General features: G+C 39.9%; 1 protein-coding gene across 1 annotated transcript; it reads right to left on the bottom strand.

The window, feature by feature from the left end:
* Positions 1–1,857: 1,857 nt before the first annotated feature.
* On the bottom strand, positions 1,858–29,328 carry LOC135510476 (cytosolic phospholipase A2 gamma-like). Its single transcript, XM_064931444.1, has 17 exons — positions 29,192–29,328; positions 28,686–28,741; positions 23,573–23,680; positions 23,163–23,305; positions 22,739–22,934; positions 22,439–22,538; positions 21,978–22,118; positions 21,808–21,885; positions 19,076–19,111; positions 16,467–16,619; positions 16,119–16,286; positions 15,110–15,190; positions 12,568–12,648; positions 9,835–9,918; positions 9,481–9,635; positions 8,140–8,308; positions 1,858–2,488 (listed from the first exon to the last, which is right to left on the bottom strand). The coding sequence occupies exons 2-17, from the start codon at positions 28,710–28,712 to the stop codon at positions 2,304–2,306; spliced, it is 1,905 nt and encodes a 634-aa protein (XP_064787516.1). The 5' UTR covers positions 28,713–28,741; positions 29,192–29,328; the 3' UTR covers positions 1,858–2,303.
* Positions 29,329–62,196: the final 32,868 nt, after the last annotated feature.

The raw sequence follows: 62,196 nt of genomic DNA, 5'->3' as shown, positions 1-62,196 counted from the left end.
CGATACCTCAGAAATGGATGTCATTCATGATTTAGTATCCAATAACACTGGTGTTGGAGCCAAATTCCCATTTTATTTGTCCTATATTTGTTTTTGCTCCATTTACAAAAATATTAAATATTGCCTACGATAATGTGATTATGAATTTACTATGAAAATAATACATACATGAATGTTTTTAATTCCTTATGTTTGTGGGTGGAACTGGCAATTTGGGGGCTCACCTTGGCACACCCTTTTCCCTGGATACCATTTCCCTATGGCAATATTGGCATGGAAAGCCCTAGGTATTGGCATGGAAAGCCCTAGGTATTGGCATGGTAAACAGATTTTGACCACACCCATAGTTTGATTTAGTTACCCGATTGCTTAATTTTTTAACCTTAAAGAAAAGTTCATAGCTGTTAGATAACAAAGGCTTGTGTTGTAAATCTCAGTTTCCTTGAATTAATATTTGTTATGACAAAGGAGATGATTGTGGACTTCCGGAAACAGCAGAGGGAGCAACCCCTGTCCACATCGAAGTGACAGCAGTGGAGAATCTGGAAAGTTAAGTTCCTTGGTGTACACGTCACAGACAGACTGAAATGGTCCACTCACACAGACAGTGTGGTAAAGAAGGCACAATAGCGCAATGTCCGTACTGTGAGACGTACTAAGACAGCACCACAGGGAGACAGGATGGACAGCTGATTGTCCTCGCAGTGGCAGACCACGTAACACCTGCACAGGATCGGGTACATCACACCTGTGGGACAGGTACAGGATGGCAACAACTGCCCGAGTTTCACCAGGAATGCACAATCCCTCCATCAGTGCTCAGACTGTCCACAATAGGCTGGACTGAGGGCTAGCCGGCTTGTTGTAAGGCAGGTCCTCACCAGAAACAACGTCGCCTATGGGCACAAAACCACCGTCGCTGGACCAGACAGAACTGACAAAAGTGCTCTTCACTGACGAGTCGCGGTTTTGTCTCACCAGAGGTGATTGTCGGATTCGCTTTTATCGTCGAAAGAATGAGCGTTACACCGAGGCCTGAACTCGGTGAACGATTTGGAGGCAGTGTGTCACAGCATCATCGGACTGAACTTGTCATTGCAGGCAATCTCAACGCTGTGCATTACAGGGAAGACGTCCTCCTCCCTCATGTGGTACCCTTCCTGCATGCTCATCCTAACATGTCCCTCCAGCATGACAATGTCACCAGCCATACTGCTTGTTCTGTGCATGATTTCCTGCAAGACAGGAATGTCAGTGGTCTGTCCAGCGAAGAGCACGGAATTTCATTCCATTGAGCACGTCTGAGACCTGTTGAATCGGAGGGTGAGGGCTTGGGTCATTCCCCCCCCAGAAATGTCCAGGAACTTGCAGGTGCCTTGGTGGAAGAGTGGGGTAACATCTCACAGCAAGAACTGGCAAATCTGGTGCAGACCATGAGATGCACTGCAGTACTTAATGCAGCTGGTGGCCACGCCAGATGCTGACTTTTACTTTTGACCTCTCCTTTTGTTCAGGAACACATTCAATTTATGTTAGTCACATGTCTGTGGAACTTTTTCAGTTTGTCTGTTATTGAATCTTATGTTAATACAAATATTTACACATGTTAAGTTTGCTGAAAATAAATGCAGTTGGCAGTGAGGAGATCTTTTTTTGCTGAGTTTAGAAAATGACCTCAGTTTAAAATCACCCAGTAAAAATACTGAGTAAAAGTATTTGGTTTTAAATATACTTAAGTATAAATCACTTCACATGACTTATATTAGCAATCCAGACAGCCAGGGGCACACTCCAACACTCAGACATGTAAAGAAGCATTTGTGTTTATAGAGTCCTAATCACGGGGACAATCTAGCTTTTCGTGCGTAAAAACTGCGAATTCAGAGGAAGGGTGTGATGTGTCTGCACTCAAAGAAAATCAAGTTTTTTTTAATGCATTAGAGATAGCATACACAGACCTTTCAGTTTTCTCCAGTGTGTAGATACAAATCTTTTTAAATCAAGACAGCATTTGTTGGGAACACAGATGAGCAGCAGGTGCTTCTAATCAGTCAACCAGATCAGAGGCAGCAGGGACTAACAGGTTGGGATGTTCTCTTGATAAGTGCTTGAATTATACATTTTCTGTCCTGCTAAGCATTCAAAATGTAACAAGTAGGCAACTTTTGGGTGTCAGGGTAAGTGTATGGGGTAAAAAATATATATACTTTTCTTTAGAAATGTAGTGAAGTAAAAGTTGTCAAATATAAATAAAGTAAAGATACAAAAAAAAATACTGTAGTACTTTACACCACAGATACAGACTATTGAGCCACTGACTTGCGATTCTTTCTGCGTTGGACAGCCATAATGATCTGTACCAGGATCCTGTATTTGTTGTTCTTCAAGTTGTCCTTGGCCTTCTTCAGGAGGCGTTCGTTCTCAGGCGCACCGTAGGGCTGCCGTAACGTTGTGTACTTCTCCCTCTCCTTCTTAATCCCCTCCTCGTCTAGGAAGAGAACAGAGAGCCTTACAACACAACTTTGAACATATTGAACACAGAGGGTTCTATTTACAGCTGGGGGATTAAGGCGCCGCTAGTGTCAAATACATGTACGTTTGTTATTTCGTCATGTAAAAACTGACCCACTATCATGTTCCTGCCCCAACACCAGGTTGAGCAATTTACCTGTTTTATATCAGCTCCTTGCAATCAGATGGGAGGAGTGGAAATATTTTAGGTGTGTCCTTAAAAACATGATCCAAAGTGCTAATTTCAGCCACCGCTGATTGGGATATTTATGACAAACCAAAAGCTGTTTTGGGGGGTTGACACACTTCCCATATGCGCATGGAACAAGAGCAATCGCGAAGTCGTCAATAATGTCGATAAATGGTTTGACTCCTGAGACAGCTTGGAAATAAAACTTAAAATCACAAACGTTATTCAAATATTAAGTTTCATAGGAATAAAACAGTCTGCTGACTTTGCCTTTGTATCTATGAATTGTAGGCAGGCCCACATTATTTTAGCCATGAGGTCCTGTTTTGGACGTGCGTAAAAACCTGTGTCCATTCCCATCATGAAACGAGAGACGAGAACCTCGGTGAACACTGGTAAACCTCATTTAGAAGTTCTAAATGATCTATAACCTGTAACACCTGCCCGTTTTTCCTTTTCATATGTTCAAAACCCAAGCCCTCGCTTAGACCTACTATAACGAATGATGGTTCAACAGCAATTAATATCTTTTTTTATCCTGCCGATTACATTTTACATGTATTTTTTTAAGTTAAAAAAGATTGGTTGTAATAAAATTAAACGAAAAATAGAATCTTATTAGAATGATTCACCTTCCTGGTTTTGTGGTTACGACGTCTGTGCGGCGCATGCAATGCAACTTCTGGAGATGTGTGAATGCAATCTGATCTGTAAAATGGTTCCGATTATGTTCATAAAACACAGGCCTATTCGGTTGCAGTACAATGGTGAGTGGACATTATATTGGATATTTGTCCTGCTACTGTGAAAAGTTTGGATGTGCGTAAAACTCTCCATAGTCTGCGTTGTTTTAATATTATGTGCCCACTGGGAGAAAGGATGGTACCTGTAAGTGTGACATAGCCTATTTAATAGAATAATTATTCGTTCTCTTTTTAGGGCTTGTCAATAATTATTGGCATGTCCATTCTCAGCCATAATGTAATTTACAGTATGCCTAGCCCCAATATCAGTGTGAATGCTATTGAAGCCAACCGTTACTTTGAACGATGTGGACTGCAAATGGTTTCAAGTTAATTTATTTAGCAAATTATATATATATATATATATATATATATATATATAAAATCGAACCTAATATATATATATATATATATAAACCATTTATTGGAATTGGAGTTGACTTCAGGGCAATACATAAAATACCTTAAATACACAATTTGAAGCAACCACATTTTGCCGTGGAGCACGTTCTGAAAACCCAGTCCTTTTGCGCCAGCAGTGCGCATATACTTTTTGGTTGTGAAAATAGCTCAAATATTTCTAAAACAACCCCGAACCAAAAACGCAGGGGTACTCAAGTACTATTTAAGAAGGTCCGGTCATTCAATTTCCTAGCAGTGGCGTGTAGTCATGGATGCAACGATATGACCAATAAAACATTTAATAGTAAATGTATTTCTATTTCATCGCTCTCTGTGTTTTTATGATGTTTAAGTCAATTTGCAAGTGGTTGAGTCTTACTGGAGAAATCATCCGAGCAGGGGAAGCACTGCCCCACTGTCTCAGAATGTGTAGCCTATATGTAGCTCACGTTAACTAGCTAGCAAACTTAGCTGGTTCATTGTTGCCCATGTGATGAAGTTAGGATACTTAGCTAAAATGCCTGCTAGCCTATGACAACAAAAACTAAAAGCGTACTGTATGTCAGATCCATATACCTGTAATAAAACAGCAGGGAGTAGGTCTCTTCTGGCCCGAGGTCCGGCGCGCTATCGACTGTTCCGCAAGAGCCGAATCGATTTCCGAAGTTATAAACCCAGGGTCGTCACCCTCCTTTCAAAGAGGGCATCCTCGCGCTAGCTTGCGACTCAACGTCTTACAGGAACGCGCTCACCGGCCAAGCACACACACTAATGTAATGAAACAGCAGGGATCAAGTCTCGAACTCTCAACCTCCTAGCCCGAGGTCCGGTGCAAAAGCATGCTGAAGCGGCAGAGTCGATTTCCGCGCCTATAAATCCAGGGTCGTCACATACGTTTTGCCAAAATGAAATAGAGGAGGATGGCATTGACGTTTAACTAGTCTACAAGTACGGTGATAAAAAAAAAATGGACAATTATTTTTTGGGTATTTTTAAGTTTGTTTACAGTGTATTAAACAAAGCATATATAGCCTTGATGATATTTAAATGTTTAAGTTGAAATGGTGCTTTAAAACTCCAGCAGGACACCTGTCTACAACCTTTACAGCGAAAGCATGCCATGATATTGTTTGAGGATGGCGCCCCACATCAAAATATTTTTCAACAAGCACAGGCTTCATAAAATCACAAATAGTGATTAAATATTCACTTATTTTGAAAATCTTCCTCTGATTTGCAATCCAAAGGGTCCCAGCTACAACATGCATGGTCGTTTTGTTAGATAAATTACTTCTTTATATCTGTTGATGGAATTTATATGAATGACTAGAATATTCCACCCTGAAGCCGTATAATCTTATGAAATTGATTAGAATTATGTATAACCATAGTCTGTACAATATGTCTATAATACACTGCTCAAAAAAATAAAGGGAACACTTAAACAACACAATGTAACTCCAAGTCAATCACACTTTTGTGAAATCAAACTGTCCACTTAGGAAGCAACACTGATTGACAATAAATTTCACATGCTGTTGTGCAAATGGAATAGACAACAGGTGGAAATTATAGGTAATTAGCAAGACACCCCCAATAAAGGAGTGTTTCTGCAGGTGGTGACCACAGACCACTTCTCAGTTCCTATGCTTGCTGGCTGATGTTTTGGTCACTTTTGAATGCTGGCGGTGCTTTCACTCTAGGGGTAGCATGAGACGGAGTCTACAACCCACACAAGTGGCTCAGGTAGTACAGCTTATTCAGGATGGCACATCAATGCGAGCTGTGGCAAGAAGGTTTGCTGTGTCTGTCAGCGTAGTGTCCAGAGCATGGAGGCGCTACCAGGAGACAGGCCAGTACATCAGGAGACGTGGAGGAGGCCGTAGGAGGGCAACAACCCAGCAGCAGGACCGCTACCTCCGCCTTTGTGCAAGGAGGAGCAGGAGGAGCACTGCCAGAGGCATGCAAAATGACCTCCAGCAGGCCACAAATGTGCATGTGTCTGCTCAAACGGTCAGAAACAGACTCCATCAGGGTGGTATGAGGGCCCGACGTCCACAGGTGGGGGTTGTACTTACAGCCAAACACCGTGCAGGACGTTTGGCATTTGCCAAAAAGTCAGTTTAGTTGGCGCCATCGATTTGAGTAATCCACTCGTTCAACGTGCAGAGAAAGCAATCCAAAAAGCTACCGCTAAACTTTGTTAAAATAAGTCAAAATGTGTTTCTATTTAATCTTCAGGTACCCTAAAATGTATTTAAACTATAATATTTAATACGGAAAGGAGTATGTTCAATAGGAAAGCAAAATTAACAGGTCCGTGCCCTCTTCGTTGGGCGAGCACAGACTGATTTCCAACTCACTAAAACTCAGAATTCTTCCTCGTTTGGGAAGAAACAAGCCTGAAACCTAGAATTGCAATCTGGGAGCTGTATTTGGATATGACCCTATACGTTCCTTTGGAAGAGCATGGGCTCTCAAAAAAAAAGTCCAGTCCAGTTTTCTTTGGATTTTCAATTGTGTTATAGTCTCATACAATGTTTTTAACATTTCTACATTTCTACTTCAAGGTGTTTGCTATCCAATGGTACCAATTATATGCATATCCTGACTTCTGGGCCTGAGTAACAGGCAGTTTACTTTGGGCACATCAGTCAGACAGGAAATTGAGAAAAATAGACCCTGCTCCTGTTGTCTTTGTGATGACTTGCTGTAACTCTACGGTTCTAAATAACTAGTTTAGTAAACTGTAAACTGAAAACATTGACTTGTTTGACCTTGCTGTAGGTGAGAACTGAATGGTTATCGTCAATTATCTGAGCAGTAATAAACCCCCACCTCGCAACCCAATTGACCCCAAACTGTTTACACACCTGTTGTTGGCAGAGAGAACATTTTTAAGTTTTAAAGCTAATTTCTACACATTTGTCTATGTCTTATGTGTGTTTATGATACCTGGGATCAAAGCCTGACTGAGTAAAACCAGTTTTGTAAGTATCTGTGTTATTAGTCTCTTGGCTCTATTTTTAACAAACCTAGTGCCATGGTAAATCTAAGCGTTGGCGGTAGCACTATAGCAGCCATACTCAAATGCGGTCTGGATCCAGACACATAACAGGTTCTATACGGACCACGGTCCGAGTGTGACAACCTCCCACTCTGTCTGCCGAATTCTTTTTCTTTGCTCTTGTTTTCCTTAATAGGACGTCGGTGGGTGGAGCTGGGAGGGTTGTAAGGGAAATGGGACACACCTGGGTTTGGGTGTTTCTCGAGGATAAATTCACCTTTCCCCCGTTCATTGAGGAGACTCACGACTCACTCCACGCAGACACACTGTTATTTTTGGTTGTGGGATTTTGTGGGTTGTTTGTTTTGGCACCTTTCAACAGCCCTCATTATCACCATCTATGTACGCAACCACTCCCTTACATAAGACCACACCCCATTGTTAACTGTATATAGTTTAACTCAGTTAATACATATATTTTTGTATTCCATGATCTCTGCGTTGTCTCCCTTTTTGTTACAGGATACGAGACAGTTCGTGACACGAGTGAAAAAATTATAATAATCATATAGAATTTTTTTACACTCCGGACCCGCGGTCCGTATTGACCCAGTTCTGGGTCCGGATCGCGCTTGAGTATGGCTGCTATAGTGCTACCGCCACCTTTTAGATTTACAATGGCGTGAGGGTGTTAAAAATAGAGTCCAGAGAATTAATACAGATACAACACTTAGAACAACTTAGAGACTGAGACAGAGACTAACATGCTGACCGCTCTTGTCGAGTGCAGTATCCAATCATTGCACCCACAATGCTTGTGCACTGCAAGTCACGCCTCTCGCATCTCCTCATTGGTGTTTAGGAGAATATACCCACGTCGGTGATTGAAAGATAAACTGAGGTCCACACTCCAGTCCAAGTCGGTAGTGGTAGCCTAGTGGTTAGAGCATTGGACTAGTAACCGAAAGGTTGCAAGTTTGAATCCCTGAACTGACAAGGTTGTTCTGCCCCTGGACAGGCAGTTGACCCACTGTTCCTAGGCCGTCATTGAAAATAAGAATTTGTTTTTAACTGACTTTCCTAGTTAAATGAAGGTGAAATAAATAAAAAAAATACTAAATGCCATCATAAAAAGCAGACAGTTGGTGCAGATAAACAAGAAAAAGACATGACACAGAGATAAGAGACAGGGGAAAAAAGAGATGTCAGAATAGGGCATAGTCAGAGAGACAAGGATAAAAGTCAGACACAGATAGTCATCATAGTAGTATGTGTCTACAACTGACCTTGGCAGTTCTGCATGTTGAACAGGGGCATGTGCATAATGGTGGGAGTGTGTAGCCCCTCAAAAACGTAGCAGTCCTGAGGATGGTCTTTCTCCTCCCTCACACTCTCCTTCACTGGGGGAAAGGGAAGCTTCAGCTCATCCGCATACTTTTTGGCACTAAACACCGTCTGTGAAGAGCAGAATCAGTAGTATGGTTATGTCAATGTCCTTCTCCACACCAGCCCCTAGTCCCTACTCCCTAGACACTAATCCCTAGTCCCTATTTCCTAGTCACTAATACCTACTTCCTAGTAACTTTTACCTAGGCCCTAGTCCCTAGGTCAGGATTGTCACTCATTCCATGGCTGGCTGAGTGGCTGCAGGTTTTATTTTTTTCCTTTCAATTAAGACCTCCACAACCAGATGAGGGGAGTTCCTTACTAGTTAGTACCTTCATTTATCAATCAAGTACAATGATGGAGCGAAAACCCTCAGACACTCAGCCCTCCGTGGAATGAGTTTAACACGTGCCCTTGGCCCTACATCCTAGTCACTACTCCCTAGCCCCTACACCCTAGAGAGAGAGCAAGAGAGGGGAGAGAGAGGACAGAAACACAATTAGACCTAACCAACAAAAAATCAGAGCAAACTAGAATGCTATTTGGCCCTAAACAGAGAGTATACAGTGGCAGACCCAAACTTAAGGAAAGCTTTGACTATGTACAGATTCAATTAGCATAGCCTTGCTATTCAGAAAGGCCACTGTAGGCAGACCTGGCTCTCAAGAGAAGACAGGCTATGTGCTCACTGCCCGCAAAATGAGGTGGAAACTGAGCAGCACTTCCTTACCTCCTGCCAAATGTATGATCATATTAGAGACACATATTTCCCTCAGATTACATAGATGCACAAACAATTTGAAACAAACCCGATTTTGATAAACTCATATCTACTGGGTGAAATACCAGTGTGCCATCACAGCAGCAAGATTTGTGACCTGTTGCCACAGGAAAAGGGCAACCAGTGAAGAACAAACACCATTGTAAATACAACCCATATTTATGTTTATTTATTTTCCCTTTTGTACTTTAACCATTTACATGTTTTTACAACACTGTATATAGACGTAATGACATTTGTAATGTCTTTATTCTTTTGGAATTTCTGTGAGTGTAATGTTTACTGTTCATTTTTGTTTATTTCACTTTTGTATATTATCTACTTCACTTGCTTTGGCAAAGGTGACATGTGTTTCCCATGCTGATAAAGCCCCTTGAATTGAGAGGGTCACTACTATCTCGGCACATCATGTTCTTCTGAAAGGCTTGAATAGGAATAAACATTGTGTGTGTGTGTTTGCCTCAAAGGGGTCTCCTTCGCTGAAGTCCAAGGAGATGATGAGGTCGACCTTCCTCGATGTGCGCAGGACGGGGGGGTAGGGAGAGTTCAACTTTAACCCAGCGTCTACCAGATGAATCTTCTCTTTGGATGCCATGCTGCTCGGAATGTTAGTATCTGGGGAGATTGAGTGGAGGGAGGGGAGTACAGAGAGAGGGTGGAGGAGTTAGAGAGATAGGGGGAGCGAGAGGAGAGAGAGTAGAGAGAGAAAGAGAGAACCAACCAAGAAAGCTGCTATTTTGGAGGGAAACATCAGATCTTGATGACTGATACTAGTTATGCTGTCATGTTAGGAAGAGGTCTGATGTTACTGTACCTTGGATCTTGAAGAGGAAGTTGGACGTGGTTCCCCATTCCCATTTCTGGACCAGAGGGAAAATGTTCTGCACAATCCACAACCCTAGGGGAGACACACACACCATTTTCAAATAATTAATATCAACTGGTCAAAAATAATCTCAGTGATGGAGAGAGTATACAGTCTGTTCTGTATCCTTCCTTTACTGGAATACACACACACCTCCCATTGTAATCATACTGAATAGAAAGTAAATAGAAAGGTAAAGGTACGTACATACTGGATAGAAAGGTAAAGGTACGTACATACTGGATAGAAAGGTAAAGGTATGTACATACTGGATAGAAAGGTAAAGGTATGTACATACTGGATAGAAAGGTAAAGGTAAGTACATACTGGATAGAAAGGTAAAGGTACGTACATACTGGATAGAAAGGTAAAGGTAAGTACATACTGGATAGAAAGGTAAAGGAACGTACATACTGGATAGAAAGGTAAAGGTACGTACATACTGGATAGAAAGGTAAAGGTATGTACATACTGGATAGAAAGGTAAAGGTAAGTACATACTGGATAGAAAGGTAAAGGTATGTACATACTGGATAGAAAGGTAAAGGTAAGTACATACTGGATAGAAAGGTAAAGGTATGTACATACTGGATAGAAAGGTAAAGGTACGTACATACTGGATAGAAAGGTAAAGGAACGTACATACTGGATAGAAAGGTAAAGGAACGTACATACTGGATAGAAAGGTAAAGGTAAGTACATACTGGATAGAAAGGTAAAGGTAAGTACATACTGGATAGAAAGGTAAAGGTAAGTACATACTGGATAGAAAGGTAAAGGTACGTACATACTGGATAGAAAGGTAAAGGTATGTACATACTGGATAGAAAGATAAAGGTAAGTACATACTGGATAGAAAGGTAAAGGTACGTACATACTGGATAGAAAGGTAAAGGAACGTACATACTGGATAGAAAGGTAAAGGTAAGTACATACTGGATAGAAAGGTAAAGGTAAGTACATACTGGATAGAAAGGTAAAGGTAAGTACATACTGGATAGAAAGGTAAAGGTATGTACATACTGGATAGAAAGATAAAGGTAAGTACATACTGGATAGAAAGGTAAAGGTACGTACATACTGGATAGAAAGGTAAAGGAACGTACATACTGGATAGAAAGGTAAAGGTAAGTACATACTGGATAGAAAGGTAAAGGTAAGTACATACTGGATAGAAAGGTAAAGGTAAGTACATACTGGATAGAAAGGTAAAGGTAAGTACATACTGGATAGAAAGGTAAAGGTAAGTACATACTGGATAGAAAGGAAAAGGAACGTACATACTGGATAGAAAGGTAAAGGTATGTACATACTGGATAGAAAGGTAAAGGTATGTACATACTGGATAGAAAGGTAAAGGTAAGTACATACTGGATAGAAAGGTAAAGGTAAGTACATACTGGATAGAAAGGTAAAGGTAAGTACATACTGGATAGAAAGGTAAAGGTACGTACATACTGGATAGAAATGTAAAGGTATGTACATACTGGATAGAAAGGTAAAGGTAAGTACATACTGGATAGAAAGGTAAAGGTAAGTACATACTGGATAGAAAGGTAAAGGTATGTACATACTGGATAGAACAGTAAAGGTAAGTACATACTGGATAGAAAGGTAAAGGTAAGTACATACTGGATAGAAAGGTAAAGGTAAGTACATACTGGATAGAAAGGTAAAGGTATGTACATACTGGATAGAACAGTAAAGGTAAGTACATACTGGATAGAAAGGTAAAGGTAAGTACATACTGGATAGAAAGGTAAAGGTACGTACATACTGGATAGAAAGGTAAAGGTATGTACATACTGGATAGAAAGGTAAAGGTATGTATATACTGGATAGAAAGGTAAAGGTAAGTACATACTGGATAGAAAGGTAAAGGTACGTACATACTGGATAGAAAGGTAAAGGTAAGTACATACTGGATAGAAAGGTAAAGGTAAGTACATACTGGATAGAAAGGTAAAGGTAAGTACATACTGGATAGAAAGGTAAAGGTAAGTACATACTGGATAGAAAGGTAAAGGTAAGTACATACTGGATAGAAAGGTAAAAGTATGTACATACTGGATAGAAAGGTAAAGGTATGTACATACTGGATAGAAAGGTAAAGGTAAGTACATACTGGATAGAAAGGTAAAGGTACGTACATACTGGATAGAAAGGTAAAGGTAAGTACATACTGGATAGAATGATAAAGGTACATACATACTGGATAGAAAGGTAAAGGTAAGTACATACTGGACAGAACAGTAAAGGTAAGTACATACTGGATAGAAAGGTAAAGGTATGTACATACTGGATAGAAAGGTAAAGGTAAGTACATACTGGATAGAAAGGTAAAGGTACGTACATACTGGATAGAAAGGTAAAGGTAAGTACATACTGGATAGAAAGATAAAGGTACATACATACTGGATAGAAAGGTAAAGGTAAGTACATACTGGACAGAACAGTAAAGGTAAGTACATACTGGATAGAAAGGTAAAGGTACGTACATACTGGATAGAAAGGTAAAGGTACGTACATACTGGATAGAAAGGTAAAGGTATGTTTTTTCTTGAACTGCATTGTTGGTTAAGGGCTTGTATGTAAGCATTTCACGGTAAAGTCTACACTTGTTATATTCGGCGCATGTGGTAAATAAAGTTTGATTTGATTTAATGAAAAAAAAAACATTACCATCGTAGAGCCAGGAGTTTGTTATTGGCACTTTGTCTGGCTTTTCCAATGTTCTCATCAACCTACTGGACATCGCTTCATCTGCAGAGAATAAGACAAAGATTACTTCATGGTCTGGCATGTATCACACGGTTTGAAAAGCATGTGATAAAAATGAAGCTTCAGACATCATTGATGTTATACTTTTGATAAAGTTATACACACATCGGCACACTGCTTCAAAGTTAGCTGCTTAGAGACTTCGACACATGCCTCAGAGCTCCAGTATCAAACCTAACATCACTAGTTAAGGTTAGGCATTAACTTTGAGTGGTTAGGATTAGGATTAGGCATTAACTTGGAGTGGCTTGGATAAGGGTAAATTGTCAATGGAAAGTACTGTCAAAAATTTGCATTAGCAACAATAATTAGAAAACAAATACACTTAAAGCACTTTTGTCAAAATTGACCAGAAACTGATTTGAACTCCTGACGTTCAGGTTGCATGTCATTGTTGTACGCCTGCTCACCAACCCCGATCTACCACCTTGCAAGCCAATCTTCCATTTCTATCCCTCTGCTGGTTACTATTGTCTGATATGTGCATGCACACACACTTAGCCAGTAACCACCATCCCCTACAGCAGGAACACGTATCCTATAAGTGACTGAGCGGCTGGACATGATGCTGAACCACAGGGGGCTGGTGGTGGGAGAAATCGGATCATGGGTTCACTGCAATGGATAGAACGGAATGAGAAATCGTACCAAACACGTGTTTGATATGTGTTTGATACCGTTCATGATGCCATTCCCAAGCAGTACAATAAGCAGTCCTCTGATTTCTACCTCCACCAGCCTCCCCTAGTTTACCTCAGTTAATACATATATTATTGTTATTCCATGATCTCTGCGTTGTCTCCCTTTTGTTACGGGCTACGAGCCGGTTCATGACAAGTGATGGCTCATCTGGGATTATATGGTAGGTTCCTAGACATTTTTGCGTATAATATTTTGTTGCATTATAAGGGATTAATGCTAATTGGGATGCGCTTTGGTTGGTATTCACTGCATGGTCTTGTAAGTGTTTGGTATAGTGCCTTAGAGAAGTATCAGTGATTTTGGTTGTCCTGTGACGTCATCAAATGGTGCGTTACATGGAAAAGTATGCCAGTAGGCCTAATTCTAGTCTCTTTAAGCTAACTGGTAAGTGTATTTTATTTGGGAGAAAATGTGGAGTTAGTGTTTGATAAACTCTGTAGGTGCTTTGTTTGCAGCTTTTGGTACAGCTGTTTTGAGTTGCGCTGTTTGGTAAGCCCAGTGTTGGTTGCCTTTGTTTGTTAAACTTGCCGCTGCGGTGGATAATTGGTTATGTGCTGCGTTGGAGAGAGTAACATTGATTCGTTTCCAGGCCCCTGCACAGGCTGGGAATTCTTGCTCCTCTTACTGTTGGGATAATGATTTGAGGAGCAGAGTTCAATGTGCTGTGTACCTCCATTGAGCGATTTTGGGTAGGGTAGTGCCACTTGCTACCCAGAGCTATAGCCTTTCTTTTCCCTTGTTAGGCTTAGTGACATGTTCCACTTTGAAATAAGTTGGGCATGGTTATTTTGTTCGGCGGCACATCCTTGCAGTTTTTCCCCCATGCCAGCGGGCTACAGTGCGTAAATACACACCGCAAATCCACATGAAGACTAAGGTTGAGTTATTTTAGGATTTGGGGAAGCTCCTTATGCATCTCATCTCTCTCCTGTGGTGCCCAGTATGATTTGCGTTTCTTTTGTTGTGGTCTGGTGTGCTCAGCAGACGGGAAGAGCAAGATTATTTTTAGTAGTTACTTGTGACTATGGCGTCTAACGTAGACGAGTTCATTCACATTCCATCAGAGGAACTGTTAGAATTATGTGCTAAAGAACAGCTGATGAAGATCACTAATCACTAATCACTAAATTGATATTGAAAGACAATCTGATGGAAAGTGGTATACTCAACATTACCACTGTGGCAGCCTCTGACATGGACTCGCCACCCCCCAGCAGCCTCTGACAAGGACTCGCCACCCCCCCCAGCAGCCTCTGACAAGGACTCGCCACCCCCCAGCAGCCTCTGACAAGGACTCGCCACCCCCCCCAGCAGTCTCCCTGTTTTGTTACAATGGCCTCTCCGTCTGTTAGCCCTAGTAGTCTTCCTTCTGAACAGCAGAAAGAACTGCTTCTGTTACAGCCAGAGCATGAACAAGCTAAACTGGAGCATGATCGTGTTAAGTATGAAAAGGAATTAGAATTTAAACAGTATTTGGTGCATGCTAAAATCAAGCTGCAACAAGAGCGGCTAGAATTAGTTAGGGAAGGAAAGCTTCCGGGGGAGAGTTTGCTTTGGGAAAGTGACCCTGAGTTACCTTAGGGTTGTTCCTCTCTCGTCGTGCCCTGGACACATTTGATTCTTGAACTGCATTGTTGGTTAAGGGCTTGTAAGTAAGCATTTCACGGTAAAGTCTACACAAGTTGTATTCGGTGCATGTGGCAAATAAAGTTTGATTTGATTTAATTTAAAAAAACATTACCATCGGAGTCCCAGGAGTTTGTTATTGTCACTTTGTCTGGCTTTTCCAATGTTCTCATCAACCTACTGGACATCGCTTCATCTGCAGAGAATAAGACAAAGATTACCTCATGGTCTGGCATGTATCACATGGTTTGAAAAGCACGTGATAAAAATGAAGCTTAAGACGTCATTGATGTTATACTTTTGATAAAGCAATACACACATCGGCACACTGCTTCAAAGTTAGCTGCTTAGAGACTCCAGTATCAAACATAACATCACTAGTTAATGTTAGGCGTTAACTTTGAGTGGTTAGGATTAGGATTAGGCATTAACTTGGAGTGGCTTGGATAAGGGTAAATTATCAATGGAAAGTACTGTCAAAAATGTGCATTAGCAACAATAATTAGAAAACAAATACACTTTTGTCAAAATTGACCACCAGCCTCCCCTATTGGAGCTGTACTAGATACAGATGTCCACTGTTTATAACTACCTAGTATCATATACCCTCTTACACTAAGAACATATTACCACATAACCATACTGCATTTTACATCCAGGTCCCCAAACCTTCTGTAAAAACTTTCTGTAAAAAAACTCAGCTCCAAGGCTCAGTGAACTAACAAGGTCTTGAGTCATGAAGCCAAAGTCAGGTAATAGAAATGGTACTGTGGAAGTTAGTGTTACCTGTGCAGGTGTAGGGTCTAATGCCTCTAAGTATAAAAGTACTACATAGTGCTACCTACCTATAAAGGGTTCTTCAGTTGTCTTTGTGGGAGAACCCTTTAATAACCCGTTTGGGTTTCATGTGGAACCCTTTTTCGTTACATGTAGAACCTTTTCCACAGAAGGTTATAAATGGAACATAATGGGGTTCGACAGTACATGGAACCCATAAAGAACCCATAAACCCATAAAGTGTTCTCCCACACGGACAACCAAAGAATCCTTTAGGAACTCTTTATATCTCAGAGTGCAGGCTGGTGGGCTAACCTGGGGTTGGAGTAATATAATGCCTTTGTTACCGTTGAAGGTGTAGCGTTTGTCCTTCCAGTCTTTTGCCCAGCTGTCTGAGGAGAGGATGAGCTCCAGACTGACTGTCTCTATGAACTTCTTTCTCTCCACCAGGCTGGTTCTCTTCCAGCTCTCAGGGTCCATGTTCCACAGCATCTCACCCTTACTGCTCACAAGACCTAGAGTCATTATACACATTATCACACAGTTCATGATAATGGTGTCTTTTTGTTTGTGTGTATGTGTGTGTGTCTCTCTCTCTCTCTCTCTCTCTCTCTCTATCTCTCTCTCTCTCTCTCTCTCTCTCTCTCTCTCTCTCTCTCTCTCTCTCTCTCTCTCTCTCTCTCTCTCTCTCTCACCCTTCAGTAGCTGTCCCAGTGTGGTGATGACTTCCCTTGTCTTCTGTGGATCTGGGTCCTCAGCATACTTGATCAGCTCAGACACACACCTCACCACTTGGGAGGGCAAACACTCACACACCTCCTCTTTCTCCCTCTTAATGCTCTCGTACCCTGCAGAACAAAGCATTTGGTCAGGTGTAGTGGAGGTGATTTGGAAACACAACCTCTCATGATGAGGTAACCCTGTCTGAGACATCTACATCTCAAGTCCCGCCCTCGGACCTTGAGGATATCCTCTTGGCCAATTCCTTTCCAGCTATTACAATGAGCCTGACCTCCTATAGCTTCTCCCACCAGCTTCCTCTGGTCAATTTACCTCCCCACACCAGCTGGAATGCGGTTTTAACCAATCGGCATTCAGAATTAGACCCACCCGTTGTTTAATGTCTAGTATGGTCTTGTAGTTTGTCTGCTATTGTCCCGTAGTTTATTGTCTATACTATCTCACATTTATTTTAGACTAACATTTAGTTTAACAGCAGAGATTTGTATAAACCTGGCTGTCTATCTCCGACATTTGCAACATTGTTTCAATTTACCAATTCAATCTCCAGCTGCCCCATAGTAATGAATGAGTATACAAGAAATATAAATTGAAAACAGGTCAAACGAAACCAAGTGCAACTAGTTTGCAGTCTTTTCAGCTTCAGTATGAAGTGATTTTAGCTGTCTTGTTGGATAGATCCTCTAAACAAAAGTGGCCTTGACACGTGAGCAAATTTCTATGCCATGCGAAATTGCGCCTCTTTAGCCCACTGTTATGGATGTACCTAAATAATGTCACTAAAAAACAGCGTAATTAAACAAATGCAAATGCGGGTACATTGCTGTTATTCTAGCTTTTTGAAGTGACTGTAATTAGCCGTAATTGGCTAGTTAGCACGCAAGGGATAAGAACGTCCAAAACTTGGATCCCTCCACAGTCTCATAGAGGATCTAGATAATTTTTTGAACCTCTCAGGATATTAGATATTGGATCACTAAAGAATACTACTTTTACATTACCATGTAGTTTACCAATAAAATGGTCTGACGGTGATGTGGATATACTCTGTATAAATATCCAGAAAGAAAGAAGTTATCTCATTCCAATCATTTTAATAGAAAGTTAGCAAAAATAGATACAATCTTGCTACCATGGAAAGGTAAATACCTTTCTATTTGTGGAAATATTACCCTGATTAACTTTTGAGTCTTTTCCCAGTTTACCTATTTGCTTATGGTTTTGCTTACACCTAGCCAACAGTTTTTAAATTATATGAGAAAAAAATATAGAATTTTATTTGAAACCGCAAGCCAGACAAAATTAAACGGGTCTATTTATATAATGAATATGAATTTGGAGGGCAGAAATGATTACATATTAAAGCATTAGACCTCTCACTAAAGGTTTCAGTCATACAAAAGTTATACTTAAATCCAAACTCGTTCTCTAGCAAATTAGTAAGAATGTCTCACCTTATATTCAAAAAAATACATTTTCCCCTTTATTCAGATTAACCTCTCACTTTCAGTTATTTGAAAATATTGCTATTTTGCAATCAATCAATCAAATGTATTAATGACACCCTTTTTAAGTCAGCTGATGTAACAGTGTGCTATACAGAAACCCAGCCTAAAACCCCAAACAGCAAGCAATGCAGATGTAGATCGACGGTGACTAGGAAAAACTCCCTAGAAAGGCAGGAACCTAGGAAGAAACCTAGAGAGAAACCAGGCTCAGAGGTGTGGCCAGTCCCCTTCGGGTGTGCCAGGTAGAGATTAAAACAATCATCTTGGTTGTTTGCAATTTAAATGTAATCCACCAGAAAAGACAGAACAAATAATACACCAAATATTGTGGTTAAACTCAAATATATTAATTGATTAAAAAAAAAATGTTTAAAAATAAATAAGTATCATCTTTGTAGATGATATCATAAATATGAGTGGTGGAGTTATGTCACACATGCAGCTAACAAAAACATATGGAAATGTCTGCTCTACCCAAAATTACAACCAAATAATTGCAGCATTACCGCAAAAATGTAAGGAACTTAGAAAAACTGTACTTAACTAGGCAAGTTGGTTAAGAAAAAATTCTTATTCACAATGACGGCCAAACCCGGACGACACTGGGCCAGTTGTGCGCCGCCCTATGATACAGCATGGAATCGAACAAGGAACTATAGTGTCACCTCTAGCACTGAGATGCAGTGCCTTGGACCGCTGCAACACTCAGGAACCCAGAATTGGTTAAAGAAAATTGTGATAAATAAAAAAGTATCAGTTTCATTTAAGGACCAAGACATTGACAGCTGTGCCATATAGATTGCGAAATATTTGACGTACCGATTCCATGGCACATGGTTTTTGAACTGATACGCTAAATGACGCCAGATTCAAAACTTTTCAATTTAAATTATTATACTAATTCTCGCAACCAATAGAATGTTATTTATATGGGGGATACAACCTTCCCAGCAATGCAGATATTGCTGTGAAGAGGAGGAATCATTGGATCATTTGTTTTGGTACTGTCCATAAAGTCACAGGTCCAGGAATGGTTGAAGAATTGCAGTATTTACCTGGAACAAACCCTGCAGATGGCACTACTGGGCGATCTGAAAAGTCACAGTCAATTGATCAATAATATAATAATACTTTTAACAATACTGTTTATTTTCAATTTACAATCTGTAAAAACAATGAGAATAGAAAGGTTCAGAACTTTTGTGAAAGATCACAGCACAGTAGAAAAATATATGGCAAATAGAAATCTAATATGGATGGTGTTAAGAGATACATGGAAGGGGTTAAATGGAGCTGAACATTGGGACTAATAACAACAAGATAACTAATGTGAAACATACTGTGCCCGTAAAACGTATACAGGTTAAGAACTGTTTTGAAAAGGTACAGTTTGAAAGATATGGCAATTAGAAATCAAACCGGATGGACATCAGAAATAGATGGGAGAGGTTGAGAGTAGAGGAGGGACAGGAGTAATAACAAAATAATATATATATAACTATTGTAAAATAGACTGTGTCCATAAAATGTATATAGTATGTATAAGCTGGAAATACAGGCCTTAGCATTGTTGTTCACTAGTTTGCTCCAATTGGGGGAGGGGTGGTAGGGTTGGAGGGTAATAACGGAAATGTATACATTTTATAAAGGTACTGTATGTATGCACAGTGGGCAGAACAAGTATTTGATACACTGCCGATTTTGCAGGTTTTCCTACTTACAAAGCATGTAGAGGTCTGTATTTTTTTAACATAGGTACACTTCAACTGTGAGAGATGGAATCTAAAACAAAAATCCAGAAAATCACATTGTATGATTTTTAAGTAATTAATTAGCATTTTATTGCATGACATAAGTATTTGATCACCTACCAACCAGTAAGAATTCCGGCTCTCACAGTTAGTTTTTCTTTAAGAAGCCCTCCTGTTCTCCACTCATTACCTGTATTAACTGCACCTGTTTGAACTCGTTAAAAGACACCTGTCCACACACTCAATCAAACAGACTCCAACCTCTCCACAATGGCCAAGACTAGAGAGCTGTGTAAGGACATCAGGGATAAAATTGTAGACCTGCACAAGGCTGGGATGGGCTACAGGACAATAGGCAAGCAGCTTGGTGAGAAGGCAACAACTGTTGGCGCAATTATTCGAAAATGGAAGGAGTTCAAGATGACGGTCAATCACCCTCAGTCTGGGGCTCCATGGAAGATCTCACCTCGTGTGGCATCAATGATCATGAGGAAGGTGAGGGATCAGCCCAGAACTACACAGCAGGACCTGGTCAATGACCTGAAGAGAGCTGGGACCACAGTCTCAAAGAAAACCATTATTAACACACTACGCCGTCATGGATTAAAATCCTGCAACGCACGCAAGGTCCCCCTGCTCAAGCCAGCGCATGTCCAGGCCCGTCTGAAGTTTGCCAATGACCATCTGGATGACCTAGAGGAGGAATGGGAGAAGGTCATGTGGTCTGATGAGCCAAAAATAGAGCTTTTTGGTCTAAACTCCACTCGCCGTGTTTGGAGGGAGAAGAAGGATGAGTACAACCCCAAGAACACCATCCCAACCGTGAAGCATGGAGGTGGAAACATCATTCTTTGGGGATGCTTTTCTGCAAAGGGGACAGGACGACTGCACCGTATTGAGGGGAGGATGGATGGGGCCATGTATCGTGAGATCTTGGCCAACAACCTCCTTCCCTCAGTAAGAGCATTGAAGATGGGTCGTGGCTGGGTCTTCCAGGATGACAACGACCCAAAACACACAGCCAGGGCAACTAAGGAGTGGCTCCGTAAGAAGCATCTCAAGGTCCTGGAGTGGCCTAGCCAGTCTCCAGACCTGAACCCAATAGAAAATCTTTTGTGGGAGCTGAAAGTCTGTATTGCCCAGCGACAGCCCCGAAACCTGAAGGATCTGGAGAAGGTCTGTATGGAGGAGTGGGCCAAAATCCCTGCTGCAGTGTGTGCAAACCTGGTGAAGAACTACAGGAAACGTATGATCTCTGTAATTGCAAACAAAGGTTTCTGTATCAAATATTAAGTTCTGCTTTTCTGATTTATCAAATACTTATGTCATGCAATAAAATGCAAATTAATGACTTAAAAATCATACAATGTGACTTTCTGGATTTTTGTTTTAGATTCCGTCTCTTGAAGTGTACCTATGATAAAAATGACAGACCTCTACATGCTTTGTAAGTAGGAAAACCAGCAAAATCGGCAGTGTATCAAATACTTGTTCTCCCAACTGTATGTATGTATGTATGTATATTTTCAAAAAATATATGGGGGATTGGAAGCAATGAAGACAATTACATTGATGGAAGCTATAATCTACCTGCAATATTAAATCTGATCACAGCCAGTATGGCAAAGGAACATTTAGAACAAACGACTGGGTCACGCCCATAGATACAGAACAAAAAGACTGAACGACTGGGTCACGTCTCTAACAACTTAACCGACCAGCCGGCTTGGGTAGCAACCCTAGATTTGTGTTGCGACTATATCTTGTGGAAGGATGAAATAGTATTAATAAATTCATCAAAATGTTTTTAATAAAAATATGTCAATCATTATTTGAATATGTAGCTAGCCCATTGTATATAAGTGATTTAAGTCCTCGAAGCCGGTGTTTGGAGGATATATTGGCACAGTTCACCGACCCTCGGCTTTGTTTCGAGCCTAACAACTCATGTGCCAAAATATCCTCCAAACACCGGCTTCACTGGCATTATCACTTAACAACTAGCAGGCTAACTAGCATGCTGTAGTGTAGCTTACCTCCAAACAAGTTCCAGATCCTTTTTACTACCACATTATTGTTTATCTGCTTGTCTGCAAAGGCACTCCCACAGATACCTGCCCAGCAACAACAAACAAACAACAATAAATTGATGTGTGGGTGTGTGCACATGTTTGCTTGTACATGTGTGTGTCTGTGGGTTCCCCACCTTGCAGCAGAACCATGTCCATTTCCTTCCTCTTCTGTCTCAGAGCTCCACCTTCAAACTTGCTCCCAAGACAGGAAGTGGGGATGAAAGCGCCCAATCCGGAGAAGCCACTCCCGTAAGGGGTCATCTCAAACCACACCCCTACAGAAAATTGGTAAATTACAGAAATTTACGTTAATTGGCTTTGTCTGAAATGACAAACTATTCGCTATGTAGCCCGACTGGGACTAATGCCTGGCTTGCTTTTTGGGTGTCTACAGATGAGTGTTAGTTCATATGGTTCATATTGCATGAGTTGTTTATATTATTTATATTGTTCTTGCACTGTGAGACAATTGTCTTTGTTAAAAATGTAATGCAATTACATGTGATTGATTGATGCTGCATTCACTATGCACTCTGAACTAGGAAACTAAGAAAGTTCTGAATTTCCGAGTTTGCATGAACCCTGCATAAGTCACCTTTAGTGTCATCCTGTCTGCGGCAGTCTAGTTCTATGGCGCTGTAGATGGGGTAGGGTTTGATGATGTGAGCATCTTCAGAGAGACAGCGAGTGTGCATCTGATACAGGAGAGAGAGAACAAGGGGGAAGAGATGGGAGTGGAGAGATGGGGGGGGTGGAGAGACAGGGAAAGATAGAACAACCGTGGTGAAGAGATGATGGGGGGGATAATTAGCCCAACAGAGGCAGACACACAAATACGCACACTGGCAGACAGACAGACACACACGCAAACACACACACACAACCATACACTGACCTCTTTCATGAAATAGGAGGCAGTGAAGGCGCCCCAGAAGTCAGTGAGGTTGAAGTCCTGGTTTTCTTCTTTCCTCGATTTCAGCCACTCCACAGCTTTGCTCAAGTTCCCTTTAGGACCCCTCAGCTTCGTTATCATTTCATCACAACGCTCACTTAACGACAAGGCTGGATTGCTGTACAGGGATGACATGCACCTGTGTGTGTGTGTGTGTGTGTGTGTGTGTGTGTGTGTGTGTGTGTGTGTGTGTGTGTGTGTGTGTGTGTGTGTGTGTGTGTGTGTGTGTGTGTGTGTGTGTGTGTGTGTGTGTGTGTGTGTGTGTGAGTGAGTGAAGGAGTGAAGGAGAGAGCAAGATACCTAGCATATTCAAAATGAACTTTCATGCTAAGAACAATAGTAAATAGGTGTGTGTGTGTGTGTATACCAGGTGGTGCCAGACACCCCACACATATAGAGGAGGCTGCCCAGCAGGTTGTCCTGGTCCAGCTGATGCAGAGATCCCAGCATACCCACTGCTGCCCTCTCTCCTCCACCTGACCCCAGCAACGCTATGTTAGGAACATCCTCCTGAGAGATGGGGAGAGAGAGACAGAAAGAGAGGAATAAAGAGAGAGATATAGAGAGAACGAAAGACAGAGAGAGAGAGAGACTGAGAGATCAAATCTAAAGGATTTTACATCAGTATCCCATCATACAGTGTGTTATATAAGGATAGGGGGGGGCAGGACTAACAACTGGCAGCTGGAGACATGGGAGTGGGTTCCATATGTAGTTGGCTGTGGCGAGAGATGTGCGAGAGAGTGATTAAAAGATAGAGAAGACAGGACTACCCACCAGTTCACAGTTGAAACCCTGACCTTTCAGCCACTTCTTAATCAGAATCTTCCTCAACGTCACATATTTTCCCTCCTCGTCATTGATGGAGTGAGACAGACGCACAGTCTGACAGAATGAACGAGAGACAGAAAAAAAGATGATACAGTTTGGTTTAACTGAGCCATAACACTTCTAAAGTAACATAGTATTTCAATGAAAAGTTAGTTGATTCTGATATCTCATACTCTTACTTTGTCAGGAAAGTGTATTGTATTCCTTAATTCTGGATGCGTATTCATAGCTATGTATTACAGTACGGTGTGGTGTTACATACAAATGTCATCCTCATATTCTGATGAATTTCTTATGAGTGTGTACACTATACAGTACCAGGCAAAAATTTGGACACCTAATTCAAGGGTGTTTCTTTATTTTTTACTATTTTCTACATTGTGGAATAATAGTGAAGACATTTAACTATGAAATAACTCATATGGAATCATGTAGTAACCAAAAAATAGTTAAACAACTCAAATTATATTTTATATTCTTCAAAGTAGCCACCCTTTGCCTTGATGACAGATTTGATGCAGATTTGATGCAGTTAACTATAATGAACTTATCCTCTACACCAGAGGTAACTCTGGGTCTTCCTTTTCTGTGGCCACCCTCATGAGAGACAGTTTCATCATAGCGATTGGTGGTTTTCGCGACTGCACTTGAAGAAACTTTAAAAGTTCTTGACATTTTCCAAATTGACGGACCTTCATGTCTTAAAGTAATGATGGACTGTCATTACTCTTAGTTTTTTTTAGCTGTACTTGCCATTATATGGACTTGGTCTTTTGCCAAATAGGGTATACCACCCCTACTTTGTCACAACACAACTAACTACAGTGGTAGGCGTGATTACCGACAACGATGATACGGCCTACAGGGAGGAGGTGAGGGCCCTCGGGGTGTGGTGTCAGGAAAATAACCTCACACTCAATGTCAACAAAACAAAGGAAATGATCGTGAACTTCAGGCAAGAGCAGAGGGAGCAGCCCCCTATCTACATTGATGGGACAGTAGTGGAGAGGGTGGAAAGTTTTAAGTTTCTCGGCGTACACATCACGGACAAACTGAAATGGTCCACCCACACAGACAGCATTGTGAAGAAGGCGCAGCAGCGCCTCTTCAACCTCAGGAGGCTGAAGAAATTTGGCTTGTCACCAAAAAACCTCACAAACTTTTACAGATGCACAATCAAGAGCATCCTGTCGGGCTGTATCACCGCCTGGTACGGAAGCTGCTCCGCCCATAACCCTAAGGCTCTCCAGAGGGTAGTGAGGTCTGCACAACGCATCACCGGGTGCAAACTACCTGCCCTCCAGGACACCTACACCACCCGATGTCACAGGAAGGCCAAAAAGATCATCAAGGGCAACAACCACCCAAGCCACTGCCTTTTCACCCTGCTATCATCTAGAAGGCGAGGTCAGTACAGGTGCATCAAAGCAGGGACTGAGAGACTGAAAAACAGCTTCCATCTCAAGGCCATCAGACTGTTAAACAGCCATCACTAACATTGAGTGGCTGCTGCCAACATACTGACTCAACTCTAGCGCCTTTAGTAATGGAAACATTTATGTAATCAATTTATCACTAGCCACTTTATATAATGCTTACATACCCTACATTACTCATCTCATATGTATATATTGTACGCTATACCATCTACTGCATCTTGCCAACTTGATGTAATGTTTCACTAGCCACTATAACTTCTTATGGCTGGGGGCAGTAGTGAGTAGCTTGGACGAATAAGGTAAACTTCCTGCTACTCAGGCCCAGAAGCTAAGATATGCATAAAATAGTAGATTTGATAGAAAACACTCTGAAGTTTCTACATCTGTTTAAATGATGTCTGTGAATATAACAGAACTCATATGGCAGGCAAAAACCTGAGAAAAAAAATCCAACCAGGAAGTGGGAAATCTGAGGTTTGTAGGTTTTCAAGTCTTTGCCTATCCAAAATACAGTGTAAATTTGGTCCGATTGCACTATCTAAGGCTTCCACTAGATGTCAACAGTCTTTAGAACCTTGTTTCAGGCTTCCACTGTGAAGGGGGAGTGAATAAGAGCTGTTTGACTAAGAGGTCTGGCAGAATGCCATGAGCTAAGTCACGCGCGTGGCCATGAGAGCGAACTGTGTTCCCTTTAATTTCTAAAGACAAAGGAATTCTCCGATTGGAACATTATTGAAGATTTATGATAAAAACATCCTAAAGATTGATTCTATACATCGTTTGACATATTTCTACGAACTTTTCGTCTGGACCTAGTGCTCGCGCCTTGTGAATTTGGATTTGTGAACTAAACGCGAAAACAAAAAGGAGGGATTTGGACATAAATTATGGACTTTATCGAACAAAACAAACATTTATTGTGGAACTGGGATTCCTGGTAGTGCATTCCGATGAAGATCATCAAAGGGGCGGCAGGGTAGCCTAGTGGTTAGAGTGTTGGACTAGTAACCGAAAGGTTGCATTTTCAAATCCCTGAGCTGACAAGGTACAAATCTTTCGTTCTTCCCCTTGTACAGGCAGTTAACCAACTGTTCCTAGGCCGTCATTGAAAATAAGAATTTGTTCTTATTAACTGACTTGCCTAGTTAAATAAAGGTCAAATTAAAAATGTAAAAAAAGGTAAGTGAATATTTATAATGCTATTTCTGACTTCTGTTGACTCCACAACATGGCGGGAATCTGTATGGCTTGTTTTGGTCTCTGAGCGCTGTACTCAGATTATTCCATGGTGTGCTTTCGCTGTAAAGCTTTTTTGAAATCTGACACAGCGGTTGCATTAACCTGTTGAAACTCTGGGGGCGCTATATCATTTTTGGATAAAAAGACGTGCCCGTTTTAAGCGCAATATTTTGTCACAAAAAGATGCTCGACTATGCATATAATTGGTAGCTTTGGAAAGAAAACACTCTGACGTGTCCAGAACTGCAAAGATATTCTCTGTGCGTGCCCTAGAACGTGAGCTACAGGCAAAACCAAGATGAGACGGCATCCAGGAAATGAGCAGGATTTTTGAGGCTCTGTTTTCCATTGTCTCCTTATATGGCTGTGAATGCGAGAGGAGTAAGTCTGCCCTTTCTGTCGTTTCCCCAAGGTGTCTGCAGCATTGTGACGTATTTGTAGGCATATCATTGGAAGATTGACCATAAGAGACCACATTTACCAGGTGTCCGCCCGGTGTCCTGCGCCTGAAATTGGTGCACAAAAGTCAGCTGCAAGTATTTTTCCACAGAATTCAGAGAAGAATGCAGGCTTCCACGAACGATATATCAATGAAGAGATATGTGAAAAAACACCTTGAGGATTGATTCCAAACAACGTTTGCCATGTTTCGGTCGATATTATGGAGTTAATTCGGAAAAAGTTTGACGTTGTAGGTGACTGAATTTTCGGTTCGTTTCGGTAGCCAAATGTGATGTACAAAACGGAGCGATTTCTCCTACACAAAGACGCTTTCAGGAAAAACTGCACATTTGCTATGTAACTGAGAGTCTCCTCATTGAAAACATCCGAAGCTCTTCAAAGGTAAATGATTTTATTTATTTGGTTATCTGGTTTTTGTGAAAATGTTGCGTGCTAAATGCTACTCAAAATGCTAAGCTAGCTTAGCATACTCTTACACAAATTAGTGAATTGCTATTGTTCAAAAGCATATTTTGAAAATCTGAGATGACAGTGTTGTTAAGAAAAGGCTAAGCTTGAGAGTAGGCGCATTATTTTCATTTTATTTGCGATTTTCAGAAATCGTTAACTTTGCGTTATGCTAATGAGCCTGAGGCTTTAGTCACGATCCCGGATCCGGGATGGGGAGTTTCAAGAGGACGGAGAAGTATATCTTTAATTCCATCCATAACACTTGTATTTTCATCATCATTTATGATGAGTATTTCTGTAAATTGATGTGGCTCGGATGTTTCGGAAGCTAAACATTACTGAACATAATGCGCCGATGTAAACTGAGATTTTGGGATATAAATATGAACTTTATTGAACAAAAGATACATGTATTGTGTAACATGAAGTCCTATGAGTGCCATCTGATGAAGATCATCAAAGGTTAGTGATTAATTGTATCTCTATATCTGTTTTTGTGACTCCTCTCTTTGGCTGGAAAAATGGCTGTGTTTTTATGTGACTAGGCACTGACCTAACATAATCGCATGGTATGTTTTCGTCGTAAAGCCTTTTCGAAATTGGACACTGTGGTGGGATTAACAACAAGTGTATCTTTAAAATGGTGTAAAATACTTGTATGTTTGAGGAATTTTAATTATGAGTTTTCTGTTGTTTTAATTTGGCGCCCTGCACTTTCACTGGCTGTTGTCATATAGATCCCATTAACAGGACTTCAGCCCGTCTCATCCCTAAGAAGTTTTAAACGACACTTGATATGTTTTCATACCCTACATTACTCATCTCATATGTATATACTGTACTCTATACCATCTACTGCATCTTGCCTATGCCGTTGCTAACCATGTGTATGTGACAAATACATTTGATTGGATTTGAACTGATTGGATCAAACAAACAAATTAAGAAGGGAAAAAAATGTAAATGAAATTGAAATGCATTCCAGGCCACCTCATGAAGCACGTTGAGAGAATGCCAAGAGTTGTCGTGGAAAATTGCAAGATTAGGTTATAATGCTTGTATTGCATTATAATGGTTGTTTTATTCGACAAAATAGAGTATTCTGTTAACTATTGTGGGTGTGTTCTACTGAGGATGGGCCTCTATGAGATAGCACTTACAGAAGAGATTCACAATGTCTTTGGATGATTAAACCTAAAGAGCATTCCAGATAACATTAGGTAATGGTTTTGTGCTATGAAGTACCAGGAATGAGATTAGAACCTCGTCTTAGGGACCAAACTGAACAATAATGTATAGCGAATGTTATCTGGCTAAGGGATAGTCCTTTCTCAATTATAATGTCCCTTTGTGAACTGTTCCTAAGATCTGTGGTTCGTCATGTAGGTTATCAATAAGATATTTTATAATATTGTGTGGTTTCTTTCATACAAATGTCCTATTCTATATTATGAAGATGAGTTTCTTACCTTAGGAGTATCTCTTGGTTTCAACATTGTTCTCACTGAGTCAACTAAAACAGATCCTTTAAACACAAACCAATCCCTTTGTTTGTATCCATGTCATAGGGTCAGAAAACTCTCCATAAGATGTTATTCATGTTAAAAATACATTAATAATAATATTACTGTTATTGACAATTACCCTAAATTATCACATTGGGGTCCAAGGACTTATAGTACTCAGTTGAAACCCAAAGGCATTCTAATATATATTTATATGTCCTAAACATATCTATCAATGTGACTTCAGAACTAGAAGCCAAAGACCTTAGACTGATTTGAATATAGGTCACCTGTATCATTCTATTACACAACAATCAATCACATTTATTTATATAGCTATTTTTTTCAAAGACAGATTGTCAAAGTGTTTTATAACAATATCATATATATAATAATATATAATATATATATATAAAATAATAAAACTACACACAAAAGCTACTTGCAGTGTTTAGACAGAGAAGTCTTACCAGAGATGTATAGTACAGCAGACGAGTCCAGTCTTAATCTTCACCTCCAGTTGATCTCCTCTTGATCTCCACACTCTAGTCCCGTCCTCTGTCATCTTATATAGGCCCAGTTACACACACACAGACACACACACACACACACATATACACACACACGTTGGGAGTGACAGATACAGGGATAATACCCAGGAGAAACTTAACTGTTGCTCAGTAACACATAATTAGTGACACATCCTTGGGGAACAGGAGAGGTAGGATATTTTGGGGCTGATGTTCTCATACTGAATAATACCAGTAGACCTACACCTATGCCCATTTAACATTCACTTGTACCAACATGACATGTCATATTTTGTTTTAATGTCACTCAATCCTCAGTGTTACTCAGCCTTACTGATGTACCTTAATGCTGCTCCAGTATATACAGTATTTGCCCTGACTGCTATGCAAAACTCTCTCTGTTTTTTGTCATGTCATGCTACTTTGTGATTAGTGAATAACCTCAATGACTGGGCAACCAACAACAATGTTAACATTGGAGCACATGCAAATAAGACTTGATTTACGTGTGTCAAAAGTCTCATTGTTTTCTAATTGTCTCATTTAATTATGAAGTGATCAGGGGTCAAAGTAGAATTCATTACCTCCTGGTATGGGATCTCCTACGTGTGCACACACATGTCAAACAATCACCTCATAGGTCTCCTTTACTAGGCTACCTGCACACATTCATCCACTACCAACATACATGTATTTCCAGCCTTGTGGTGAATGGGAAGATATATTTGTTGCACAAAACACCAAAAAGTTAATGACATTTGGCAGCTGTCAATTAGGCCAGAATTTATGCCTCCACTGCTGTCCGTGCACATCTAAGCCACTCATCTCTGCCTTGAAAAAATGTCAATGTTCTCGTAGAATAAGTAGAATAACATCACATGTTGGAGCGTAGGCTATACCACCGGTTTTCAAGTCCATTTGCTCAATTGTCATGCCTCTGACTGGTGGTAATTATAATGCTGTAACAGCCTACAGTTTTCCTGACATTTTGTTTTCATTATTGTGATAGGCTCATGTTTTACTGGTAAGGCGCACCCCAACTATTTATTTTTCCGGTATGCATACCGGACCTTACCGCCTTACTTGCACCCCTGGAAGTGCTATAATTTGACATTTCTGAACGTTCAATGCCATTTAATTCAACAGTGGGAAGTTATCTTCATGAAAGTAGCTCATGCAGTTACTGAAACAGTGATACCTCTTGAATGACAGTAGATATTTCTGTTCTGATTTCAGATTTCAATGGTATTGACAAATGACGTGGATTTAAGCCTCCTCATCATAAGCTCCACAAACACAGCGGATTTGCCTGCTTCAACATGCCATCACACTGCTTCCTCCATTCCTGAAGAGGGTGGCTTGAAGCATCATCGTCAAAAGCCCCACAAACCCCGTTGCCTGCTTCAACATGCCATCACACTGCTTCCTCCATTCCTGAAGAGGGTGGCTTGAAGCATCATCGTCAAAAGCCCCACAAACCCCGTTGCCTGCTTCAACATGCCATCACACTGCTTCCTCCATTCCTGAAGAGGGTGGCTTGAAGCATCATCGTCAAAAGCCCCACAAACCCCGTTGCCTGCTTCAACATGCCATCACACTGCTTCCTCCATTCCTGAAGAGGGTGGCTTGAAGCATCATTATCACAAGCTCAATAAACTCTGCTGATTCAACTCTGGTTTACACCACATGAAGTGCAGCCTAGCAGGTACCTCTCCCTTGTTATAAAACTGTAGTTTCTTCATATCTCCTAGAATTGTTTTTATTTTTATTTCACCTTTATTTAACCAGGTAGGCCAGTTGAGAACAAGTTCTCATTTACAACTGCGACCTGGCCAAGATAAAGCAAAGCAGTTCGACACAAACAACACAGAGTTACACAAGGGATAAACAAACGTACAGTCAATAACACAATAGAAAAATCTATAAAATGTCACGTACGTGAAGAGAGACGGACCAAGGCGCAGCGGAAATTGAGTTCCACATATTTATTTAAAGTGAAACATGAACAACAAAAACAATAACCTAACGAAACGTGACGACGTGGTGCACAAACACAAAATATTATCCCACAAACACAGGTGGGAAAAATGCTACCTAAATATGATCCCCAATTAGAGACAGCTATTACCAGCTGCCTCTAATTGGGAATCATACAAATCACCAACAGAAAAATTAACTAGAACCCCACATAGAAATTATACTGTGTATATATACTGCAATGATACATTTTTCCGCGCCCAATTTTTCAGTTTTTGATTTGTTAAAAAAGTAAAAAAATATCCAATAAATGTCTTTCCACTTCATGATTGTGTCCCACTTGTTGTTGATTCTTCACAAAAAAATACAGTTTTATATCTTTATGTTTGAAGCCTGAAATGTGGCAAAAGGTCGCAAAGTTCAAGGGGGCCGAATACTTTCGCAAGGCACTGTATATACATGGGACATCTTAAAGATGCACTCCAGGATCTTAAAGCATAACAAACTGTATTCGTAACATATCGTACAAATTGCAAAAGTATATAACAATTATGATAATAATAATTTGCAGGACATAACATATCGTACAAGCTGGATGATGTAGTACACAATTTAATGGCTTCGTACACAAAAAACGGGGACCACTTTTGGCTCATGAGCACCACTTTCAAAACTACTGGCTGAAATTATACAATGGTTTGAGAGTGCATCTGTAATAGAATCATCTTGAATATGTATAATCTATTAATATCTAATATTCTATTCACATTTGAACTATTATTCATCTATTAATAAAATGTTTGATCTGTAGTTACAGCAACACTAAAGTGGCGTGCATCTCACACATCACATCACACACGGCCTGGGCTGGCGTGCCTGGTTGTCTCGTCTTGTCTGTTGGCACACTCTGTTCTGACAGATATTGCGGAGGGCTTCAGCTTTTGGGGAGGGCTTCAGCTTTCTCCTACCTCTTCCTTCCTACCTGTCCCTTCCTATCTCCCGCCTTTCTCTTAGTATCTCCCCTCCTACTTCCCCCCTTCCTCGTAGTACCCCCCTCCGCTCCGGCCCCTCCTACTTCTTCTGAAGTGGGAGGTAATAATTATAATTGGTTGTCCCATCCTGTCCTGAATAGGGTTGCACAACACCGAGAATAAGCGAATAAGCAGCAATCCTCCAAAAAGGATTTCTCGAAACCAGGAAAGTTCACGGAATTATGTAACCCTGACTGTTGGCACAGGCTCTGCTCTGACAGATGGTGGAGTGGCTTCATCTTCAGAGGCGTGCCCACCCCCGCCCCCCTACCTCTCCCCTCCCACCTCCTACCTTTCCCCTGCTACCGCCCTTCTCCTACCTACCCCCTCATACCTCTCCCTCCTCCTGCCACCTTCCTCCTACCGCCCCCTTCCTCTTATTATCCCCCCTCATACCGCCCCTTCCTCTTAGTATCCCCCCTCCTACTGCCCCTTCCTCATAGTATCCCCCACCGCACCTTTTCTCTTAGTATCCCCCTCATACCGCCCCTTCCTCATAGTATCCCCCCACCGCACCTTTTCTCTTAGTATCCCCCCTCATACCGCCCCCTTCCTCTTAGTATCCCCCTCATACCGCTCCTTCCTCTTAGTATCCCCGCTCATACCGCCCCTTCCTCTTAGTATCCCCGCTCATACCGCCCCTTCCTCTTAGTATCCCCGCTCATACCGCTCCTTCCTCTTAGTATCCCCCTCATACCGCCCCCTTCCTCTTAGTATCCCCCTCCTACTGCCCCTTCCTCATAGTATCCCCCTCCTACCGCCCCTTCCTCTTAGTATCCCCCTCCTACCGCCCCTTCCTCTTAGTATCCCCCTCCTACCGCCCCTTCCTCATAGTATCCCCCCACCGCACCTTTTCTCTTAGTATCCCCCCCCTACCGCCCCCTTCCTCTTAGTATCCCCCCTCATACCGCCCCTTCCTCTTAGTATCCCCGCTCATACCGCCCCTTCCTCTTAGTATCCTCACTCATACCGCCACTTCCTCTTAGTATCCCCACTCATACCGCCCCTTCCTCTTAGTATCCCCGCTCATACCGCCCCTTCCTCTTAGTATCCCCCTCATACCGCTCCTTCCTCTTATTATCCCCCTCATACCGCCCCTTCCTCTTAGTATCCCCGCTCATACCGCCCCTTCCTCTTAGTATCCCCCTCATACCGCTCCTTCCTCTTAGTATCCCCCCCTCATACCGCCCCTTCCTCTTAGTATCCCCGCTCATACCGCCCCTTCCTCTTAGTATCCCCCTCATACCGCCCCTTCCTCTTAGTATCCCCGCTCATACCGCCCCTTCCTCTTAGTATCCCCCCTCATACCGCTCCTTCCTCTTATTATCCCCCTCATACCGCTCCTTCCTCTTATTATCCCCCCTCATACCGCCCCTTCCTCTTCGTATCCCCCTCATACCGCTCCTTCCTCTTATTATCCCCCTCATACCGCCCCTTCCTCTTCGTATCCCCCCTCATACCGCCCCTTCCTCTTATTATCCCCCTCATACCGCTCCTTCCTCTTATTATCCCCCCTCATACCGCTCCTTCCTCTTATTATCCCCGCTCATACCGCCCCTTCCTCTTAGTATCCCCCCTCATACCGCTCCTTCCTCTTATTATCCCCGCTCATACCGCCCCTTCCTCTTAGTATCTCCCCCTCATACCGCTCCTTCCTCTTAGTATCCCCCTCATACCGCTCCTTCCTCTTATTATCCCCCTCATACCGCTCCTTCCTCTTAGTATCCCCACTCATACCGCCCCTTCCTCTTAGTATCCCCGCTCATACCGCCCCTTCCTCTTAGTATCCCCCCTCATACCGCCCCTTCCTCTTAGTATCCCCGCTCATACCGCCCCTTCCTCTTAGTATCCCCGCTCATACCGCCCCTTCCTCTTAGTATCCCCCCTCATACCGCCCCTTCCTCTTAGTATCCCCGCTCATACCGCCCCTTCCTCTTAGTATCCCCGCTCATACCGCCCCTTCCTCTTAGTATCCCCCCTCATACCGCCCCTTCCTCTTAGTATCCCCCTCATACCGCCCCTTCCTCTTAGTATCCCCGCTCATACCGCCCCTTCCTCTTAGTATCCCCCCTCATACCGCCCCTTCCTCTTAGTATCCCCGCTCATACCGCCCCTTCCTCTTAGTATCCCCGCTCATACCGCCCCTTCCTCTTATTATCCCCCCTCATACCGCTCCTTCCTCTTATTATCCCCCCTCATACCGCTCCTTCCTCTTATTATCCCCCCTCATACCGCTCCTTCCTCTTATTATCCCCCCTCATACCGCTCCTTCCTCTTATTATCCCCCCTCATACCGCCCCTTCCTCTTAGTATCCCCCCTCATACCGCTCCTTCCTCTTAGTATCCCCCCTCATACCGCTCCTTCCTCTTATTATCCCCCCTCATACCGCTCCTTCCTCTTAGTATCCCCACTCATACCGCCCCTTCCTCTTAGTATCCCCGCTCATACCGCCCCTTCCTCTTAGTATCCCCCCTCATACCGCCCCTTCCTCTTAGTATCCCCGCTCATACCGCCCCTTCCTCTTAGTATCCCCGCTCATACCGCCCCTTCCTCTTAGTATCCCCCCTCATACCGCCCCTTCCTCTTAGTATCCCCGCTCATACCGCCCCTTCCTCTTAGTATCCCCGCTCATACCGCTCCTTCCTCTTAGTATCCCCCTCATACCGCCCCTTCCTCTTAGTATCCCCGCTCATACCGCTCCTTCCTCTTAGTATCCCCCCTCATACCGCCCCTTCCTCTTAGTATCCCCGCTCATACCGCCCCCTCCTCTTATTATCCCCGCTCATATATATACAGTGCCTTGCGAAAGTATTCGGCCCCCTTGAACTTTGCGACCTTTTGCCACATTTCATGCTTCAAACATACAGATATAAAACTGTATTTTTTTGTGAAGAATCAACAACAAGTGGGACACAATCATGAAGTGGAACGACATTTATTGGATATTTCAAGCTTTTTTAACAAATTATTCAGCCCCTTTACTTTCAGTGCAGCAAACTCTCTCCAGAAGTTCAGTGAGGATCTCTGAATGATCCAATGTTGACCTAAATGACTAATGATGATAAATACAATCCACCTGTGTGTAATCAAGTCTCCGTATAAATGCACCTGCACTGTGATATTCTCAGAGGTCCGTTAAAAGCGCAGAGAGCATCATGAAGAACAAGGAACACACCAGGCAGGTCCGAGATACTGTTGTGAAGAAGTTTAAAGCCGGATTTGGATACAAAAAGATTTCCCAAGCTTTAAACATCCCAAGAAGCACTGTGCAGGCGATAATATTGAAATGGAAGGAGTATCAGACCACTGCAAATCTACCAAGACCTGGCCGTCCCTCTAAACTTTCAGCTCATACAAGGAGAAGACTGATCAGAGATGCAGCCAAGAGGCCCATGATCACTCTGGATGAACTGCAGAGATCTACAGCTGAGGTGGGAGACTCTGTCCATAGGACAACAATCAGTCGTATATTGTACAAATCTGGCCTTTATGGAAGAGTGGCAAGAAGAAAGCCATTTCTTAAAGATATCCATAAAAAGTGTTGTTTAAAGTTTGCCACAAGCCACCTGGGAAACACGCCAAACATGTGGAAGAAGGTGCTCTGGTCAGATGAAACCAAAATTGAACTTTTTGGCAACAATGTAAAACGTTAGATTTGGCGTAAAAGCCATCACCCTGAACACACCATACCCACTGTCAAACATGGTGGTGGCAGCATCATGGTTTGGGCCTGCTTTTCTTCAGCAGGGACAGGGAAGATGGTTAAAATTGATGGGAAGATGGATGGAGCCAAATACAGGACCATTCTGGAAGAAACCTGATGGAGTCTGCAAAAGACCTGAGACTGGGACGGAGATTTGTCTTCCAACAAGACAATGATCCAAAACATAAAGCAAAATCTACAATGGAATGGTTCAAAAATAATCATATCCAGGTGTTAGGATGGCCAAGTCAAAGTCCAGACCTGAATCCAATCGAGAATCTGTGGAAAGAACTGAAAACTGCTGTTCACAAATGCTCTCCATCCAACCTCACTGAGCTCAAGCTGTTTTGCAAGGAGGAATGGGAAAATATTTCTGTCTCTCGATGTGCAAAACTGATAGACACATACCCCAAGCGACTTACAGCTGTAATCGCAGCAAAAGGTGGCGCTACAAAGTATTAACTTAAGGGGGCTGAATAATTTTGCACGCCCAATTTTTCAGTTTTTGATTTGTTAAAAAAGTTTGAAATATCCAATAAATGTCGTTCCACTTCATGATTGTGTCCCACTTGTTGTTGATTCTTCACAAAAAAATACAGTTTTATATCTTTATGTTTGAAGCCTGAAATGTGGCAAAAGGTCGCAAAGTTCAAGAGGGCCGAATACTTTCGCAAGGCACTGTATACACACAAATCAGCTTTCACATCAATAAAAGGGTTCATTTTTAGTCCACATAATATCATGGTGTACATATTTAATAGTGTCCATGGAAGTTTTTGTAGGACATCTGTTTCTTGGAGTCCAGCTTTCTTCAAAAAGTTGTTTTATAGTCAAACATCTTGTCTTCCAACTTATTGTTCACAATGCACATTATTGCTGTCACGTTCTGACCTTAGTTCCTTTATTATGTCTTTGTGTTAGTTTGGTCAGGGCGTGAGTTGGGGTGGGTAGTCTATGGTCTATGTTATTTTTTCTATGTAGTATTTATGTGTCTGGCCTGGTATGGTTCTCAATAAGAGGCAGGTGTCGTTCTTTGTCTCTGATTGAGAATCATACTTAGGTAGCCTGGTTTCCCCATTTTAGTTGTGGGTGAATGTTTTCTGTCTCTGTCTTCACCAGACAGAACTTTTTCGTTCGTTCTCCTTGTTATTTTGTTTTTTGTGTTCAGTATTAATAAATATCAACATGGACACGTACCACGCTGCATATTGGTCCGATCCTTCATACTCCTCGTCAGAGGAATACGGATCTCGTTACAATTGCCCACCATAGATCTTTAGTATTGTCATCCATGTCTGTATGGAAGACACCATGAAAGACATTCTTGGCATTTATACATCAAAATCAATACTTCTCATCAGATCCCATAATTCATTAGTTCTGTAGCAGCTCAATGAAAGGTGTTCTAAACTACTTCATCATGACAATTAGGCAAAGGACAAAATGAGCTTTTAACAAAACAGCTCCACTTGACTACAGCACTGGTAGGCCTAAACGTCATACAGAAATCAACCATGCAGTATCTTTCAGCAATTTCAACATTCAATATGTGCTGGATTTACAGCTAAGGTGACCACATCTAAAAAGCCCCAATGCGGGACGAGGGCAACAATTGGGCAGGTTGATCAATCATATTCAAAAGGCGACATACATAGCATTAAGGAGACCTGCTCTTTCCATGACATAAACTGACCTGTTGAAACCAGGTGAAAGTTATGATCCCTTATTGATGTCACTTGTTAAATCCACTTCAATCAGTTTAGATGAAGGGGAGGAGACAAGTTAAAGAAGGAATTTTAAGCCTTGAGACAATTGAGACATGGATTGTGTATGTGTGCCATTCAGAGGGTGAATGGGAAAGACAAAATATTTAAGTGCCTTTGAACGGGGGTATGATAGTAGGTGCCAGGCGCACCGGTTTGTGTCAAGAATTACACCGCTGGTTGGTTTTTCACACTCAACAGTTTCCCGCCTGTATCAAAAATGGTCCCCTACCCAAAGCCTCGGAGAGAGGGCACACACACTCAAACAGGGAATTCGCTAAATCAACCAAAAGTTGCTGGGCAGCTTTAAAAAGTAGTTCAATGTGTCGCTATACGCTTTAAATAATACAAATAGCAGGGGGGGTCTGAAAGCTCACTGCATTTGTGAAACACCATCAACCATAAACCTTTGCCTCTGAGAATAACATTGACGTACACATTGACATTGGTGACTGAGTTCATCGGGCCGTGTATAGGGGATGTTGTTCCCACTGTGATGATTAAAACCAATCCAAACCATAAACCTTAGATAAATGACAGTATTCACGCAAATCTGAAAGCACAAACCACCGCCATTTAACCACGGCAACGTGACTGGGAATATTATTGAATACAAACAGTCCAGTTATGCCCTCTGTAAGGCAATCCAACAGGCAAAACGTCAGTACAGAGACAAAGTGGAGTCACAATTCAGCACCTCAGACAGGAGACGTATGTGGCAGGAACTCCAGACAATCACGGATTACACCAGTGTCTTGCTCCCAGACAAGCTAAACACCTTCAGACAAGCTAAACACCTTCTTCGCCCATTTTAGGATAACATAGTGCCACCGACACCTTGTTCTCTGTTGCCGGCAAGACATTTAAGTGTGTTAACCTCTGCAAGGCTGCTGGCCCAGACGGCATCCCTAGCCGTGTCCTGAAAGCATGCGCAGACCAGCTGGCTGGAGTGTTTACGGATATATTCAATCTCTCTCTATCCCAGTGTGCTGTCCCCACTTGCTTCAAGATGTCCACCATTGTTCCTGTACCCAACAAAGTGAAGGTAACTGGACTAAATGACTATCGCCCCATAGCACTCACTTCTGTCATCATGAAGTGCTTTTATTTATTTATTATTATTATTTTTTTATTTTTTACCTTTATTTTACTAGGCAAGTCAGTTAAGAACAAATTCTTATTTTCAATGATGGCCTAGGAACAGTGGGTTAACTGCCTGTTCAGGGGCAGAACGACAGATTTGTACCTTGCCAGCTCGGGGATTCGAACTTGCAACCTTTCGATTACTAGTCCGACGCTCTAACCACTAGGCTACCCTGCCGCCCCATTTACTTATTTACTAGATATTATTTACTTATTTACTATATATATTTACAGTTTTCAACCCACCTCACCACTAATTAGCCTACTAGAGGAGCTGATCATGGACCATAGGAAAAGGCGGACCGAACAGGCCCCCATTAACATCAACAGGGCTGTAGTGGAGTGGGTCGAGAGTTTCAAGTTCCTTGGTGTCCACATCACCAACAAACTATCATGGTCCAAACACACCAAGACAGGGCACGACAACACCTTTTCCCCCTCAGGGGATTGAAAAGATTTGGCATGGGTCCCCAGATCCTCGAAAAAGTTCTACAGCTGCACCATTAAGAGCATCCTAACTGGTTGCATCACCGCTTGGTATGGCAACTGCTTGGCATCTGACCGTAAGGCGCTACAAAGGTTACTACGTACGGTCCAGTACATCACTGGGACAAGCTTCCTGCCATTCAGGACCGCTCCACCAGGCGATGACAGAGGAAGGCCCAAAAAATGTGCAAAGACTCCAGTCACCCAAGTCAGCGACTGTTCTCTCTGCTACCGCACGGCAAGCTGTACTGGAGTGCCAAGTCTAGGACCAAAAGGCAACAACTTCTCAACAGCTTCTACCCCCAAGCCATAAGACTGCTGACCAATTAATCAAATGGCCACCCAGACTATTACATTGACCCCCCCTTTGTTTTTTACACTGCTGCTACTTGCTGTTTATTATCTATGCATAGTCACTTTACTCCTACCTACATGTACACATTACCTCAACTAACCTGTACCCCCACACATTGACTTGGTACCGGTACCCTCTGTATATAGCCTCAATATTGATATTTTGTGTTACTTTTTATTAGATTTTTTACTTTAGTTTATTTAGTAAATATTTTGTTAACTATATTGCTTGAACTGCATTGTTGGTTAAGGGCTTGTAAGTAAGTATTTCACAGTAAGTTCTACACCTATTCGACGCATTTGACAAATACAATTTGATTTGTTTTGATTTGATTTGATTTGATTAGAAGTTTACTTCAATATGATGCTTATTATATCAATATTTGCGTATAAAGGTGTGTCCACCACCGTTTCTTGCATAATTCATTTTACAGACACAAAAAGATCTTGGCGACTTACAGTCGTGCGTTCAAAATTTTACGGACAGTATTGGTGGCCCTGTGAATTGAACCCATTACCCTAGCGGTACAAGCTACCAAAAGTTCCTGTTTCCAACAGGCCTGTCGTTACATTTTTTATCCAATGTACATTACTCGCATAAACATGTTGAATGAAAACCTGTTTATTGACCTCCATACAAAAACGGCACCTGCTGGAGAAGACATATTTTCACGCATGTGACTAATGTACGTACGTACGTATGGACCGACGAAGGCTGATCCACAGTCCCTTCCCGACTTCATCGTTAGGGACAACTATATCATTGATATCCTGGACGGTCAGTCCTTGAATCCATAGCTTTGTCTACTGAAACGGGCGAGGAGTACACTTTGTTATTGTTTCAAAGGCTGGTTGCTCCTTTAACTTTTCCTACATTTTCGGTTTGAACTCTGTGTACATTTGTGGCGAATTTATTAATTGTGTGTATCTTTCAAGAAAATTGTGTGTATGTGTGTGTGTGTGTGTGTGTGTGTGTGTGTGTGTGTGTGTGTGTGTGTGTGTGTGTGTGTGTGTGTGTGTGTGTGTGTGTGTGTGTGTGTGTGTGTGTGTGTGTGTGTGTGTGTGTGTGTTTCACTGAATGTCTCTTGTCATATCTATCCATCATTAGTCATATCTTGTGGCTATGTTTTTTTGTCAATAAAGAGCTGAAATGTTTGTCATGTCATAGTAACTTATGACATGACACTTACAAGGACGCATGTCACCGTTATGTTATGTTAGTTATTGGGAAGGGATATAACGGTATAACTGAAGAGAAACAGGTGATGATGCATTTTTCAGCACTGACTCAGCGTTAGTACATAGAAACTACCATCTCCGTTTCTAGGTAACACACCATGGGCTGCTTGGGATGTCAGGAAAGGATTGGGGGCTAAACAACATGGTAACTACTAATGGTAATAGTATTATTAGCTAATTACCTAGTAAATACATGGTAATAACTATCTTATTACTCAGTTATTACCTAGCTGAAATGGGATGGCAGAGTAGCCAAGTGGTTAGAGCGTTGGACGAGTAACCGAAAGGTTGCAAGTTCAAATCCCTGAGCTGACAGTTATCTTCCTAGCCACAACATTAAAACATTCTAGATGAAAGATAAGAGCGTCTGCTAAATGACTTAAATGTAAATGTAAAGTGTTGGTGAGTAAAGCCTATGTCCATGCATGCTTTTTTAAATAAAAATGTAATGGCGTCGACATGATTAAAACCTGTCTGTTCTGCACAATGTTTTTTTAAATGAAAATAGCTCTTTAAAATGTAGATTTTTAGGTAGGCTAGGGGTTACGATTAAGGTTAGGGTTAAGTTTAGGAGATAGGTTATCTAAAATGTTTAGCTAACATGCTAAGTAGTTGCAAAGTTGCTAAACAGTAGTAAGCAGTCGAAACGTTGCTAATTAACTACAATGTTAAAGTTGTCCGTGACGAGATTCAAACTCGCAACCTTTTGGGTTGCTAGACATTCGCATTATACGCCCACCCACCCACACTGACCAAACACCCAGCATCTGTCTTATGTAACTATACCAAACGTAACATATCATACTAATTTCAGTGTCCCGGATTTGCATTTATATGTAAATATTCTCATTCCCCCCTTTACATTTGTGTGTGTTAGGTAGTTGCTGCAAAATTGTTAGATTGCTTGTTAGATATTACTGCACTGTCGGAACTAGAAGCACAAGCACTTTGCGACAGTCGCATTAACATCTGCTGTGTATGTGACTATTACAATTTGATTTGATTAGATGTTTATGTTACGTCTAGTCTGTAAGACCAGGTTGCTGTAGGAGCCAATGGTAGGAGCACCATTTGAAGAAACTTTTTGGGTTTCATGGTGAACCATTTCCACGGAGGTTTCTAAATGGAACCCAAAATGGTTCTTCAGAGTGCCCCTACAGGGACAAATGAAGATCCCTTTTGTTCTAAGAACGTAGTATGGAGGCCAATTTGGGATTTTAGCGAGAACGTCTACAATACAGAGGAAAGCAACATATAGAAAATACAAAGAATAAGGTCAAAGCTTTATGCCCAGCCGTGCAACTTCAAGGTGCTAATTCCAGCAGGAACAACTCAGTATCCCTAAACACAAGGAGAAACCACACACTTGAATGACAACGACCGACCATGGATATAAATTGTGGTTTTTAATTTCATGGCGGTGTACACATTTGGAATGAACGACGCGTTTCGCATCTGCTTCATCCGGTTCTTTCGGAGTACAAAATGTATTCACGTTCACAGTAACCAACACATAGACTGTAGAGCCTCAGCCTTCACTGCTAAATAGGAGAGTAGCAGAATAAAGTCATCCAAATGAAAACTAGTAAGGTGGTATGTAGCCTAGAGGTTAAGAGCTTTGGGCCTGTATAAACCAAAAGGTCCTGGATTCAAATCCCCGAGCTGACTTGGAAAAAATCTGTCAATGTGCTCTTGAGCATGGCACTTAAGCCTAATTGCTCCTGTAAGTCACTCTGGATAAGAGCATTTGCTAAATGACTAAAATGTAAAGGAGGCAGATAAACTAAATTGACAAAGGAGTGAAGATGTTCCCAAGGTGGGTGACCATGGTCCCAAGTAGATGTAATGCAGCATTTACTGGCATAGGAGTAAGATTTAGCCCTGGACATACTGTATACCATATTGACTCATTACCTGTGGTTATATGCCATGCGATGCGGGAGAAAACAATGCATACAAAATCCAGAAATGTATAATTATTGTGCAATTAATATCTATAGGCTACATTGAGGTTTTTCTTTCATTATTTGCATATTTTTTGAAGCGTACCTGAAAGCTGAACATTGACTGCAGGTCTATAACCTCTCACCTTGCCTGTTATGATTTAGCTTCTGCAGAATTGTGTTTTTCTTGCAGTAAAACTATACACTAAATGTACATTTTAACAGGAGTATGGAAATATTTCTTTCTTTCAGCATAGTGAGAGAATGAATGTGTAGTTAGGGATGTTCTGTAAAGGTGTTCTCTTTATCAGCATCATAAAAGCTGATAGTATTTCAACCACATAAATAGCCTATACATCCAAACCAAACTGATATTTTATCAAAAGCATGTTGGGTGGTTTTAACAACTTTTAATGTCCTTAAAATCGGTCAAACTGATGTCATTTTACAGCTTTTCATCATGAGGTAGGAAAGTATGTGGATATATTGAAGCAACATCTCAAGACATCAGTCAGGAAGTTAAAGCTTGGTCGCAAATGGGTCTTCCAAATGGACAATGACCCCAAACATATTTCCAAATTTGTGGCAAATGGCTTAAGAACAACAAAGTCAAGGTATTGGAGTGGCCATCACAAAGCCCTGACCTCAATCCTTTTGAAAATGCGTGGGCAGAACTGAAAAAACATGTGTGAGCAAGGAGGTCTACAAATCTAACTCAGTTACACCAGCTCTGTCAGGAGGAATGGGACAAAATTCACCCAACTTATTGTGGGAAGCTTGTGGAAGGCGACCCAAAACATTTGACCCAAGTTAAACAATTTAAAGGCAATGCTACCAAATATTAATTGAGTGTATGTAAACTTCTGACCCACTGGGAATGTGATGAAAGTAATAAAAGCTGAAATAAATCATTATCTCTACTATTATTCTGACATTTCACATTCTTAAAATGAAGTGGTGATCCTAACTAACCTAAAACAGGGCATTTTTACTAGGATTATATGTCAGGAATTGTGAAAAACTGAGTTTAAATCTATTTGGCTAAGGTGTATGTTAACTTTCGATTTCAACTGTGCCTGTCTGTCGTTGCCAGATGAAGACTGGACTCCATCATTCTGAGGGAAGGGCTTAGGATCCTATGTTACATTAGTATTTCTGTATAAACATGTGAATCTTGATGTCTGTTGCATAAGAGCACATTGCACTTTTGTATGATTTCTAATCAAATCAAATCAAATTGGTCACATACACATGGTTAGCAGATGTTATTGCGAGTGTAGTGAAATGCTTGTGCGTCCAGTTCCGACAGTGCAGCAATATCTAATGTGTAATCTAACAATTCCCCAACAACTACCTAATTCACACAAGTCATAATAATAGTAGTAAATCTGATCCCACTCAGTCATAATAATAGTAGTAATTCTGATCCCACTCAGTCATAATAATAGTAGTAACTCTGATCCCACTCAGTCATAATAATAGTAGTAACTCAGTCATAATAATAGTAGTAATTCTGATCCCACTCAGTCATAATAATAGTAGTAACTCAGTCATAATAATAGTAGTAATTCTGATCCCACTCAGTCATAATAATAGTAGTAACTCTGATCCCACTCAGTCATAATAATAGTAGTAACTCAGTCATAATAATAGTAGTAATTCTGATCCCACTCAGTCATAATAATAGTAGTAATTCTGATCCCACTCAGTCATAATAATAGTAGTAACTCTGATCCCACTCAGTCATAATAATAGTAGTAACTCAGTCATAATAATAGTAGTAACTCTGATCCCACTCAGTCATAATAATGGTAGTAACTCAGTCATAATAATAGTAGTAACTCAGTCATAATAATAGTAGTAACTCTGATCCCACTCAGTCATAATAATAGTAGTAACTTAATAGTAGTAACTCTGATCCCACTCAGTCATAATAATAGTAGTAACTCTGATCCCACTCAGTCATAATAATAGTAGTAACTCTGATCCCACTCAGTCATAATAATAGTAGTAACTCTGATCCCACTCAGTCATAATAATAGTAGTAACTCTGATCCCACTCAGTCATAATAATAGTAGTAACTCTGATCCCACTCAGTCATAATAATAGTAGTAACTCTGATCCCACTCAGTCATAATAATAGTAGTAACTCTGATCCCACTCAGTCATAATAATAGTAGTAATTCTGATCCCACTCAGTCATAATAATAGTGTAACTCTGATCCCACTCAGTCATAATAATAGTGTAACTCTGATCCCACTCAGTCATAATAAAAGTAGTAACTCTGATCCCACTCAGTCATAATAATAGTAGTAATTCTGATCTCACTCAGTCATAATAATAGTAGTAACTCAGTCATAATAATAGTAGTAATTCTGATCCCACTCAGTCATAATAATAGTAGTAACTCTGATCCCACTCAGTCATAATAATAGTAGTAACTCAGTCATAATAATAGTAGTAACTCTGATCCCACTCAGTCATAATAATAGTAGTAATTCTGATCTCACTCAGTCATAATAATAGTAGTAACTCAGTCATAATAATAGTAGTAACTCTGATCCCACTCAGTCATAATAATAGTAGTAATTCTGATCCCACTCAGTCATAATAATAGTAGTAACTCTGATCCCACTCAGTCATAATAATAGTAGTAATTCTGATCCCACTCAGTCATAATAAAAGTAGTAACTCTGATCCCACTCAGTCATAATAATAGTAGTAATTCTGATCTCACTCAGTCATAATAATAGTAGTAACTCAGTCATAATAATAGTAGTAATTCTGATCCCACTCAGTCATAATAATAGTAGTAACTCAGTCATAATAATAGTAGTAACTCTGATCCCACTCAGTCATAATAAAAGTAGTAACTCTGATCCCACTCAGTCATAATAATAGTAGTAATTCTGATCTCACTCAGTCATAATAATAGTAGTAACTCAGTCATAATAATAGTAGTAATTCTGATCCCACTCAGTCATAATAATAGTAGTAACTCAGTCATAATAATAGTAGTAACTCTGATCCCACTCAGTCATAATAATAGTAGTAACTCTGAACCCACTCAGTCATAATAATAGTAGTAACTCTGATCCCACTCAGTCATAATAATAATAGTAGTAACTCTGATCCCACTCAGTCATAATAATAGTAGTAACTCTGATCCCACTCAGTCATAATAATAGTAGTAACTCTGATCCCACTCAGTCATAATAATAGTAGTAACTCTGATCCCACTCAGTCATAATAATAGTGTAACTCTGATCCCACTCAGTCATAATAATAGTAGTAACTCAGTCATAATAATAGTAGTAATTCTGATCCCACTCAGTCATAATAATAGTAGTAACTCTGAGCCCACTCAGTCATAATAATAGTAGTAACTCTGATCCCACTCAGTCATAATAATAGTAGTAACTCTGATCCCACTCAGTCATAATAATAGTAGTAACTCTGATCCCACTCAGTCATAATAATAGTGTAACTCTGATCCCACTCAGTCATAATAATAGTAGTAACTCTGATCCCACTCAGTCATAATAATAGTAGTAACTCTGATCCCACTCAGTCATAATAATAGTAGTAACTCTGATCCCACTCAGTCATAATAAGTCATAATAATAGTAGTAACTCTGATCCCACTCAGTCATAATAAGAGTAGTAACTCTGATCCCACTCAGTCATAATAATAGTGTAACTCTGATCCCACTCAGTCATAATAATAGTAGTAACTCTGATCCCACTCAGTCATAATAATAGTGTAACTCTGATCCCACTCAGTCATAATAATAGTAGTAACTCTGATCCCACTCAGTCATAATAATAGTGTAACTCTGATCCCACTCAGTCATAATAATAGTGTAACTCTGATCCCACTCAGTCATAATAATAGTAGTAACTCTGATCCCACTCAGTCATAATAATAGTGTAACTCTGATCCCACTCAGTCATAATAATAGTAATAACTCAGTCATAATAATAGTAGTAATTCTGATCCCACTCAGTCATAATAATAGTAGTAATTCTGATCCCACTCAGTCATAATAATAGTAGTAACTCTGATCCCACTCAGTCATAATAATAGTAGTAATTCTAATCCCACTCAGTCATAATAAAAGTAGTAACTCTGATCCCACTCAGTCATAATAATAGTAGTAATTCTGATCTCACTCAGTCATAATAATAGTAGTAACTCAGTCATAATAATAGTAGTAATTCTGATCCCACTCAGTCATAATAATAGTAGTAACTCTGAACCCACTCAGTCATAATAATAGTAGTAACTCTGATCCCACTCAGTCATAATAATAATAGTAGTAACTCTGATCCCACTCAGTCATAATAATAGTAGTAACTCTGATCCCACTCAGTCATAATAATAGTAGTAACTCTGATCCCACTCAGTCATAATAATAGTGTAACTCTGATCCCACTCAGTCATAATAATAGTAGTAACTCAGTCATAATAATAGTAGTAATTCTGATCCCACTCAGTCATAATAATAGTAGTAACTCTGAGCCCACTCAGTCATAATAATAGTAGTAACTCTGATCCCACTCAGTCATAATAATAGTAGTAACTCTGATCCCACTCAGTCATAATAATAGTAGTAACTCTGATCCCACTCAGTCATAATAATAGTGTAACTCTGATCCCACTCAGTCATAATAATAGTGTAACTCTGATCCCACTCAGTCATAATAATAGTAGTAACTCAGTCATAATAATAGTAGTAAACTCAGTCATAATAATAGTAGTAACTCTGATCCCACTCAGTCATAATAATAGTAGTAACTCTGATCCCACTCAGTCATAATAATAGTAGTAACTCTGATCCCACTCAGTCATAATAATAGTAGTAACTCTGATCCCACTCAGTCATAATAATAGTAGTAACTCTGATCCCACTCAGTCATAATAATAGTAGTAACTCTGATCCCACTCAGTCATAATAATAGTAGTAACTCTGATCCCATAATAATAGTAGTAACTCTCAGTCATAATAATAGTAGTAACTCTGATCCCACTCAGTCATAATAATAGTAGTAACTCTGATCCCACTCAGTCATAATAATAGTAGTAACTCTGATCCCACTCAGTCATAATAATAGTAGTAACTCTGATCCCAGTAGTAACTCTGATCCCACTCAGTCATAATAATAGTGTAACTCTGATCCCACTCAGTCATAATAATAGTAGTAACTCTGATCCCACTCAGTCATAATAATAGTGTAACTCTGATCCCACTCAGTCATAATAATAGTAGTAACTCTGATCCCACTCAGTCATTATAATAGTAGTAACTCTGATCCCACTCAGTCATAATAATAGTAGTAACTCTGATCCCACTCAGTCATAATAATAGTGTAACTCTGATCCCACTCAGTCATAATAATAGTAGTAACTCTGATCCCACTCAGTCATAATAATAGTGTAACTCTGATCCCACTCAGTCATAATAATAGTGTAACTCTGATCCCACTCAGTCATAATAATAGTAGTAACTCTGATCCCACTCAGTCATAATAATAGTGTAACTCTGATCCCACTCAGTCATAATAATAGTAGTAACTCAGTCATAATAATAGTAGTAATTCTGATCCCACTCAGTCATAATAATAGTAGTAACTCTGAGCCCACTCAGTAATAATAATAGTAGTAACTCTGATCCCACTCAGTCATAATAATAGTAGTAACTCTGATCCCACTCAGTCATAATAATAGTAGTAATTCTGATCCCACTCAGTCATAATAATAGTAGTAACTCTGATCCCACTCAGTCATAATAATAGTAGTAATTCTGATCCCACTCAGTCATAATAAAAGTAGTAACTCTGATCCCACTCAGTCATAATAATAGTAGTAATTCTGATCTCACTCAGTCATAATAATAGTAGTAACTCAGTCATAATAATAGTAGTAACTCTGATCCCACTCAGTCATAATAATAGTAGTAACTCTGAACCCACTCAGTCATAATAATAGTAGTAACTCTGATCCCACTCAGTCATAATAATAATAGTAGTAACTCTGATCCCACTCAGTCATAATAATAGTAGTAACTCTGATCCCACTCAGTCATAATAATAGTAGAAAGTCATAATAATAGTAGTAACTCTGATCCCACTCAGTCATAATAATAGTGTAACTCTGATCCCAGTCATAATAATAGTAGTAACTCAGTCATAATAATAGTAGTAATTCTGATCCCACTCAGTCATAATAATAGTAGTAACTCTGATCCCACTCAGTCATAATAATAGTAGTAACTCTGATCCCACTCAGTCATAATAATAGTAGTAACTCTGATCCCACTCAGTCATAATAATAGTAGTAACTCTGATCCCACTCAGTCATAATAATAGTGTAACTCTGATCCCACTCAGTCATAATAATAGTAGTAACTCTGATCCCACTCAGTCATAATAATAGTAGTAACTCTGATCCCACTCAGTCATAATAATAGTAGTAACTCTGATCCCACTCAGTCATAATAATAGTAGTAACTCTGATCCCACTCAGTCATAATAGTAGTAACTCTGATCCCACTCAGTCATAATAGTGTAACTCTGATCCCACTCAGTCATAATAATAGTAGTAACTCTGATCCCACTCAGTCATAATAATAGTGTAACTCTGATCCCACTCAGTCATAATAATAGTAGTAACTCTGATCCCACTCAGTCATAATAATAGTGTAACTCTGATCCCACTCAGTCATAATAATAGTAGTAACTCTGATCCCACTCAGTCATTATAATAGTAGTAACTCTGATCCCACTCAGTCATAATAATAGTAGTAACTCTGATCCCACTCAGTCATAATAATAGTAGTAACTCTGATCCCACTCAGTCATAATAATAGTAGTAACTCTGATCCCACTCAGTCATAATAATAGTGTAACTCTGATCCCACTCAGTCATAATAATAGTGTAACTCTGATCCCACTCAGTCATAATAATAGTAGTAACTCAGTCATAATAATAGTAGTAATTCTGATCCCACTCAGTCATAATAATAGTAGTAACTCTGATCCCACTCAGTCATAATAATAGTAGTAACTCTGATCCCACTCAGTCATAATAATAGTAGTAACTCTGATCCCACTCAGTCATAATAATAGTAGTAACTCTGATCCCACTCAGTCATAATAATAGTGTAACTCTGATCCCACTCAGTCATAATAATAGTAGTAACTCTGATCCCACTCAGTCATAATAATAGTAGTAACTCTGATCCCACTCAGTCATAATAATAGTAGTAACTCTGATCCCACTCAGTCATAATAATAGTAGTAACTCTGATCCCACTCAGTCATAATAATAGTAGTAACTCTGATCCCACTCAGTCATAATAATAGTAGTAACTCTGATCCCACTCAGTCATAATAATAGTAGTAACTCTGATCCCACTCAGTCATAATAATAGTAGTAACTCTGATCCCACTCAGTCATAATAATAGTAGTAACTCTGATCCCACTCAGTCATAATAATAGTAGTAACTCTGATCCCACTCAGTCATAATAATAGTAGTAACTCTGATCCCACTCAGTCATAATAATAGTAGTAACTCTGATCCCACTCAGTCATAATAATAGTAGTAACTCAGTCATAATAATAGTAGTAACTCTGATCCCACTCAGTCATAATAATAGTAGTAACTCTGATCCCACTCAGTCATAATAATAGTAGTAACTCTGATCCCACTCAGTCATAATAATAGTAGTAACTCTGATCCCACTCAGTCATAATAATAGTAGTAACTCTGATCCCACTCAGTCATAATAATAGTAGTAACTCTGATCCCACTCAGTCATAATAATAGTGTAACTCTGATCCCACTCAGTCATAATAATAGTAGTAACTCAGTCATAATAATAGTAGTAATTCTGATCCCACTCAGTCATAATAATAGTAGTAACTCTGAGCCCACTCAGTCATAATAATAGTAGTAACTCTGATCCCACTCAGTCATAATAATAGTAGTAACTCTGATCCCACTCAGTCATAATAATAGTAGTAACTCTGATCCCACTCAGTCATAATAATAGTAGTAACTCTGATCCCACTCAGTCATAATAATAGTAGTAACTCTGATCCCACTCAGTCATAATAATAGTAGTAACTCTGATCCCACTCAGTCATAATAATAGTAGTAACTCTGATCCCACTCAGTCATAATAATAGTAGTAACTCTGATCCCACTCAGTCATAATAATAGTAGTAACTCTGATCCCACTCAGTCCATAATAATAGTAGTAACTGATCCCACTCAGTCATAATAATAGTAGTAACTCTGATCCCACTCAGTCATAATAATAGTAGTAACTCTGATCCCACTCAGTCATAATAATAGTAGTAACTCTGATCCCACTCAGTCATAATAATAGTAGTAACTCTGATCCCACTCAGTCATAATAATAGTGTAACTCTGATCCCACTCAGTCATAATAATAGTAGTAACTCTGATCCCACTCAGTCATAATAATAGTAGTAACTCTGATCCCACTCAGTCATAATAATAGTAGTAACTCTGATCCCACTCAGTCATAATAATAGTGTAACTCTGATCCCACTCAGTCATAATAATAGTAGTAACTCTGATCCCACTCAGTCATAATAATAGTAGTAACTCTGATCCCACTCAGTATAATAATAGTAGTAACTCTGATCCCACTCAGTCATAATAATAGTAGTAACTCTGATCCCACTCAGTCATAATAATAGTAGTAACTCTGATCCCACTCAGTCATAATAATAGTAAGATACTCAGTCTCTGATCCCACTCAGTCATAATAATAGTAGTAACTCTGATCCCACTCAGTCATAATAATAGTAGTAACTCTAATAGTAAATAGTCATAATAATAGTAACTCTGATCCCACTCAGTCATAATAATAGTAGTAACTCTGATCCCACTCAGTCATAATAATAGTAGTAACTCTGATCCCACTCAGTCATAATAATAGTAGTAACTCTGATCCCACTCAGTCATAATAATAGTAGTAACTCTGATCCCACTCAGTCATAATAATAGTAGTAACTCTGATCCCATAATAATATTGTAACTCAGTCATAAGTAACTAGTCAGTAACTCTGATCCCACTCAGTCATAATAATAGTAGTAACTCTGATCCCACTCAGTCATAATAATAGTAGTAACTCTGATCCCACTCAGTCATAATAATAGTAGTAACTCTGATCCCACTCAGTCATAATAATAGTAGTAACTCTGATCCCACTCAGTCATAATAATAGTAGTAACTCTGATCCCACTCAGTCATAATAATAGTGTAACTCTGATCCCACTCAGTCATAATAATAGTAACTCTGATCCCACTCAGTCATAATAATAGTAGTAATTCTGATCCCACTCAGTCATAATAATAGTAGTAACAGTCTGATCCCACTCAGTCATAATAATAGTAGTAACTCTGATCCCACTCAGTCATAATAATAGTAGTAACTCTGATCCCACTCAGTCATAATAATAGTAGTAACTCTGATCCCACTCAGTCATAATAATAGTAGTAACTCTGATCCCACTCAGTCATAATAATAGTAGTAACTCTGATCCCACTCAGTCATAATAATAGTAGTAACTCTGATCCCACTCAGTCATAATAATAGTAGTAACTCTGATCCCACTCAGTCATAATAATAGTGTAACTCTGATCCCACTCAGTCATAATAATAGTAGTAACTCTGATCCCACTCAGTCAGTAGTAACTCTGATCCCACTCAGTAATAATAGTGTAACTCTGATCCCACTCAGTCATAATAATAGTAGTAACTCTGATCCCACTCAGTCATAATAATAGTAGTAACTCTGATCCCACTCAGTCATAATAATAGTAGTAACTCTGATCCCACTCAGTCATAATAATAGTAGTAACTCTGATCCCACTCAGTCATAATAATAGTAGTAACTCTGATCCCACTCAGTCATAATAATAATAATAGTAACTCTGATCCCACTCAGTCATAATAATAGTAACTCTGATCCCACTCAGTCATAATAATAGTAGTAAGATCCCACTCAGTCATAATAGTAGTAACTCTGATCCCACTCAGTCATAATAATAGTAGTAACTCTGATCCCACTCAGTCATAATAATAGTAGTAACTCTGATCCCACTCAGTCATAATAATAGTAGTAACTCTGATCCCACTCAGTCATAATAATAGTAGTAACTCTGATCCCCAGTCACTCAGTCATAATAATAGTAGTAACTCTGATCCCACTCAGTCATAATAATAGTAGTAACTCTGATCCCACTCTAATAATAGTAGTAAGATCCATAATAATAGTAGTAACTCTGATCCCACTCAGTCATAATAATAGTAGTAACTCTGATCCCACTCAGTCATAATAATAGTAGTAACTCTGATCCCACTCAGTCATAATAATAGTGTAACTCTGATCCCACTCAGTCATAATAATAGTAGTAACTCTGATCCCACTCAGTCATAATAATAGTAGTAAATCAGTCATAATAATAGTAGTAACTCTGATCCCACTCAGTCATAATAATAGTAGTAACTCTGATCCCACTCAGTCATAATAATAGTAGAAACTCTGATCCCACTCAGTCATAATAATAGTAGTAACTCTGATCCCATCAGTCCACTGATCCCACTCAGTCATAATAATAGTAGTAACTCTGATCCCACTCAGTCATAATAATAGTAGTAACTCTGATCCCACTCAGTCATAATAATAGTAGTAACTCTGATCCCACTCAGTCATAATAGTAGTAACTCTGATCCCACTCAGTCATAATAATAGTAGTAACTCTGATCCCACTCAGTCATAATAATAGTAGTAACTCTGATCCCAGTCATAATAATAGTCTGATAAGTCATAATAATAGTAGTAACTCTGATCCCACTCAGTCATAATAATAGTAGTAACTCTGATCCCACTCAGTCATAATAATAGTAGTAACTCTGATCCCACTCAGTCATAATAGTAGTAACTCTGATCCCACTCAGTCATAATAATAGTAGTAACTCTGATCCCACTCAGTCATAATAATAGTAGTAACAGTCTGATCCCACTCAGTCATAATAATAGTAGTAACTCTGATCCCACTCAGTCATAATAATAGTAGTAACTCTGATCCCACTCAGTCATAATAATAGTAGTAACTCTGATCCCACTCAGTCATAATAATAGTAGTAACTCTGATCCCACTCAGTCATAATAATAGTAGTAACTCTGATCCCACTCAGTCATAATAATAGTAGTAACTCTGATCCCACTCAGTCATAATAATAGTGTAACTCTGATCCCACTCAGTCATAATAATAGTAGTAACTCTGATCCCACTCAGTCATAATAATAGTGTAACTCTGATCCCACTCAGTCATAATAATAGTAGTAACTCTGATCCCACTCAGTCATAATAATAGTAGTAACTCTGATCCCACTCAGTCATAATAATAGTAGTAACTCTGATCCCACTCAGTCATAATAATAGTAGTAACTCTGATCCCACTCAGTCATAATAATAGTAGTAACTCTGATCCCACTCAGTCATAATAATAGTGTAACTCTGATCCCACTCAATAATAGTAGTAACTCTGATCCCACTCAGTCATAATAATAGTAGTAACTCTGATCCCACTCAGTCATAATAATAGTAGTAACTCTGATCCCACTCAGTCATAATAATAGTAGTAACTCTGATCCCACTCAGTCATAATAATAGTAGTAACTCTGATCCCACTCAGTCATAATAATAGTAGTAACTCTGATCCCACTCAGTCATAATAATAGTAGTAATAATCAGTCATAATAATAGTAGTAACTCTGATCCCACAGTCAGTCACTCAGTCATAATAATAGTAGTAACTCTGATCCCACTCAGTCATAATAATAGTAGTAACTCTGATCCCACTCAGTCATAATAATAATAAGATCCCACTCAGTCATAATAATAGTAACTCTGATCCCACTCAGTCATAATAATAGTAGTAACTCTGATCCCACTCAGTCATAATAATAGTAGTAACTCTGATCCCACTCAGTCATAATAATAGTAGTAACTCTGATCCCACTCAGTCATAATAATAGTAGTAACTCTGATCCCACTCAGTCATAATAATAGTAGTAACTCTGATCCCACTCAGTCATAATAATAGTAGTAACTCTGATCCCACTCAGTCATAATAATAGTAGTAACTCTGATCCCACTCAGTCATAATAATAGTAGTAACTCTGATCCCACTCAGTCATAATAATAGTAGTAACTCTGATCCCACTCAGTCATAATAATAGTAGTAACAGTCTGATCCCACTCAGTCATAATAATAGTAGTAACTCTGATCCCACTCAGTCATAATAATAGTAGTAACTCTGATCCCACTCAGTCATAATAATAGTAGTAACTCTGATCCCACTCAGTCATAATAATAGTAGTAACTCTGATCCCACTCAGTCATAATAATAGTAGTAACTCTGATCCCACTCAGTCATAATAATAGTAGTAACTCTGATCCCACTCAGTCATAATAACTCAGTCATAATAATAGTAACTCTGATCCCACTCAGTCATAATAATAGTAGTAACTCTGATCCCACTCAGTCATAATAATAGTAGTAACTCTGATCCCACTCAGTCATAATAATAGTAGTAACTCTGATCCCCCAGTCATAATCAGATCCCACTCAGTCATAATAATAGTAGTAACTCTGATCCCACTCAGTCATAATAATAGTAGTAACTCTGATCCCACTCAGTCATAATAATAGTAGTAACTCTGATCCCACTCAGTCAAAATAATAGTAGTAACTCTGATCCCACTCAGTCATAATAATAGTAGTAACTCTGATCCCACTCAGTCATAATAATAGTAGTAACTCTGATCCCACTCAGTCATAATAATAATAGTAGTAACTCTGATCCCACTCAGTCATAATAATAGTAGTAACTCTGAACCCACTCAGTCATAATAATAGTAGTAACTCTGATCCCACTCAGTCATAATAATAGTAGTAACTCTGATCCCACTCAGTCATAATAATAGTAGTAACTCTGATCCCACTCAGTCATAATAATAGTAGTAACTCTGATCCCACTCAGTCATAATAATAGTAGTAACTCTGATCCCACTCAGTCATAATAATAGTAGTAACTCTGATCCCACTCAGTCATAATAATAGTAGTAACTCTGATCCCACTCAGTCAGTCATAGTCATAATAATAGTAGTAACTCTGATCCCACTCAGTCATAATAATAGTAGTAACTCACTGATCCCACTCAGTCATAATAATAGTAGTAACTCTGATCCCACTCAGTCATAATAGTAGTAACTCTGATCCCACTCAGTCATAATAATAGTAGTAACTCTGATCCCACTCAGTCATAATAATAGTAGTAACTCTGATCCCACTCAGTCATAATAATAGTAGTAACTCTGATCCCACTCAGTCATAATAATAGTAGTAACTCTGATCCCACTCAGTCATAATAATAGTAGTAACTCTGATCCCACTCAGTCATAATAATAGTAGTAACTCTGATCCCACTCAGTCATAATAATAGTAGTAACTCTGATCCCACTCAGTCATAATAATAGTAGTAACTCTGATCCCACTCAGTCATAATAATAGTAGTAACTCTGATCCCACTCAGTCATAATAATAGTAGTAACTCTGATCCCACTCAGTCATAATAATAGTAGTAACTCTGATCCCACTCAGTCATAATAATAGTAGTAACTCTGATCCCACTCAGTCATAATAATAGTAGTAACTCTGATCCCACTCAGTCATAATAATAGTAGTAACTCTGATCCCACTCAGTCATAATAATAGTAGTAACTCTGATCCCACTCAGTCATAATAATAGTAGTGTAACTCTGATCCCACTCAGTCATAATAATAGTAGTAACTCTGATCCCACTCAGTCATAATAATAGTAGTAACTCTGATCCCACTCAGTCATAATAATAGTAGTAACTCTGATCCCACTCAGTCATAATAATAGTAGTAACTCTGATCCCACTCAGTCATAATAATAGTAGTAACTCTGATCCCACTCAGTCATAATAATAGTGTAACTCTGATCCCACTCAGTCATAATAATAGTAGTAATAATAGTAGTAACTCTGATCCCACTCAGTCATAATAATAGTAGTAACTCTGATCCCACTCAGTCATAATAATAGTAGTAACATAATAATAGTAGTCTGATCCCACTCAGTCATAATAATAGTAGTAATATCCCACTCAGTCATAATAATAGTAACTCTGATCCCACTCAGTCATAATAATAGTAGTAACTCTGATCCCACTCAGTCATAATAATAGTAGTAACTCTGATCCCACTCAGTCATAATAATAGTAGTAGCCCACTCAGTCTGACTCTCCCACTCAGTCATAATAATAGTAGTAACTCTGATCCCACTCAGTCATAATAATAGTGTAACTCTGATCCCACTCAGTCATAATAATAGTAGTAACTCTGATCCCACTCAGTCATAATAATAGTAGTAACTCTGATCCCACTCAGTCATAATAATAGTAGTAACTCTGATCCCACTCAGTCATAATAATAGTAGTAACTCTGATCCCACTCAGTCATAATAATAGTAGTAACTCTGATCCCACTCAGTCATAATAATAGTAGTAACTCTGATCCCACTCAGTCATAATAATAGTAGTAACTCTGATCCCACTCAGTCATAATAATAGTAGTAACTCTGATCCCACTCAGTCATAATAATAGTAGTAACTCTGATCCCACTCAGTCATAATAATAGTAGTAACTCTGATCCCACTCAGTCATAATAGTGTAACTCTGATCCCACTCAGTCATAATAATAGTAGTAACTCTGATCCCACTCAGTCATAATAATAGTGTAACTCTGATCCCACTCAGTCATAATAATAGTAGTAACTCTGATCCCACTCAGTCATAATAATAGTAGTAACTCTGATCCCACTCAGTCATAATAATAGTAGTAACTCTGATCCCACTCAGTCATAATAATAGTAGTAACTCTGATCCCACTCAGTCATAATAATAGTAGTAACTCTGATCCCACTCAGTCATAATAATAGTAGTAACTCTGATCCCACTCAGTCATAATAATAGTAGTAACTCTGATCCCACTCAGTCATAATAATAGTAGTAACTCTGATCCCACTCAGTCATAATAATAGTGTAACTCTGATCCCACTCAGTCATAATAATAGTAGTAACTCTGATCCCACTCAGTCATAATAATAGTGTAACTCTGATCCCACTCAGTCATAATAATAGTAGTAACTCTGATCCCACTCAGTCATTATAATAGTAGTAACTCTGATCCCACTCAGTCATAATAATAGTAGTAACTCTGATCCCACTCAGTCATAATAATAGTAGTAACTCTGATCCCACTCAGTCATAATAATAGTAGTAACTCTGATCCCACTCAGTCATAATAATAGTGTAACTCTGATCCCACTCAGTCATAATAATAGTAGTAACTCTGATCCCACTCAGTCATAATAATAGTAGTAACTCTGATCCCACTCAGTCATAATAATAGTAGTAACTCTGATCCCACTCAGTCATAATAATAGTAGTAACTCTGATCCCACTTTTTTTCTCAAAGCTGACCGGATGTCATGTGTCCTACTAATATCATTACACTCGTAACAACTTAAGTATTATGAAACTTCCATTCGATCAAATAAACCTCATAGCAAATTTTGAAAAGCTATACATTTTTGATTGACCAAATTCTGCATTCTCATTGATCTCCATACAAAAACTCATTTATTGATGGATGAAACAGTAAAAAAAAGACACCTGAGTTGGGCCTCTCTCTTCCTCTTCTTCTCTGATATGATCCAGAAACAAGGAGCCAGTGAGATGTCTCACTTCCTCTTCCATCTCTGATCTAACTCCAGGCATGCAACGTGAACGTGTTATGGTTCTGTGATCTATATATGGATCGCAGTGTCATTCAAAACCATCCTCGACCCTGCTATCAGGTCAGCCGTGACTAAACTTTAAACCGATATAGTTGTTTAGCATAAAATCCAACGCGTGTGCAACTATGAGGCAAAACAGACAGGGTTTTCTTAGATTGTTGATAACATGTTAACTATGTTTATTGAAAACATAAAAACATTTGCACAATCAGCACTTGTCTCAAATACATCGTTACAGTTGTTGGTTAGCTAGCTAGCGAATTTGAGCCATATTGGTACAGCCGCCGGTAGCTGTTTGGGTGTGGGGATGCCGCTAATACTGTCTGTACTGTAAAGGCCACCGAGTTCAATGAATTAGCAAGTCGGTAATGTCAGCGTTTCCTAGTTCCGGTTAGTATGTAAACATTTGAAGGAGGCATAAAGTAGCTGAAACCAGTCACTTACGATTCCCCACATGGCAGTTTCTTGTCATTGTTGGTAGCTATCTGGCCAAGCATCGGTATCCTGACGTTTTCAGCTAACCCACCTATGAAGTGGCCAAGTGTGTGAACAATCATTTTAAAAGGTTCATGGTTATCCTTTGCTGTCCACAAGCATTGGTTCTCATTAAAAATAAATAGGCCTAGATGTTATTTTATATGAACCATAGATTTGCCCTCGTGTCCTATGAGAATAAAAAGCACTGGATTGTAATGACAGGCATGAACCCTCAACCTTCTGGCCTGTAGCCCTGCGGAAATAGACTGTACCACAAAGGCATGCTCAAGTGGAAGAGTCAATATCCTCACTTATACACCAGGCTCGCTACAGTATTGAATATGAGTAAGCGTAGGATAAGATTCTGTAACAGTAGTCTAGTCACTGCAGCCTAATGTAAATATAAATGCATTAGCCAACTCCTTTCTATACAGAAATAAATACAATCATAAAAAAACATCACCAGAGAGTAAGATTCAGACACAGAGGATCATTAGCTTCTTTTAAAGCTGTGGATTGTTTCAAATCACAAGCATGTAGGTTTATATGCCTAGCTGGGAAGCCAGCCATTTAGGTGGAGCACTTGGCAGTTTGCCGAGCTGATTACTGAGAAACGGCTGTCAGTGAAAAGAAATGCGTCTTAAATACGTGTGAAGATAATGTGTCTTGAGTATTTTGAAATGTTTAGACAAGAAGGAGAGGGGTGTGTGTCAAAGATAGTGTCACGAATTACTAAGGTGGGTGGAATCAGGCGCAGAGAGCAGGTTTCAGTAATTAGACAGTTTATTCTCCGGCGCACAAACGACGGTCACGCCATCACACAGGGTGAATAAAATATCCAGCCCAAACACAGAACCAAAATAGTCTGGAGAATAAAACACATGAAAACCACCATATAACAAGGATACAAAAAACAATCCCGCACAAAACAAGGGCGGGACAACCTACTATATATAAGGACGCTTAATTAAACTAAAATACACACAGGTGAAACTAATAAGACAAAATCAACAGACAAACGAAAAAGGGATCGTAGTGGCTAGTAGGACGGTGACGACGACCACCGAGCACCGCCCGAACAGGCAGGGGAGCCAACTTCGGCGGAAGTCGTGACAGATAGGCTATTAGCGGCTCTCTTCAGAATGCACTCAGCTCTCTAGAATGCACTGAGCTGTCTCCTGCTAATTCTTGTGCATTCATTGTTTTATTGTGATCATTTTTTGACTTTTGATCGTTATTTTTTATCCATTTCCCTTTGCAAATGTCACCAGTAGTACATTTACCATTAATCCCCATAATTTTGTTATATTAATTTATTTTAATACATATGCTAGGCCTACAGTCATTTACCGTTCTCATTCTAGGAGTGGAAACATTGTTTGCAGATTTCACAACCTGCAACACTTGTGAGAAACAAGTTTTGGTTTATTTCATATAATCTTTACAAGTCTTGTCAATTTTTACATTTTATTTTGTTTGGGCGCTCCATGTGAGCAGAGAGCATATGTCTGGTTGCTCTGTCCTATTAATGTTGACGAAGCATGAGCACATATAGAAGAAGACTGAACACGTATAGAGGTAGGCTGAACACGTATAGAAGTAGACAGAACACATATAGAAGTAGACTGAACATGTACAGTGCCTTGCGAAAGTATTCGGCCCCCTTGAACTTTGCGACCTTTTACCACATTTCAGGCTTCAAAGATAAATATATAAAACTGTATTTTTTTGTGAAGAATCAACAACAAGTGGGACACAATCATGAAGTGGAACGACATTTATTGGATATTTCAAACTTTTTTAACAAATCAAAAACTGAAAAATTGGGCGTGCAAAATTATTCAGCCCCTTTACTTTCAGTGCAGCAAACTCTCCAGAAGTTCAGTGAGGATCTCTGAATGATCCAATGTTGACCTAAATGACTAATGATGATAAATACAATCCACCTGTGTGTAATCAAGTCTCCGTATAAATGCACCTGCACTGTGATAGTCTCAGAGGTCCGTTAAAAGCGCAGAGAGCATAATGAAGAACAAGGAACACACCAGGCATATCCGAGATACTGTTGTGAAGAAGTTTAAAGCCGGATTTGGATACAAAAAGATTTCCCAAGCTTTAAACATCCCAAGGCGCACTGTGCAAGCGATAATATTGAAATGGAAGGAGTATCAGACCACTGCAAATCTACCAAGACCTGGCCGTCCCTCTAAGCTTTCAGCTCATACAAGGAGAAGACTGATCAGAGATGCAGCCAAGAGGCCCATGATCACTCTGGATGAACTGCAGAGATCTACAGCTGAGGTGGGAGACTGTCCATAGGACAACAATCAGTCGTATATTGCACAAATCTGGCCTTTGTGGAAGAGTGGCAAGAAGAAAGCCATTTCTTAAAGATATCCATAAAAAAGTGTTGTTTAAAGTTTGCCACAAGCCACCTGGGAGACACACCAAACATGTGGAAGAAGGTGCTCTGGTCAGATGAAACCAAAATTGAACTTTTTGGCAACAATGCAAAACGTTATGTTTGGCGTAAAAGCAACCCAGCTCATCACCCTGACCACACCATCCCCACTGTCAAACATGGTGGTGGCAGCATCATGGTTTGGGCCTGCTTTTCTTCAGCAGGGACATGGAAGATGGTTAAAATTGATGGGAAGATGGATGGAGCCAAATACAGGACCATTCTGGAAGAAAACCTGATGGAGTCTGCAAAAGACCTGAGACTGGGACGGAGATTTGTCTTCCAACAAGACAATGATCCAAAACATAAAGCAAAATCTACAATGGAATGGTTCAAAAATAAACATATCCAGGTGTTAGAATGGCCAAGTCAAAGTCCAGACCTGAATCCAATCGAGAATCTGTGGAAAGAACTGAAAACTGCTGTTC

This window comes from Oncorhynchus masou, chromosome 23, assembly GCF_036934945.1.
Source record: "Oncorhynchus masou masou isolate Uvic2021 chromosome 23, UVic_Omas_1.1, whole genome shotgun sequence".
NCBI lineage: Eukaryota > Metazoa > Chordata > Actinopteri > Salmoniformes > Salmonidae > Oncorhynchus > Oncorhynchus masou.
The sequence above is the reverse complement of the archived record's forward strand: the minus strand, read 5'-3'. Positions and strand labels throughout refer to the sequence as shown.

Coding starts and splice junctions, on each gene's coding strand:
- LOC135510476 (XM_064931444.1), bottom strand. CDS start 28,712: ATGTTGAAACCAAGAGATACTCCTAAG. Junction 22,539..22,738: donor CCTCCTATTTCATGAAAGAG/GTCAGTGTATGG, acceptor CTCCTGTATCAG/ATGCACACTCGCTGTCTCTC. Junction 19,112..21,807: donor GATCTGGAACTTGTTTGGAG/GTAAGCTACACT, acceptor GTGACTTTTCAG/ATCGCCCAGTAGTGCCATCT.